The sequence below is a fragment of the Poecilia reticulata genome, linkage group LG21 (genome assembly GCF_000633615.1).
Source record: "Poecilia reticulata strain Guanapo linkage group LG21, Guppy_female_1.0+MT, whole genome shotgun sequence".
NCBI lineage: Eukaryota > Metazoa > Chordata > Actinopteri > Cyprinodontiformes > Poeciliidae > Poecilia > Poecilia reticulata.
The window spans coordinates 10120512-10186779 of NC_024351.1; the positions used below are offsets into that span (position 1 = coordinate 10120512).

Here is a 66268-nt window from a genome sequence, read left to right on the forward strand (position 1 = left end):
CAGGACCTGCTTCCGAGTCAGGGCCTGCTTCTGAGTCAAGACCTGCTTCCGAGTCAGGACCTGCCTCCAAGTCAGGACCTTCCTCCAAGTCAGGACCTGCCTCCGAGTCAGGACCTTCCTCCGAGTCAGGACCTGCCTACGAGACAGGACCTTCTTCCGGGTCAGGACCTGCCTCCGGGTCAAGACCTACCTCCGAGTCAGGACCTATCTCCGAGTCAGGACCTGCCTCCGAGTCAGGACCTGCTTCCGAGTCAGGACAGACCCCTGGGACAGAACCTGCTTCCAAGTCAGGACCTGCCTCCGTGTCAGGACATGCCTCCGGGTCAGGACCTGCCTCCGAGTCAGGATAGACCTCCGAGTCAGGACCTACCTCCGAGTCAGGACCTGCCTCTGGGTCAGGACCTGTCTCCAGGTCAGGACCTGTCTTCGGGTCAGGACCTGCCTCCGAGACAGGACCTTCCTCCAGGTCAGGACCTGCCAAGAAACAGGACCTGCCTCCGGGTCAGGACCTACCTACGAGACAGGACCTGCCTCCGGGTCAGGACTTGCCCCCGAGTTAGGACCTGCCTCAAGACAGGACATGCCTCCAAAACAGGACCTGCCTCCTTGTCAGGATAGACCTCAGAGTCAGGACCTGTCTCCGAGTCAGGACCTGCCTCCGGGTCAGGACCTGTCTTTGGGTCAGGACCTGCCTCCGAGTCAGGATAGACCTCAGAGTCAGGACCTGTCTCTGAGTCAGGATCTGCCTACAAGACAGGACCTTCCTCCGGGTCAGAACCTGTCTCCGGGTCAGGACCAGTCTCCTAGTCAGGACCAGTTTCCCAGTCAGGACCGGCCTCAGAGTCCTCATGCCTAACGATGTTTCCACGATTTTTTCTCACCAACGTAGAGACACATTTTCAGAAGTGTCAAGACTGGATACGTTTCCTCAGCAGAACTTCACAACTCACAGGAGTGGATGATTATGGCCTTTAGAGTGCTTACAAGTTTTGGGTCTGAGAATACTGGAAACTTAGTCAGAGCGAGGTGGGTAGAGCCTACTGAAGAGTCACAATGGGGGGCCAAGGGAACGGTGGCAGACTGGGGGGGCTAGAGTTTAGTTGGAAGGGGTTCGAAGAAGAAGGAGAGAAGGTGGGGGGCGGACTGTGGGGGGCTGATGTATTGTTAGGGGGGATGAGAGGGTGAGGGTAGGGGGAAGCGACGAAGGAGAGACATTGAGGGTTGGCTAGCGTACCATTAGAAGTGCGAGGGGGCGAAGACGGTGGGGGGGTCTAGCGTACCGTTGAGAGCTGGGGGGGACGGATTAACGGACAGCGTATTGCAAGAAGGGGGAAGAGGTCTGGCTGTAGAAGGAGGGGGGGCGAAGGAGAGATGTTAATCCCCCCGACCCCCCCAGATATGCTATTTTATTTATATAATTAGGGCTGTTGTAAACAAATATTTTAGCAGTCGAGTAATCCATCGATTCTTCTCACAATTAATCAAGTAATCGTATAAAAAAAATACAAAATAAAGTATTGGTAAATCTGGCACAACAGCAGTGTTACTATCAGATATCAATATCAGTCCAATTTTTCATTTTTGAGCTTCCCTAACAGTTACTTTTTTGTAGTTTAGAAAACTAACCTGTAATAATAACTCGCTTTCTAAGTTAACCTGAAGAAATCTGAAATTATTTTCAATTTAATAAAAAGAGGCAGGCTCACAAATACGCTCATTAAAAATATCTAATAGCTTTTAGTTTATGTATTCATCTTCAGTCAGTTTAATAGATGAACTCTCACGTTGCCCCATACATGTCAAGCTTTGAGTTTGAGAATACGGGAAATGTCACCTAGAGAGGTGGTGGTGGGTGGGGGGAAACTTCTCACTCTTCACACTCAAAAACTCATCGGTAACACTTTATTTGAAGGGGTATGCATAAGACTGTCATGACACTGTCATAAACATGACATAACACCTATCATGAACATGAATAAGCCTTCATGAATATTTATGACAACAGTCATAAAGTGTCATTCGGTAAATTACGACACTTATAATACAAAGTATGACTTTGTAGTTGACATTATTCAAAATGTTGTTGTTATGACAACTTGAAATTAACCAATAAATCATTACGTTATAAATTTGTTATAAAAGTATTACTGATTGCACTTTAAAAACTTGATAACTTTGTGTTAGTCAAGGTAAAGTCTAAACAGTAATGGTTTTTTGGTTAATGTCAAGTTGTGACATTTGCTTCATTTTATTTAAACTAGTCCGATTTCAGCAGCAATGCTCAATTCTATTAATAAGAAAATGTCCAATAATAACTCTTCTGGTTGATGAGAGCCGTGTCAACTCTGTCTGTGGCATTTCAGAGTGTCCCAGGAGGGATAGTGTTCAGCTGGCAAAACTCATAAAACTAAATGTGTCCCAGATTACATCCAAAGACGGCCTGCTAAAAGATGCTTTTAGTCCATTCTGAGTGCATTCACTTTTGAATGATTACGTCAATGTTAGTGGGTGCCAGATCTGAATAGGCCTAAAAGAATTTCCAAAGATATTCCTGAATAGTAGAGGTAATTTTCAAAGTCAAAGTTTATTTATACAGCACATTTACAACAACCTCAGCTGACCACAGTGTTTCACAGCAATCACATCACAGATAGATACATGATAAAACTTGAAATAAATGTAAGATTGGTAAAAATATTATAAGTTATTCTTCCTGTGCACACATATATTTTCACCAAGTACTTTAGTGATTGGCCTTTGTTTGGCTTGGTTAGCAGTTCAGTAGAACATGTCCATTGATAGGATATGTGTTTGGCAATCGTCATACCTGCACCGACGCCTGCCAAGTGATTGGTTGTTCCTGTGTAGGGTGATAAAGCACCAGGACAACAAACCTTTTGAACATGCAGTTCCCCTCCAAAACAGGTGGTGGCAGCACTAATAATATCATTAAGCTTCTATATTTGTTAATATAGCAAGGCCTTCACATAAATAATTTGGTCTTTTGTGAGTTATTTTGAAAACATGGATGTTGTGCTCCAAAGTGGCTCCGGATCAGAGCCACTTTAATCAACTGTCCCAACTTGGCCGCCCCTATGAAACATTTCTGGCTCTTCCTCCTTCACAACAACTCTCTGAAGGTACTTGAGTGGTATGAGTTAGGACAATATTTAAAATTTTCTTTGGCATAAACAGAGTATGTTTTTTCTTTTTACTTAAACTGAGCTGAACTTGAATGTTGGTGGATCAACTGCCGAGTTGAGCTCTCTAAAACGGGTTGTTGAAGAATTTCTCTATTTAGCTGTTGTCATTTCACCTCCTGCGTGGTCTCTGCCAAAGAAAAATGTAAAAATGATGGAGTTCCCATGGTTCACAGTAGGGAAGGTGTTAGTGAGGTAATGAGCAGAGCAGGTAATGAGTGCCTGTGATTATGCTGCCAGTTTAGGCCAAAACTTGTAGAAATGTAAAAGATCGGTTTTGTTTCACCTGTTTTGTTTCACCTGTTTTGACAATCCCAAACAGCTCATTGTCTAAATCCAGTGGGTTGCTTTAGTTGGCCTATACTGTACCATGAATTATGGGGTGGAACGCATTAGAAATGGCTGACCTTGATAGTTCTCCTTGCTCCACAAGGAAACAATTGATCTCTGGTCATCTCTCTGACCGAGTCCTTTCTTTTCTGATAAGTCAGATTATTAAGTCCTAGTGAAGGTCTAGGCCACGAATCTTTTCAAATGGCTGAGTATAGCAGAATTCATTGATGAAAATTCATATTAAATACATCTTAAAATAGAATACTGTTTAACATATTCTGACAACGACTTAATTTGGTGCCATGCAAATAAAATCTGATTGGATCATACAAATAAAATTAAATATAATCACACAACTGTTATCTTGAAGTTGTATTCACATCAGGTAGCTCTGCTATGGTGGGCTGGATTTGGCTCACAGACTATGAGTTTGGCTCATGTGATCCAGGCATTTCCACTGACATTGAAATTGTTTCATATTTCTCCCTTGATTTCTGCTGTGACCCATCCTGCCTTTGAAGTTTACAGAATATTCATTTGACTTCCATTTTTGGTCTGAGCTCTGATGAGCATTTTCAACTATGAGACTCACTATAGACAAGCTATGAATGTTAAATTATCTGAGTTTATCGCAGGTCATCTCTAATCACTTTTCAAAAGATTTCCAGGGAAAGTCAGTGAAAATCACATGCTCATTAGCTCATTTTTGAGCGATATAGCACAACTTGCATACATATGTTTTTTTCTTTTTTTTAAATAAACTAACAAAAAAAAAAACCTGAACTCTGATAAAAAATGTAGTATAACTGAATTATGTAAATCCTTTAGGGTCATACTTATCATCTAATAAGGTTTAATTTGAATACAGCAGAATGATGAACCCAAGAAGAGCATGTGTGCTTTGAATTATTTGTTGTTTTTGACTAATTCCCCACAGGTAAAATAAAAAATCAATTAATGCATTTGTTAAAGACAGACAAAGCTATGATTCCCTTCCTCACTGTACTTTAAGTAGACGAGATGTCAATGACAAGCCAGCAGCACCTGCAAAACAGATACTTCATTTGTGTTAATGACTAAAAAGGATAAGGAAATGGCAAAGAAATCGAAATAAAACTTCAGTTTCTTCCCTCTGATCATTTGCAGGAGTCGACTCAGGCAAACGAGCGACAACTGCATCCAAAGCGAACTTTGTAGTCCCTGCACCTGCCAAATCTGTGGTCCTTAATGTGGCAGACAAACCCTTTTCCCAGGGCTGTAGCTGAAAATGATAACAAAAACGTGTAAGTGTACATGTTTGATTAGAAATGAGAAACTTGCTGAATGATTTGTAGTTAAATTTAGTCTGCTTATTTAAGAATTAGATGTACATTTAAATACTATATAGTTAGCAAGATCATTATAAAAACCAAATTAAGGTTGAATACATTAGTTTTTGTTTTACAGGTATATCTATTATTTTACTAAAGAAAAATGAAAAAAATACCAGGTTATTTTAACTTGCATCTTTCTGCTGATGTCATGAAAACTGTATTTTACAGGCACATGTTTGTAAGAACTGGTTTTGTTTTGTTGTTTTTAAGATAACCTACTAATGGAATTTTTGTCCTCTCTTGAGAGCTGGAATGTCATCTTCAACAGTAAAAGCCTCAACATAGACAAGATCAGTACAAAGGTCTCCACCAGGGTTTTCTTTTCTCAGGGCACTCAGCTGCCCCCAGTCACCGGATCCAGTGGGACGGTCTCGATTGTACCACTTGGTCCAGCACACTGCGAAAAAAAAAGAAAAGAAAAAAGAAAAAGCTGTTACTGAAACCACTTATGCAAGTGCCACTAAGACACCAAATGGTAAATACATTTATCATTTTCTTTTTGTATTGTTAAAAAGGGAGTTTTTCCACAGGTATCAAATGAGCAGCCGAAGCAAACTTTGTAATCATGGCACTTCCGGTCCCTTTGATCCCTCTTTCTGCAGACAAATCTGGATGTTCTGTCATATCTAGAAAAAAACAAACAAAAAAAAAAATGAAATGAAATGTTTAACACAGCGGTCTTAAAAGGTTTGCACCTGAGTCTGATGACCAAAAGAGTTAAAACACAAAGAGGAATATGTTAATACTATACGGTGATCCTGTTTACTTAAATCTTCAAAGCAGGATCAGTGGACTCACCCTGAGTGAATCACTGCAACAAATTAAGTTTATACCCATTTTAAAGTCATGAAATCCAGGAAATAAACAACAAAGAATAGTTGACAATTAAACAGAAGTGAACGTATCGTTTATCAATATTACAAATGATGAGGATCCTCCTTATTGACAAAATTAAGAGATTAAGGATTGTAGAATAGAATAGAACAGAAAAATTAGTATGACACAAAAGATAAGAGAGAATTGTCATTAACAGGGCTTTACATTATAACTAAATAGACAGCTAAAAATGGGTTGGCTCACAGCAAAACAACCTTAGCTATTCATGGCTGAGAGAGACTGTACTTGTAAATCTTTTCACCAGTGTCCTCGGCGTTACGCCCAGACAGAGTCCTGGCCTCCATATTGGTCGGGTTGGGGGCAGATCTTCCCAGGATTCTCCCTACAAAGAGAGGAAAGCGTCTCCCAGTCTCCACTTCCAGAAGGGTTGTCTCTGTCAAACCACTCTGTCGATCCCTTTGAGGAAAAAAACAAACAAAAAAACACTGTTCAGAAAGAAACATAAAAAAAGGTAAATATACTTTAAATAAAAGCACCAAATGATATTGCTACTTAAGGAGAGAGTAAGGCTTTTTGCATTCTAGTAAGCAGAGAAGACAAAAGTATAACTGTAAACCTCTCAGATATATAGAGGGAAACCATTAAATGCCAACTAAGACTATCTTACCTTGTTGGCTTAACCCTACAAAACCTGAAAAATAAAGTTAGAAGAATAAAAGTTACTGAAATTACTTTATAGATTGTAGGTATCTTGATTGGAAATTTGTAATAATTTTTCAGACATGTACAAACAACAAAAATGCTACAATGGTAAGATTTATCTAGAACAGAGAGGGGAATCCTTAATATTTTATTTTACTTCATAAGCAGTTAATTTTATATGCTCAGGCTGTACAGTATAAAATCTCAACTTTAATTGATCTATTAAAATAAATGACCATAAATAAATTAATATTCCTTACTTGGTTGGTCATATTTTCAGAACAAGAGTATAAGTTAGGTGCTCCATTAAAAAATATGAAGATATTCCACATTAGTGTTTTTTAGTTATGCACAAAGGTGAGGGTAATTTTTAAAAATATCTCAGAAAGACACGTCTTACCTTAAAAATTCCAAGGAAACTAAGCAAGAGGTAAGGTTTACCATGTACCTTGTTTTTGGACTTTCAGCCTTTTATTTTGTTCTGTTTCACAGAAATGATTATAAGACTGAACTTATTTCTAAAAAGAATTACTGTTTTCACCCTGGCTGTGGAAAACAGCAAGCTTTTGGCTTAAATTAGGATATATACATGTCAAGTCACAGTTGATTTATCCTTTCCAAAACGTTCCTTGAGGTGTCTTTGGAATACATATCCCATTAGAACACCTGTGTCCAGGTTTCAACCCTCTAGCTGCCAGTTTGAGTTATGGTTTTCCAAAATGTACTTTGGAATTTGTTCGAGTAAACATTACGCTGTCCGTTTTGTGCATTGCATCACTCCACTGGTGAAGATTTAGTGTAGGAGCGTGAGCCTACCTCTAACATGACTGACAGTACACTGGCCTTAGGTTTGAAAATGTTAAATTGACCTTTGTTCCCCTAAATGTACTTGTTGTTAATGTGGCCTAATGGCTATGTGTTCCATCTAGTCATTAAGCCTCTATATGGACAGCTGCATAGTTCTGTCAAGGTTAAAAGAGGTTTGCGCTTCTTTCTTGGTGGTTAATCTCGCAGCCAGTGGCAATGTGAAATTTACTTGACTGTGAATGCTGTGTCCACTTCACGTTATCCTTGAGCCTCAGGGGGCCCTGGCTTGTTCCTAAAACTCCTGTCAAATTTCCTTTCATCTCAGCTGTGTCTTCTTGACCTTGGCACAATGGCGACACATCTTAAGTCGTTTTTACTTACAGTTAAATCTCATTTACATACACATTTTAAAAAAAAAGACAAAACCATGTTTTCGCACTGACTGAAAGTCTATTTGATTTTCTTTTTTGGGTGAGTGGCTATTATCAAGATTTTATTTATTTTCTTCATCGCAGAATAACAGAGTAGATTTTTTTTAAACTTTCCTATTACATATTTTAAATTCAAAATCTAACACCCTCTTAAATTACTGTCTTTAAACAATTTGTATTCTGGTGATGATATTGCTTTGTAAAGTCTTTATAGGTTCATTAAAACATTTGGAAGCATCCAGCTTCCGAGCACCACCGATCTGGAACAAAATTCCAGAAAACTGCAAAACTGCTAAAACACTGAGTTCCTTTAAATCGAGACTAAAAACCCATCTGTTTAGAATTGCTTTAGAACCACAATAAACAAAACATTGACCATGATTGATTTCGATGATGGCACTCATCAAAATTTAATGTTTCTTCAATTGTTGACTGTAGAGTGTTTTCTTTATAACGTTGTAATATTCTGTTTTTATTATGTAAAGCATCTTGAATCGCCTGGCTGGTGAAATGTTTTCCACATATAAACTAGATTGATTGGTTGATTTAATTTGAATGTAAGCATATCTGTTAATGCAACTTTAAGATAGTGTCCTAGAAATATAACAAACTTGTGCAACATCATGAAAAAATTAAATGAATGTGACATCAGGAAGAGATGTATGGATTTCTACAAGCCAGGTTTTCCCTTGGGTACAATTTCCACATGATAGAAAATGAATTTGTTCAAATGCAACAGTGTTTGAACTTTGCTTTGGTCCTTTTTTTGTCGTCTACTCTTATTTAGCCATTTTAGTTTATTCTTGTGTGATCATTTATTTTGCCATTTGTGCTCTGGATTGTGTTCTTTCAGATGAGTGTTTGTCTTTTCTTCTGTAGTTCCACTATGTCTCGGCTTTGTTTATCTTTATCCTCATGCTTGCCAGACTGCTCACCTTCTAAATCTGATTAAATCACGGGGTGTTGTTTTCTAACCTAACTGCAATGTAAACATCCCAATAACTTTATGCTTGACCTCTCTGTGTGTCCTCTAGTCTTTATTGTGCTGCACGTTCACCAAAGCAGTGTTTACCAACCCAGGTTCTCAGGCCACACTGCCCTACATATTTTCAATGTTTCCCTGCTTTTTTTTAGTTTAGTTTAAAAAAAGCCTTTCAATCACCCATCAGCTGAATTTAGATGCACTGAAGCAGGGAACCATCCAAACATTCATGGCAGTGTGCTTTGAGGATCAGAGCTGAATATCTAAAAACTTAATAACACAATTAAATTGATGTATGTATATATATATATATTTTTAAATGCAACAAGTTAACAATGAAATAATTATTAGTTCCATTAGTTCTTTATCATTGAACATTGAATCAAATTATTCATAAGGTAGGAATCCTTATTTATTTATTTATGATACAATGTTCAGGCTTCTATAGTTTAATACAACAACAGACCAATACACTAATAACCCAACTAAGCTCTTTTAAACGTAATGGGTTTCCTGTGTTTCACATCATGTTTAGTGATTCAAAGACCCGGGGTCCAGTATGATTTAAAATGGTGACACATGTCATTTCTTTGTGATTTTTCTTTCTCTGCAGAAAAGAAAGATGAGTGGAAAATCCTAGGGGTTCAACTGCCACAGGGAAAAATGCCACTCTGCTGGTGAGAGCTTGTTTCTCTCTTGTCCAGTTATGCAGGATTGTTGTCCATTGTTGCGAAATAATTCATGGATTGTTCGGTGTTCAGCTGTGCCTCAACACGCCCTTATGAGTGGCTGTTAGGGGCAATCACAGCAAACGGACTATTACGGTCACAAAGCATGTTTGGGTGACTCAGTTTTTAGATGTTTTCCAACCGAACCAATACTGTATGCATAGAAAAGAAAATACGCTGCAATATATTACAGCATATTTCTTTGAACATAGGGAGCACAAAGTAAAAATCATAACTTCTGTTTAGAAAATGAATTGTATTTTACGAATAACAGTAATGGAGAATGTTCAATGTTAAATTGACATAAAGTCTTTCCCCAACAGTTGGACCAACGTTTAGAGTGACTGAGTCTGCACCAGGCTTCACTGTAGGAAAACTGTTTGTCTGGTGATGAGCAGTGCTTGTTATTCAGGCCAAATCTTATAGAAGTATAGAAAAATAGATTCTCTTGTTCTTACAATCTCAAACAAGCATTTTGGCTCAATTTAGTGGGTTGCCATGTTTGGCCTTTGATGTGCCATAAATGGTGGATTGAAATACATTAGAAATGTCTGAGTTTCTGATTTTTTTCTCCTATCTCCTAAAGGTAAAGGTCGTTTTTCATTAACATTAACATTAACATTTTTTCCTGATTACTCAGAATACTTGATTACTGTACCAGACCTGTTAAGGGCTCAGGTATGTTTTAAGTGTTAGATTTAGGATTTATAGATACCATGGTGATTTTTACAGCATCCCACTGCTTTGAAATATATTCTTCAACAGATTTGTACTTTGACCCATCTAGTCTTTGAAGTATGTAGAATATTCCTTTTCAGTTTTTTTTTGTTTTAGATGTGATAGGCATCATTATATATAGATGAGTTATAAATGTTCAGCTGCCTGACTCTTATCACAGTTCATCTCTGATCAATTTGTACAAGGTTGTCAGTGATAGTTGGTGAAAGTCAGATACAACTGAAGTTAGAACTATACATAGCATATATGTATGTCTTACATTTTTCACAAATTTTTCAAAAATACCTGAACCCTGAGATCAACCTTACTATTATTTAATTATAAATGATTTAGGTTCATTTTGCTCTGACCAAATGATATGCTAAAATGAGGCTAAATTTGAACACAGACAGAAGAAAACAACAAGTGCATGTATGCTTTGAATTATTTATTGTTTTTTATTCGCTCCACACAGGTAAAAGAAAAACCATTGTATAAATTTGTTGAAGACATATAGAGCCCATAATTCCCCTTCTCACAGTGACTCAGGTAGATAAGATAACAAAGACAAACAGGAAGCGCCTGCAAAACAGATACTGCATTTGTGTCTCTGTGTCATTGTAAACTAAAGGAAAGGGAAATAAAATGAAACAAAAAAGTTTCAAGTCATTTGCAGGAGTAAACTCAGGAAGCAGAGGCACAATAGTATCCAAAGCGAACTTTGTAGTCACTGCAATTGCTAAATCTCTGGTCCTCATTGCGGCAGACAAATCCTTTCCCAGGGCTGTACCTGAAAATTAGAACCCAAGTGTAAGTGTACATGTTTGATTAGAAATGAGAAACTTGCTGAATGATTCGAGGTCAAATTTAGGCAAATATGCTTCTTTAAGAATCAAATGGATGTTTAAACATTATGTAGTTTGCAAGATAATTCCTACAACAAATTAAGCTTGGATGCATTAGCTCTGTTGTTGTTGCTAATCTATACATGTATTTATTCCTTACTTAAAGTGCAAATAAAACTGATTACACGTCATCTAGACCGTCAATATCAAGAAAATGTTGCTCTACAGGTATGTGTTTGCGAGGTTTTCCTTTAAGATAACTTACAAATGGAATTTTTGTCCCGTCTTGAGAGCTGGAGTCTTATCTTTAACAGTAACAGCCTCAACATAGACAAAATCAGCACAAAGGTCTCCACCAGGGTTTTCTTTTCTCAGGGCACTCAGATGCTCCCAGTCACCGGATCCAGTGGGATGGTCTCGATTGTACCACCTGGTCCAACACACTGCAAAAACAGAGAACTGTGTTGCCAAAACCGCTTAACATGCATTCATTTCATAGGCAAACGAGAACCAGCACACACCAAGACAAAACTGTGCTAATACATTTTTATTCTGTATTGTTTAAAATTAGTAGGTTTTTTTTAGGTTGGGCACCATTTTGACAGATTTCAACTGAACAGCTGAAGCGAACTTTATAGTCTTGGCACTTCCAGTCACGCTGATCTCTGTTTCTGCAGACAAATCCGGATTTTGTGTCATATCTGAAAAAGTGGAAAATTAGATACATAAAAAAGCAGTCTAGTAGTGGTTGTTCATTTTCATTTTTTTAACTTTAAGGCTTCCTATTTTGACTTGTCCTTGTCCGTTTGCCAACGTATCAATTTCCCAAAACATTGTTCCAGACGCCTTTACTTAAGTTATAGCGTGTACAAAATAGAACGGCAAAAAGTAGACTGGTTCCAGAGCCATAACATAATGTGACATTTACTATTCTTGCCGGAGCAATGCAGTACATACTTAAAAATTTTTTCACCCGTTTCCTCAACACTATGGCCAGAAAGAGTCACAGCCTCAATATTGGTAGGGTTGGGACAGATCTTCCCAGGATTCTCCCTACGAAGAGAGGAAAGAGTCTCCTTGTCTCCAGTAATAGAAGGGGTGTCTCTGTCAAACCACTCTGTCCAGCCCTCTGAAAAAAAGGACTACTGTTTAGGAACAAAGACTAGGGTACATAGGCAAATATATGTTCAATAAAAATACCAAATGGCGTTAATACTTACGGGCAGAGAAGGAATCCTTGCATTCTGGATCTAAGGAAAGTAGACAAAAGTAAAATCATAAAACTGTCAGACAACCCACTTAAAGCATTTAATGCCCAATGAGACGATCTTACTTTGTTGACTAAGTCCTAAAAAACCTGAAAAATATAGTAAAAAGAAAAATGTTATAGAACTGTTAAAATATTAATAGGTTGTATCTTGATTGGAAATTAGTAATATTGTTGTTGACTTGAACCTACCAAACAGCAAGAGTGTCACAACGGTAAGAATTGACTGAAACAGAAAGAGTTTGCATTTGCATTACTTTACCTGTTAAACTTTTTTTTTTTTGATAAAATTCAAAATCAAAATGTCTTTCACTCCATCTGAGTAATATAAAGTCACAAATGTTTCCTTACTTTCTTGACCATATTTGCAGAGAATGGGTGTCGGTTAATAGATGCTGCAGACCAAAATAAGATGGCATGATATTTTAGTGTTAAATTTCTAAAAGGATTAAGTTCTTTTAAGGTCTTTTTAAAAAAACAAAAATGCTTCAAAAAGACACTTCTCACCTTTGACAACCAAACGAGACTAAGCAAGAGGTCTTTTTTGCTCAATGAGATGGGTGAATGTAGGGAACTGTGCTTATTTATAGCAGCAAGCCTCACCCAATGGCCTACATAAACTTAATGGAAATTAGTACAAAACTTGTTCACCTACATTACCATAGAAAGAAAAAAACTGATTCGGTGCATTGGCAGGTATGAAAATGATTAGCATAGTTCACATATTTCAACACAAATGGTTCATGTTCCTCTTCAGAGTCTGCAGCGCTGCTGACTCAGGCAGAGACATGTTTAACATGTCTGATTGTGACAAAACTGCATTTTTGTCAAACAATAAGTTTATGGTAAAAGCTCTGGGTTTCAACATTCTACAGGCGAAGGGAAATTCCAAAACCTTTCCTTTTGAATCTTACAAATATATACAAACCTGACATAAAACACAGTATTTTCTAATGCTCATAAATGTATGAAACGTACATATGTTTATACAATTACTAACATCTCTTTCATTATTTTTGTTATCTTTACATCAACTCTGACAAAGATCCTTTATCAAGAAAATACATTCAAGTGTCCTATAGTCATAATTCACTCTAACCATATATATTTTTTTTATTTTGTGGGTTTAAAATGATGAATTAGGTAAATTCTTAATTTGTTGAGTTTTGAATCATGTAAAACGACTGAAAAAAATTGAAGTGAGGGCAACGCCGCACGCGCTATTTTGATGTTTTTTTATGCTTATTTCATGCTGCCTTTTATTTAAGTAAGGTCCGTTTCGTATCCTCACATTGTGTAATGGTGTTGATATGCCGCTGGCAGTGAGCAACATGTGTATGCAACCACTGAGCTGTTAAACTACACAATTGTATCATAAGCACTGGTTAAAAAAAAATAAAAATAAATAAACCAAAGCAGAAAAAAGCAAGTGAACAGACTAACAGGAAACAGCCCAGCTGCAAGTATTAAAGCACTGTCTTGGTTAAAAGTAGAATAAATAGATAAAAGATATTAAAAACATGTAAGTCATATATTGTAAATTGTGTTCATGTAAAAGGATAATTGGATAGATATTGATAATTTAATGGTTGTTGTATGTGGGGGAAATTACAAATGTATTTGTTTTGCATATGAAGAACAGTTATGCTAAAATTTGAAAATACACAATTGTATTAATAAATATAGCAGATGGAAGGCATTGAGAAATTTCAACAGTTGTATGTGTTCTGGTGAACTGCTAGGTAACCACTGTGGTTACCTAGCAGGTAACCACTCCTGGATTGAGTCCAGGTGGATTCAATCTTAAATCTCCTAGCAATCAGAGTGCAGCAAATGAACTTCTGATTGATCTATCAAATTGTTTAATCTTATTGAAGTCAAGCTAGTAAGTTAAAAATAAAAAAAAGAGGAAAAAATGCACCTGGTGTTTATTGGTTAAAGAAGAAAGAAAAAAAAAGAAATGTTGGTCAGAATGTTTGTGAAAATATTTAACAAAATGTTGATAAAAATGCTAATTTATTTATTGCTGTTGAATTTTACTATAAAATATTTATTTACTATTCTTTTCAAATAACTGCTTTAAAGGGGTAGAAATCTGATTATTCGCAATGTATTTACCTTGTTAATTTCAGAATGTAATAGATGTGTTTCTGTTTCTTTTGAGGTTTTTCACCTATATGCCATGCGCTATGTGAACCATCATACAAAAAATAAAGATGAGTCAACTAAATTAAAGGCTCTTTGAGTGAAATCCAGTTCAAACTTCACAGTGGAAACAATCCTTTTCAAGTGGGGAACTGCACAGCAAACCAAACCTGAAAAACTTGACAGTATGTCTTATCATTTTGTATTCTTTAACATTTAAGCACAGATCATGGGTGTCTTCCACAGGCACACTGGTGTACAGAGCTGATGGAGGAGAGATGGAGAAGTTTGTGACCAGGGAAAGAAAAATGTGACAAATGTGAGTAAATTTTAAATGGACAAATTTTATGTGTATACCTTTTAGAAGAAGAATAAACTGACAAAGCTGAAAAGTAACCAACTGTGTTTAATGTACATCCCAGTGAACCATTTGCATCCTTTTCTCTTTAGAGCAGTCCTGATGAAATGATGCAAATTGAGTTTATAAACTGAACTCGGAAATTGTTATAGGACTTTAAAAATAAATAAGCCACAAGAACTTAAAATTTAAGTTGTGGGCCATGAAAAAAAAAAAAGTGTGTTCCCTATCTAGGGCACGAAAAATGAATAATTGAGAACCACTGCTCCAGAAGGTATTTAGACAGCTGCACATTATTTTGAAGGTTAAATGTGTCCACTTGAAGTTTGCTCTGCTTTCTTGGTGGTTAACCTCCCAACCTGTGTTGATGGAAAATGCACTGTGAATTCTGTCTCCACTTCATGTTATCCCTGGCTTACTCCTAAACTTATTGTCCAATTTTCTTTCATTTCACCATGTCAACTGTGTTTTATTCTTGACTATGGCACAATGATGAGACATGTTAATATATTTTTTTTACTTACACTCAATATAATGACACAACCGTTTTTTTTTTACTGACAGTCTGGCATCAAATCAGACTCAATAAGTCTAAGAATAATGGAAGAATGATTTTTGGTTAACTTTATTATGATATTCTTAATAAACCTCACATCCACTTAGATTACTGTCTTTAAACAATCTGGTTTATACAATTACACATAATAGTGAAACTAGCAAGAGACGGCGTCCTTTCATTGTTATTGCCAACAATGAAAAGAGTTTTGGGCCTGTGAAGGCGAGGCTTTTACTCCAACAGCAATGTAAAAACTAATGCCAGTTTGATAATGCACTCAGGGACTAACACATTCATTTTTGGAGACATGTCTTGTGGTTTGATGATACCATAATGTGCTTTGCCATAATGACTGGTTATATTTTTGGGAAAAACGGTGAATCCTGAAATTCTGAGACACTGTCACATCTGCGTTATTATGATACTGTGAGGCTGTTTTACTGCATTTTGGACTAGTGCTCTCCACAAAATCATGAGTAAGAGAAATTATGAACCAGTCAGGGAGCCTGGGCTCAAAGAAGGATCTTTCAAATGAAAACTAAGAAAATGCTGAATATGTTGCAACAAAGTTATTGTTTTTAGTGACCATTGCAAAGATCTGATCTTTGCAGTGGTCAGATCTCCCTGAAATGGTTGACTTTTCAGAGAGACCCATTTGTTTTCTTGTACGCAAGCAACTATTATATGGAGTGTTTCTCTGATCAACTCATTTTATCCAATAGGTCTGCTCAACACGTCTTCCAGGATCCAACATTGGAGCTCGGACACATGGGACCACATTTTGCATTTCAGGATTTGTCACCCAGGATGTGGTGGAAAACTTTACTAGAACAGCAGCGGATGATTGTAGGGGAGAAGGTCAGTGATGAGCTTTGTTAGACACAATTAGAGATGTTAGTACTGCTATATAACATCTCCCGCTGTCTAAGCAGCACACTAATGAGCATAGTAGGTCAGGTGACTTTTGACCCAGTGTTCTGTCATTCTCTGACACCTTGAACCCTGGTGAAATGGTAAAGACAAATAGGTGCCTTTGACTTTGCCAGATCAACTGCTGCCTCAGAGAGGTGATAGGAGATTGATTCCACTGTGGGCTGCTGAGCTCTTAGTGATTCAAATATGCATCTTATATGGTGCTAGAACCAATGGTGCAATTGGTTTATCCTGCAAGTGAGTCATTCTCTGAATGCCGAGAAGAACCTTTTTACGCTCTAATGCGCACCAGTAATTGAGAACATTAAATGTTAATTGAAAGCGCATCTTGCTTACAGCTTGATGAAAGATTGAGAAGTATATTTTTGTCTGAAAAATTCAAAATCTGATTAAAACATTTAAGCAGATAGGCTATTGGTGATGTATTTCTGAATCCATTTGGTTTTGTGTTTTACTAAATTACTTTTTTGTGTCGATTTGTTTTTATGTATATATAATAAAAGTAGTTTTCACAATGATTATTTCTAAACTTAAATGCATACAAATATGACAATGAAATATTGAAATTTGTATTGGGGAAAAAAAACAATTTCCTTGATCATTTCTCTTGCAATTGATGAATTGTATTTTTGACATTATAATAGTAACTTAAACTAATTAAGTTGCAATCTCTAATGCAAAATTGAAACTGCAAAATATCTTCTGCCTAAATCACATTTAGTAGAATTCACCATCGATGCATAAATGCAACACTTTATCTTGGAAGCTTAAAAGTGAAAGAGATAATTTGCAATGAAATAAAAGCCACAATATTTATTTGTATTTCCAGTTAATTTGTCCACATAAAGTCAGGATTCATTAGGAACACGGGCATCCAAAGAGAACTTTGTAGCTCTTGCAGGGACCCCATTTTTGGTCAGCATTGCAGCAGACAAATCCTGTGTAAGTGTTGTAGCTGAAAGAAAACAGAGGAGATGGACAGATAGCACGCCTGTTTGTCTCTTTAACATCACAGTTCCAAAGTGATTCAAACACACTATGCACCAAAATGTGTTTTTGTAAGTATAGCGTGTTACGTATTGACATAAAATTATTTTCCAAAACTTTGTTTTACCAAATCAAAAATGTATATACTTGTATGTAAATGTACATTTTGTGACTATTTAGATAGCATTTAAAATATCTACAGTATTCATGTTGAAACAATACATATAAAAATATGAGAATTTGAAAATACTTTAGCCAGTCGTCCTGTCAGGGTGATGTTTCATGGTGATGGGACTTTTCTTTTTTTTTTTTTAGGTCAACTTACGCATTGAAAGTTTAGCCCGTCTTCTCTGCTGGGATCATTATTTTAGCTGTAACTGCTTCAATGTAGATAGGATTGGGGCAAATCTGCCCTGGGTATTCATTTCTCAGTTGCTTTAAAGTCTCAAAGTCACCCTCTTTATTAGCAGTGTCTCGACTGGACCACCTGGTCCAGCACCTTGCAGGACAAATAATAAAATAACTCTAGTAACAATTTTGAAAAGTTTGCAAGTTGTCACATTTCAAGACAAATGAAAAATTAAAACTTTAAAATAGTTAAAAAGGGTTTTAACTAGTTTACATATTATCCATTTAAATTGTATAATAGTTGATAGGATATAGCACATAGAATCAAATACTGCAAAAGCAAACCATCCATCCATCCATCCATTTTCTTTCACCCTTGTCCCTCAGTGGGGTCGGGAGGGTTGCTGGTGCCCATCTCCAGCTAACGTTCCGTGCGAGAGGCAGGGTTCACCCTGGACAGGTCGCCAGTCTGTCGCAGGGCAACACAGAGACACACAGGACAAACAACCATGCACACACACTCTCATACCTAGGGACAATTTAGAGAGGCCAATTAACCTGACAGTCATGTTTTTGGACTGTGGGAGGAAACCGGAGTACCCGGAGAAAACCCACGCATGCACAGGGAGAACATGCAAACTCCAAGCAGAAAGACCGGGGCCGGGAATCGAACCCAGAAATTTCTTGCTGCAAGGCAACAGCTCTACCAACTGGGCCACTGTGCAGCCCCGTGCAAAAGCAAACCATCTAATTAAATTAATTCAATAAACTTCAAACTATGGGTCATCATCACCTTTGGTCATCATCACTTCAGAAGCAATACTTTTTAGTTTTTATGTCTGACAACATTTTTAGATTCTTTTGTTACTCAAAACTTCATCCTCATGTTTGTCGTAACATAAAGTAAATAGTTGATATCTGTTTGGTAAGAAAGGAACCTAAAACCTTATGTGTTATACTTTTTAAAAACCCAATCAGGGCCTCTTACCTCTTTTACTGTGTCCCATGTGAGCTGTTTAAATATAATCTGAATATTGCTCATTAGTAATGTCCTACAGTGCCAACTGATTATGTTTTCAAATTAATTTTTTTAATTGTAGTTGAGATGAGAAGCAAAACTGCAGCAATGGCAAGGCTCAGCTATGACAGAAAACGTAGCTTTTAACAGAGAACGGTTCTTTAAATTCTGTATGTTCAACAACAATATCATTATAATTTACCTGTTTGGTCATCATTCTAGAGACCAGATGTCTGTTATCTTTGAAAGCAGATGGAAACTTTAAAAACACAATGATCTATCACTTGGTTAAGTCAGAAGCACGTGGTTCTCTACCTTTTATAGTAGAAGGTTTCACCCTGTGGCTCTAATTAGATTTTTTTCCCTCTGGAATTTAGGCAGAGTAATGGGTCTTAGGCAACTACACTCTCAGAAGTAGCAAGATGTGTTCTATTGCTGCCTGTTGTTTTATGTTGCACTTTCAAAGTGAGAAACAAAATAAGTGTTCAGCAAGACACAATGTGTCCAAAGACCACGGAGTATACAAGGAAGTTGGATTTGGGACTTGGAGCTTAAAACCACAATAAGTCTGTTACTAATTCAACTCACTATTATCATAAAAATACTGCCAGAATAAAGAGTTTTCTGTCAAAACTGAATACGGAAAAACTAGAGCATGCCTCTTATTTTAAGTTGTTTGGATTACTGCAAGATTGTATTTCAATGCCTCTCCAAAAATTTCAAGCTAATCCAAAACGCTGCTGCCAGAGTCCTAGCAAGCACCAGGAAAATGAATCATGTTACACCAGTTGTAAAATGTCAGATTCCCAAAAGTCAGAACTGAAAACATTTTGGTTTACCAGTGTTTTTGATCAAAAAGCTTCTTTTATGCATTTAATGTCTACATTTTAAAATAATCGTTTTGCTGTTTTTATTTCAATGCCCCCTGACTGTATTTAATGTCCTGCAAATAACTCTTTATTTCCTTGTGTATAAAATGACACTATTTGCAGGAATCTTGCCTTGTTAAATATTCATGAACAAACTATTATTGGTATTACAGCAAAGTTGAAGAAACTGAGAACAAGTAACTGTGAGCAACAGTAACTTAGCCACAAAGTCGTAGGCCCTGTGAAATTTTAGAGCCGCTATCTGTGCCGTGTCAAGTGGAAAGTTTGGTGCAGTGAGAATTTAGTGTGGGAGTGTTTTTCAGAAGTTGGACTCAGTCAGTTAGTTCCAGTAAAATTAGCTGTGACTGCTTCAGCATATCAAGACTTTCTGGACAATACCATTCTCCTAAATTTATTAGAACAGTCTAGAAATGACACTACACATTACATAAAACAAGACCCATAAAGTCATGTAATGAGACTTTAGTGTGGAAGAACTTGTGAGACCTGTATAGACTCTTGCCTTCATTTGGATAGAACCCCTTTGGAACTAGTTATAAAATTTTTATTTATTCCTGTTTTTAAAACTTATGTTTATTTATTGCAACCCTGGATCTAAACGAAACACATTTATGCATTTTCTGCTTCCATTGTCCTCTGTTTTCTTTTCTGTAATTTAAATTCCAACAAAATATTGTAATTTAAAGTGGTTTAGTTAATTTTAGCTGCACAGAAATACCTTGGGTGCAGGAGGAAATTGTGTATATTAGTCATTAGATGTTTTCTTTTGGAATATAGTACTTTGGGACAGCTGAGATTATTTAATTACAATATGATTTTACCTATTGGTACCACATCTGCTGTTATATACTGGTGAACTAGTTTTCATTTTAGCAATACTTTCAAAGTTTGTGGAATGCTTTTGAGAAAATTTCTGCACAGAATATTTTATTTCACATTTATTTATTAAACTGAAATATAACATTTTTATTGAGCATGTTGTTAAATTCCCTCTGAAAAGTGTAAATGACAGAAAACAGAAACTCTGGAAAGTACTTGTTCCTTTTAAAATAAAATAAAAAACATTCAGTAAGAAAATATTGTGTAATTTGTGTCCGAAAACGATAAACTTCAATAACATTTGGTTTTCAGAGATCCAAATTTAAATTGACCTCATAGAGTTCATTGTTTGTTCAGTTTTTTTCTTCTGTTGTACCACCGCTGATCACTGACTAGACCGCGTTGTGCTGTTGCATGTCACAACACAGAAGTTTGCCCTTTTCCAGTGTCCACCCTCTGAACAGGTTTTGTGTATGCTAATTAATTGCCCTTTGAGAAGAATACATACCTCCCACTGTTCAATAACAGCTCGAGATGGCCTCTGTCTATTCATACATCAGCATTAAAGTTTGTCATTCGAAGGTGCCACAGCAATATTTTACACCAAATTGTGCTTTGGACTGGATGCCAAAGTACAAATGACAGTGAGGTGTACACTCATTTATCATCCAACTGCAACGCGCACACACCTCTCTAGATCCCTCCACCCGCACACATATCTAGACTCCTTTTTTTCCCTTTGTCTCCACGGAAAACACAGTTTTGTTTGTCATCCTCTGAAAACAGGCTTTTCTCTTGACCATTAGCCCAATTTACACAAAAGAACATTTAAGTGGCCTGTCGATGCGGACACACATTTTCAGGAGGCACATTGAGATGTTCCACTGATGAAAACGCAACATTTTGATTACGTAATATTGCAGTTGTATAGCAAAACGAGCTTTGCCAAGTGTAAATCTAGTATAAGTATTGCTGCAATCCTGTGAAAAAAATATATGCTAGTGTTAAAGCAAAAGATAACACCTGTAATACCTTTTATGATTAATGTACTTTTCCTTAGTTTTTTCTAGAGAGAAACATTCTGCTTGTTTAATGAAAATCTTGCTTAATCAGCAGTGTTTTGGACTGTAATTTTTCTTCATTTATCAGAAAATCTACTGTTCAGCTGCTATAATTTTGTGATCTAATTTTATTTACTCATCAGATGTGGCAGATGGTCTGTTGGGCCTAAGAGACTCTTAAGAGCAAGCGTAAAAGAAAATCTGTGGTGATTGGCTATTTGTGCACCATTCTGTGATTCAAACATAATTGGCTATCCAGAGAGAGTTATGTTTAGTTAAGAGCTCATACACCGAGGTTAGTCTAGCAATGCCGGCCTGCAACAAACTAAAGAAGGTATGTAGACGGCTGATTAGAAAATGACCAGTTAAAGGGGGTCTAAAGAGCAGGCTCAGCATGTTCAGAGCAGTATGCACACACAAGTGAATTCTTTAAGGTCACTAAACTAAATGGAAAACTGTTTATCAGTGTCCGAAAAAGGAGGAGGGCGAGGAGATGGAAATCACAAAGTAATGGGAGAACAAGTTTTGGATTCTCAGTGCATTTGGTTTCATGAATATGACAGAAACAATCATAAATAAACCAGTTTCACAACATTTCATTGGTTGTTGTTTTTTCCTGCAAAACTATTCCACATGCCTGATTTTTGGTCAATTCAGGTCTATCACTGAAAAGGGATCAAGCTCCTAAAGATATATAGGTGCCTGTTTTTCACTGCCGGGTTTTATCTTACTCCAAATGGCTTTGAATGGGATCAAGGTTAGCACTTCATGCTTACCAAGTACTCCCACTTTTCCTCTTCAACCGCTTTTGTGATTTTTCATGTGGGTGTCCTTTTCCATTTAGATGAGATAAGGCATAAATGTAGTTGTTAGCAACGGTGAACAAATGTTCAAGTTCCATCAGTCTTTTGCTATATATACTGTATAACATCCAGCATGTTTTCCTGTAGAGGCTCTATTTCTATATGGGCTCAATATATCCTCACTTATCAAACTATAGTTATCATGGATGTCTTTATGAAGGCTTTGATACAATTTCCCCAATGCTTTTCCTGCATTTCATCAGCTGAATCCTTTTCAGCACTGTCCTATAGGACCTTAATTGGTTATTGTGACCAAAGCATACAAACTGTGTCTTCTAACTCCAACTAAGTCATTGATATTCCTTTTGAATGAACAGCTGAAGGAGCAAGTGAAGCTGAAAGGTTGGCAAGAAAAATCTTCTCTTGTGATTTTATCTAAAGTCTCCTTTTTTTTTCTGCCTTTTGTCCCTGTCGTCCGCTCTCCTTCTGTCCCTGATTCAAGGACCTTGTCATTTGTAAAATGGAAAGGTAAATAGGCTGCATCCACGTTAGCACTTTTCTTGCCTTTCTTCTCATCCAAAGTGCTTTTACATCACCCCACACACGTACCCAAATCAATTCAAACATCTGAAGTCAACTGAGGGGTTCAGACTCTATCCAGCTTTGACATGCAGCAGTGGGAAACATTTGGCACAACTACCCACTCCTTGTTTCATTTCTGCTATCATAGCTCAATGCATTGTAAACAGAATGTTAGTTTTATTTGAGGTTGTGAAACAGTTACTTAGTGGCTACCTGGGTATGAGATAACATTCCTGTATAATTTAGCTCGTCAGTTCACTTTTGTAATCTAATGCTTCAGGCTTGTCTCTCCGTGTTCATGAAGTCTCCTTTCTCTTTGTGTTGCCTGTAAGTTTCCAAGACATCTCCTATCTACGTCTCATGTTCAGGAGCTGGTCTACACACATGGTAGCATTCTTTTGAATGCTACCATTCAAAAGAATGGTAGCATTCTTTTGAATGGTAGCATTCAAAAGAATGCTACCATTCTTTTGAATGGTAGCATTCTTTTGAATGGTAGCATTCTTTTGAATGGTAGCATTCAAAAGAATGCTACCATTCTTTTGAATGTAGACCAGAGTGGTAGGCCACTCTGGTCTACCATGAGGCCACTCATGGTAGACCAGAGTGGCCTACCATGTGACAGGCCACTCTGGTCCATCTGATTATGCTTGTTTTGCTCTATTCAAACACACCTGTTTTGACGCTTTAAGCAAGAAAAATGGAAAGGATTTTCAGGATTTTTAAGGGACATTTGCAAAATTCCATCTTTAGCACATTGTAATTTTGTAGATAAATGTCTCGGCTAGACGATTTGCAGCATTTCTTGAAAACATTGCGTCTTAAACATGTGTCCAACAATTCTGCTTTGTTTCTGTTAGCAGCACAAAGCGTTTGTGATGTTGTGGAAATTGATATGTAAATCAAATGGCGAGGCATAAAACATCTTCCACTTTGGATCATTTACTCTTGATGTAAATGTTTGGTCATTTTAGTGGATAAACTACCATTTGGTTTTAGGATTTGTTGTCTGTGAAAATGATTACATGAAAGTAAACGTGAAGGAAAAAAGGTCCAAAAAATAGAAAAGTTAAAATGTTCAAAAATCAAAAATAGCACGTAGAATCGACTACTGCAAAAGCAAACCATCTAATTAAATTCATTCAATAAACTTCAAACTATTGGTCATCATCATCTTTGGTCATCATCACTTCAGAAGCAATACTTTTTAGTTTTTACGTCTGTCAACATTTTTAGATTCTTTTGTAACGCAAAACTCCATCCTCATGTTTGTCGTAAAATAAAGTAGGATGAAAACTAAAAAGCATACACACATCATACTTTAGTATGTGTATGTTTTGCTTTGAGCATCAGAACTGCTTTAAGGCAAAAAGTAGTTCAGTCGCCCTCAAACTCCGTAGTGTCGGTCTCCTTTTTGAATCCAGAGTTGATACTAGTTTATTTCTTTAACCAAAGGTTAAAAACTATATTTTAAACAAGCTGGTGAACCTGCCGACTATCGAGCTAAATATTCTGTCTTGTTTTCCCAACTTGTAAGCTTCATTAGCACAAGGCAGCAGATCTGTTGGGAATTTCTCGGCTCACATTTACAGTTTACAGATGCATCGACACAGAAGCTACAAATCCTTAAACTGCTGCACAGCTCTGACAGTTATTAGCAGTAAGTTAATGTGGATTCAAAGCTGCTTATCTTCACTGTGTTTAGCATTAGTTTTAACAGGCTATCTTGGCAAGGCAACTGATGTGCCTAAAGGTTAACATTGGGATTAAGATGGAGAAATGGAGTGATGAATAGTGACAGTTTCAGATCCTGCATCAACATCTCTGTCAGGCTACCTGTAAGAAAGCTCCACATCAAAGCTGTGATGGATGACTGCAGGAGTCGGGTCTTGGCAAGAACTGTCGAGCCCTTTAATTAGTGTGGACTGATGATCCAGTGTTTTGTATTGATGTGTTAGTGTTTTATTTTCCATGGATGGTGTTTTAAAAAGAATTTCGCTGCTTCTAGCAATTCTGAAGCCATTTTGTAAAAGCCTTGAGTGGTTTGATGAAATGACTGGAGTTTCTTGTTGTTGTTGTTTTTTTGTTTTTTTTTAAATTGTCAGAGCTTAAATCAATTTTCTGGCAATTGCAAGCCACGAAAGACAAAGAGTTTGTTCATCTCTCGCCATTCACTGCCCTCACACATCAGCGGGTTCATAACATTTATACATCAAAGTTAGCTGTGCCAAAACACTAGTAGGATTCAGGTGTGACCCCAGTGTGTTCCTGTTTCAGTCATAATGTCTTTGATTTTAGGCAGCACCACCTCTCAGTCGCAGCCACTTTCCCGTTGCTGAAGAGATTTACTTGACCTTTGCCACTCGGGAACCGCATTTGTGAAAATACAGTTTTGTTTAGAAGTCAAAAGGACCGAGCACTATGTCTCACCTCTTTTTTGAGACTTAACCTTTAGTGTTAAAGATGCCTCAGCTGGGTGTAAACGTAAAACTAATGCGCTCAAATAGTGAAATATATTTGATAAAGAGAAATGGACAAAGCTCGTGAAACTAATACTCTGACAGGCTTCTATGAAAGCTCCACATGAAAGATGTGATGGATGGCCATAATTTTGTCTCAGTGGGTAAGTTATTAATCGAAAATAGCTGTAGATGGATTTGTAACACTGCACAAACTACTTGAAGCCAACTAATTAAAGGAAAACGGCCATTTGTTTTGTTTCCCCACACAAATTTGATGAGTAATTTGACAGTTTAAATGTTAAATGTTTTTGCTGCATTATATTCATTTAGTGCGCTAATGTGGTTTCCCATGCAAGAAACATTTCAATTACATTTGAGCCTCACAAAGCCAGAGATGCACCCAGGAATTGCCCCTGGGCATCGATTGGCCAGTCAGGCAAATCTAAATCCAATCCTTCTCTGATTAGTGAACGCCCATATAAATAGATACAATGAACTTGAGCCAACCATAACACTGTTGAGTGTGCATGTTGTTGTGAGACTCAAAGTAAGCTACTTTCATTATCAGTGAGGTGTTTAAAAAGGAAATTAGAGGAAACGGGAAGCTGTAAGAAGCCATTTAAAAAAACTAATCTCTACGGAGGCAAGTTTTTTCATTATGTAACCTCCTTAGGTAGGTAAGTTTCAACAATTAAATTGTAGTCAGAAGACTGAATGTAAGTGCAACAAAACATCTCTTCTCTTTTATGCCCTTTTATGCCCTTGAGCTTTAAATCTGTTTGTGATGGCTGTCAGACTCTTAGAAATTTCAGTGCTCAAAGGCAGCACTGAAATTAGCAATATGGCTACTAATTCTGCACATGTTAATCATGCAAATGACCAAGATAAGATTCTAAAATGTCAGCTCTAAATTATTTTGTCTTTGTCTTAAAAAAAAATAAAACCAATCTCAGCATGTCTAAGATTTACAAAAAAATAGGGATCAAAATATGGCCAAAAATGTAAATGTGCTGGAGCATCTCTGAGTAAAACTAAATGCAAATGAAAGTAGAAAAAAAGTGTAAAACATATAAAGCACCCCATTTTTATACCAGATGAAGAATAGTTCAACCAACATGGCTTCAGGAACGCAGATTTCACTAAATGAACTGCAGTGTCGTGTCACAGTGACACGACACTGCATTAGAAAGCAATGCAAATGTTGCTTTTGAAATTACATGCAAGTGTGAGCATCAATAAATAAAGCACTAAGTAATTAATCTGCAAACTGTCACTCACAGAGCAACCTTGCCTGCTTTCACGGATGCTTATAAGGAGAGAGAGAAAACAGCTGGGCACGTATCAGAGCCTGTAACACACAGCTATATGTGCAAAAACAAAACCCTAACCTTTGTTTTCCTCTCAGTCTCTGACAGATTGTTTAACTACCGCACGCCTTTAAAAACATTTATTACCTTCCAAAGCTCCACACTTCTAATGAAACTGGTCGTTAAGGGAGACATAAACATTAAGCAAACTACTCATGCAATTGGCAGACACTAATGCAGCTCCCAGTCCCTCTCTACAATGGTATAGCAGAGAGAGGAGCACAAATGGCTGCCTATTTGGACTATTTTCTTTTGCAATTAGGTAGTTTCCTTATATTTTCCTGAGACATTGTGAACAGATGCAGTAATAATATTTAATCGACTGACAACTGCATTCAATTTCTATTTCCTATACCGTTTTACAGCCAGTACTTTGAAAAATTGAGTTGAAAGGGTGAAGTTTGCTGCTTTTACTCAATGTCCTTTGCATTGTTTGCAATCATCTAATTGAATTGGGAGCAGGATAATGAATGCGCATAAGGCCGTATCTAGCCAGATGTGTAAGTGATTGTAACCAGAAACTTAAAAATTCTAAAAAAGAATCCTTTTCTCGTTTTTTCTTTTCTTCAGTGTTGATCAAGTAACATTTTATACAAGAAATAATGGCCTCGGGATGATTATGCAAATCAGATGTAAAAAGATGAATATATGCTAAGGCTTTAATTACCACTGGAGATGAACTTTATAGAGGGAGTGAAAACACAACACTTAATGCTAAAAACATTTCGATAATGCTTATTTCCAATGCAGCTGCTTGCATTTGCATACATTTCGAGGTCATAAGAAACATTCATTTTGCTTTTGCCCATTTGTTGGGATTACTGATAAGCCTACTCTCCGGGTTAACAGAAGCCAAAAGAGTATCTGAGTAGAACTAAAAGTCAAAGCTGTTTTCATACTTGGAGATTTATTATTTTTAAGAATTCCACATTATTATTAAAATTAATTCTTATGAATGCTGCATGTGCACTTTGAGGTTAAGAGAAAAAATGTCTTAACATTCATTTCCATTTGGTATTTTATTGGTGTACACATAATGTTGGAGGAAATAATACCAAAAATAGAAGTGTATATAAGATGAGCTGTAAGGAGCACTGTGAGGGCTCATTAATATTTCTCTCAAGCCATAAAAAAAAATTCTATACCTTCAGTGACCATTGTTAGAGCAGTCTATGCACAAATTTGTTACTACGCAATCATTAACTCAAACCTTTTATAGCTTTCAACTGTGTCTCTGTGTGAAGTCTGACAGCGGGTCTCTTACACGTCATCCTACGTCTTCAACCATGACAACCATTCAATCAAACTGGCCACCAGGATGGAGCTGGAACCCCTCTCCAGGGAGATGGCTGTTCCTATGGTAACTGTGGAGGTGTGCGACCCAGCAGCAAGCAGGAGAATGCAGGGTTTTTTTTAATTTTTTTATTTTTTATCTACTTATGTGTATCATTGTAAAATAAAAACTTTCTGGTAGTTATTTCTGTCGCTGTAGGATTTTTGTAGAAAGAAAATATAGCCTTTTGCAACCATAATTCAGTTTTATACTTTATTTTCTCTGGGCTTATACTGAGGTGCTAGAGCTGTAAAGAAAAACATCATCTCCGTCGCTCCTGTCAGGTATGAACCATGAAAATTGCAAACCAGCATGTGATGTTGTCCAGCGTATGCTGCAAACAGAGGTACAATATTTGTTCTACACAACTGAGAAAAACACTTTAGTCAATGTTCTTTTCAAAAAGCATGTTTACCAGATAGACAAAAGCAGTTATCAAAGCACTTCAAGGCTATGAAAAGATGCATTACGTTCAACTTCAACTAAAAAAATCTAATCAAGTATTTGTATGCATTAGACCATAGTTTTCCTTTTATTTTTTTTGGCAAAATATAGACCAGTTTTCCCAGAATTTTTAACCTTTGACCTTTCTGAACGATGATAAAAAACTGCAAATTGATTCAAATGTAAAATTAGACTTATAATTCAATTTATGTATATTTCTTTTCTATTTAAACTCATACAAAAAGTGATGTAATTGTTTATACTAAGAAATAAATCGACAGAAATGTGAAAGGGACAGCAATGAGTCTGTCTTCACCTATTTTTTATACTGTAAACCTCAACAAAATGAATGCATAAAAAAATCAGCCCATTCCTTTGTAATGGAAAAAAAAAGCTGAAACTGTTCCTAGATTTTTGAAATATTTTCCAAGTGGCTTTACAACTATTACATACCGGCAAATAGCAACACACCGAGTGCCAGATGAACAGTTCTGATCCTTCAACTCACACACACACATCACCCCTTTTTTTCTCTCTCTGGTTTAAGGTCCTTCTTGACTTAAGGCATCTGATCACTTTTCAACTTATCTCCCTGCAGAGATGCCTCTATTCAATTTTACATGCCACATGTCAGCATATCTTTAAAGAAAGGACTTCATGGATCATTTCTACAATAGTTAAAAAAAAAAAAAGACAGCATTCTCAGGGTCCAAGCACACCTTAAGATTATCTTGTCTGGTGCCGCATAGGGAATATTGCCAACTTAAAGAGAAAATTAATTAACCTTACAAAAAAATTCAAATACAGCTTAAATCTGTAAAATGTAGTATATTTTGAACCTTGAAGAAATAAATACAAGTCCTCTGCGATTTTCCTTTTCAGCCTTTCTGGAAATAGGATAATTTTACTAATACACTAATGTCATATATGAACAAATGCAGTAAAAAAAAGCCAAAAATGCCATTAAAGCGCAGCACTTTATATGTTTTTATTTTTTTTTATTTTTTGGGAATGCACCTTTTATTGAATGCCTGAAGAATACCTCGTGCCGCATGCCGTCTAGATATCTGTTGCCTTAACGGCTGAAACCCACCAGCATGTCTCACGTGGAGCCTACTTACTATTTTCACCTGACATCCTCTTTTCTCGGTGAGTAATTAAAAGGAGGTTCTGAGCATAAGCAGTGACAGGAGGTCCACTGAGATAACCGGTGGCCTAATTAGAACAACCTATCTCCAGTCCCATCTATAAAAACACCAGCCACCTATACTTTTACACCGACTGTGGTTTGAACAGCCAGTGTTATGTCTGCACAATTTTACTTGCAGCTAAATAGCAAAACAATACAACACCCAGGGGAATTAAGGTGTTTTCTTTTTTTCTCCAGTTGAGTGTCTGAAAATGTGATTAATAACCTGGTAAAAGGCTCATGCAGAACAGAAGCCATGCCTCACACTCGGTGAAAGGCATATGGTCACTGCTCACAGAGGTGCTGCTTCATCACATTGTGGTGAATCATGTCAATAAAGAGCTGATAAAATATTAACTAGGCACCGTACTTATGCATGTTTTGTTTTCATTTATACCCTACAGACTCGTGTTGTCAAAGAGCTGCCATGAGCTGATTCAGTGTGGTGGGGGATTATGTTTACTCAGTTCGCCTCTGTGTTATTTCTCATTCACAGCCCCTACGGTGCCTGAGCTTGTTCATGTCGATTGCTGTTTCAGTCAGCTGCAAATTTTGTATTCTGTTGTGCAGCGCCTGCCTGCTGACAAATTGCCTGTAGAGGTCCAAGGACAGTCATGTCAGAGTCAGTAACGGCTGCGCCTCTTCTGCAGTGTTGGGGAAAACCGGTCGACCACTAGAGGGTGGTATCCTAATGAAAATAACAATTTACAATACTGTTGTTAAAGATACTAATTTATCCAGGTCGCTTGTGTCCCGAAGTTGTACAGAAAGTGACATGACCTTATTTCGTTTTTAATGCTGTGTTGCCTTCTTCGGTTCTGTTACTAGATTGGGAATTTCAGTATAATAAATTGAAATAAGGACATTCTGACAAGTGCTATTTGCGTTTCATCTTGCCTGTAGAGAAAGTATTTTAGGAAAAAAGGAGGCTTACGATCGTCCAGGTATGTCAATGTAGTTGATTGAATAAAACGTATAATTTAATGCTTTCATGCTGTAATAATAATGACGTTAATACAGTTTTTATTCTTCGGCCCAAGAGCACTAGGTAAAATGGATTTGGGGGATCGTCACAGTACTACTGACATTCTGTGCGCTTGATTTATTGTATTACTGGCAGATTATTCAGGTCAAGACTGCTGAGCTCGGTTATGATCCACTGGGAGAGAGGAACAGAGCAAAGGCTGAAACGGAGACTTGATGTTTAACACAAGTCATCAGAAGTCTGTAATAGTCCCGTAACGTCAGCTGCATTATTCATCGGGTGATTTCAGTCTGGGGAGTATTACATTGTATGAGTCTGTGTTCAGTCAGCCCGTGCATAAATTTTACAACCTCCATCTGAAAAAAAAATCTGTGCCATATTAAATACAGAGTAAAAAACAGTCAACAAAACACTTTATATACTTGAATGAATAAATCTGTTTAAGTGAATTTGTGGCACAATCTTTTTCTGAACGGGAATCTTTTCGTAGTGAAGCTCTATGTGTGGGTTTGAAGAGGAGGCTCTCACCATCTGTTGTACCTGGGATTTAGCAGGATGGCTCAGGCTTACAGTGCTCGGAACAGCAAACTCTCTCTCATAACCCTGCAGAGCTGCTGGGAGCAGCGGAGGCGTTATAGAGAGTTTGGTTGTTGAGTTCTCTGGACCTTAGAAAAAACCTGCGACTCTCTCCGAAACACCTTTGTGTGTGGAGAGCAGCAGGGTGCCGACAATGCTGCCCTAACACCAAAGCAAGAGCTAAATCCACATTCATGGTATAAATTCAAGCTTGCTCTCAGTGTGAGTTCAGAATCCACCTGAGCTTCTCCTTCACAATTCTGTTTCTGTTAAACAGTACCTGAAGTTTGAGCCATGAAGAACAAGGTTTCTGGTTTGAGAACCTCAGGAACCTCTGATATTTTTTCTTTTTTTGACTGTGTGGTTTTGCATTTAGGATGCTTTATGCTGGAGGGACTAGATTTCTCTTCTGGCCTGGGAATGCTTTGGTTTTCCCCCAGATGACATCCCCTTAGATCCAACCCAAGATAAGCGGAAGAAAATGGATGAAAATTGACAAGATGGAATGGTTGGAGGGAGTGGGACATGGACAGAATAGGCACTTTCAACAGGCACTGCTTGTAGAAAAGCTGCAGAGAGCCAATTTGCCTAATGCAAATCCTACTGAATGCATTTCAAATCTTTTGAGGGAATATCTTAAGTGATGTTACATGCGTCTAAAAAATATCAAAATAGCAAAATTATTGAAACATATGGCTTTAGAGTAAAATGATGAGCTATAGGTCTTATAAAGGTCAATTAATAAATACAGAAAGAAAGCAAAGGAGAAAAAAGGAGACAAATTCAATTAATTTAGACAACGACGAGAGAGTTTGACATGCTACACCAAATACTTGCAATAAAATTTGTGGTGGATTAGCAGACTCTGCCGTCCACTAATTCAAAGCATGTTGGCAATAAGGAATTGACAAAGTCATTTTGGGGACATTTCTGCTTCATCTTGTAAAGCCCATAAAGGAAACAGGATGGGGAGGTTGGGACGTCCTACAGCAAGGACTGACATTTAAATCCTCAATGTGCTAAGTGCTTTACTTTCACCCTAATATTGCTGCTTCGCCCTGATATTGCTCATGAATCATGTCATTGGAAGCGTCAGCAGAGCAATGTTCCAAACTCCGGATTTGGTTCAACAGCCTGGAGTGGCTTCTGCTGAAAGCACCGTCTTCTCCACACTACTACTGAAGCTATTCTTGTAGGGGTAAAACAAAACACACACACACACACACGCACGCACGCACGCACGCACGCACAAACTTTCTATAACATCACAGTCAGTGTTTCCGAAAAGAAACAAGATGGAAGACGTACTACATCTGTAACTCTCACCCACATCTTGCCTTCAAATCAAACTACGCTGGGACACATGCACACGAACACGCAAACACACACGCACGCACACACACACGCATTGAAGTATCCCTCTTGGCTTGCGTTGCACCTTTGTGACAGAGCGACGTCTCACTCCAGGAGTGCAGTATTGCATTGTCAGAGGTGTATGACAGATATTAATGTCACGGAAGAACATGATGGATGGAATTCCTTTATGATGTTGCTTTCTATCTCTGGTCCTGTCTCCCAGAGCCTGGCATGCCGCAGACAGCTCCTTAATGAGCTCTGGAAGCATCCATATCCGTTGACAACCTTTCCTTAGCTGCCTCTTTGCCTAAAACTGGTCAGACGAGTGCTGGCTTAGAGGGAGACAGGGCATTATTTCTACAGCAACGAGTCCTGATACCCTTCATTCATATGTATAGGAAACAAGCTCTCATCTAATTATGGACGAACACTGAATGTGACAATCAATGAAGTGCATTCCAGCCTAATACTGAAACTTAAGCTTACAGCATGACCGGCAGTTACTTATCAAAACTTAACACAATATGTATTTGTGCAGTATGTTCTCATGAATGTAACAGGTTATAAAGCTGTATATTGCTTTATATATTTTGTACTAAGGAGATTTTTCTGTGTTGGCCCAGAAAATGTTTTTCTGAGTTGCTTTAAGGTACAAGCTCCCAAATCTTCTTTTTTTAATTTAATGTTTAGCTTTGTACTTTAAGTCTTTTGTGCAATTTCTCTTTAGGAGAATCAAGCTTTTAATATTCAGAATGTGAGTTTGTTTCCATTCAGGCTGGCAGAAGGTCAATAGCCCATCAGTTAAGCATTTCACAAAGAAAAACCTACACAACACTTAAAAAAAGGATGTTTGTGTGCACATAAATCAACAATTTGTGTCATTAATGGAGTCAATTTATTGCATTTCTATTTTCTCTGAACACATTGCAACAGGACATTTCAGACTAAAATGCTTGAGCAGTTTTACTGTAAAACTGAACTGACACCTAGTGGTTAAATGAGTTAAGGCACTTCTTTTTTCCAATCCTTGCTCATCTTTCTTCATTGTCATTTTTATGTTATCATCATGCATCCACTCAGTAGTGCTTTAGGAATCAGAGTTCGTCTTGGGCTCCCTTGTAAAATCATCTGTAGATGGACTAAAAAGACATTTTCAGAAATATTTATGGAAGACACAGTAGCTTTTAATGATTATTTGCCATAGAAACAACTCACACTCCATTTAAGAGCGAGGAGAAGTATTCCTATTGAATGTGCCATTACTACTGGATTTTATGTTTGTCATTAAAGTAAAGTGATCATGTCTAAAGTGTGTCAACGGAGATATAAGAACATTTGTAAAATTTGGGCCGTGCAACAGTCTGGTGGCACGCCTTGAAATGATGCAGCACAATCAAAAGCAACTCTCAGCACTCCCTTTTGTCATGTACCAATCCTTCATGTTTTTTACAAGCAGATTGTCACTGTTGCAAACTGAATAACCTTTACTCAATAGATTCAGCATGAAGTCTTTGTACTCTGAAAAATCGTCATTTCCAATGAGCTTCCTTTTCTTGTTATCTGTTCTCTGTGTTGCCAGACAGTTATTAAGTGTCCACAAACAGAATATACTCTCTTGACAGCTCCTGTTTTTATTCATTGGCTTCTGTGTAAAGTCATGGATCAACTGTTGTGTCAACAAGTCTTCAGCGGTCGCAGTAGAAATTGTGATTCACAGAAAAAAAAAACTACTTTGCCGTCTGCCGGACTTGTCCGACAATTCTTGACAAGAGTCTAAAAGAAGTCTAATATTAAAATTTCTGTGAGGAAGGTAAATTGCATGAAAATGTGTCTTTCCAGATATTTCTGCACTGGAATATTGTTTAGACACATAAATGTTTTAGTATGAAACAAATGTGTTTTCTGAGCCTTGATGTCTTTCATCAGCTTCTCTGAGCAAATTGTTGATTGGCTTCTATTTTCCATTAATGTATAGCTCTCCACCACTGTCCTACCTTTCTTTAGCTTAAGATAAACTGGCACAACAGACAACACAGGATTGTACTTTCCAGCCCCTGTGACATATAAAGTTACCCCCTGAAATGTTTAGCATATGTGAGGATTTCTTTGGGTCTTTTCTTCTGACACCTTCCAAACAAGTCTCAAAACTTTCTTCCGGTTCTGTTCCAGGTCATACAGCCAATAATATTTACTTTCAGATATTTCATGAACAGTGTGATCAAAGGCTTGAACTCGAGCTAAAAACAGGAACCATCTGTTGGTGGTGGATGCAACAGTCTGTGTTTGTTACACATTTCTGTGATGTGAAATTGCTTCAGGATTCAGTTGCATCATCTTGAAGTTCATCCTCACAATTTTTCGGGGACATTTTTATCTGTTGAAGCAGTGATGGCTGTTTCAGTCTCAAGCTGCTCTCTCTTTGCCAACAGTTTGCAGTCCCCATTGTCCAGTGCTTGTATTCATTTCAAAAATGCTGAAACATGGAAGACATACAACATGTTTAGCTTGTCCTTTGGTAGAGCTTGTTCCTTTGGCTTGGTAGAGCTGCTTGTGTGTGAATCAGATTTCTGTTTTGATCTTGACTTTGTTTTGTTGAGATTGCTAATTCATTCATCTAGTTGAAAAACATTAATATATTTTCACTTGAACTGCTGAACTCAGGACTGAACAAACATTTAAGAGTTTACTATCTTTAATCAACGTAATCTTTCTTTTTTTATCTTTATCTATGCAAGATGGATCTACTTTTCTACGTGTCCTTGTGTCTCTAAGCTTATTTTGGTGTACTTTAGAGCCCTCCTGTGATTCATTTTGGTACTGCAGCTCGTACCAAAAAATTGGTAAAAATTGGGGGCCCCAAGATGCCCAATTTGTAAAAGATAAACTAAAATGTGTTACAAAACTTATGAAACTCTATCTAAAAATATTTATGTTCAATGTATTTTTTTAATATCTCACATTTTCTAAATCTGTCATATGCTTTAGCTTGAAACTATAGATCACAATAAAATGTTCAAATATATATTTTTTTTCTTAATGAATCTTCTTTCTTAGTAGACACCAAGATTATTTTAAAAATACAAACCTTTCATTCTTACAACCTGCTACTGAATTCTCATTGTTTAGCTGATTTTTAGATGTTGCTTAGAGGTGTGACACACACACACATATATATTTGTAACACAAGAGGGCACTATAGTTTCACTGGTGATCTAGTCATTTTCTCAAGCTCCACAAATGGTGTTGCACAGAAACAACGCGCGTTATTAAAGGGGATAACAGCATAACACATTTTTTCTAAAAGTCTGTATTTTGTTCCTCCACATTGTTGGGATGAACGCGAAACCAATCATTAGCGATTCCGCTCCCCAGCCGAAGACGGGCCCCACGTTCAGCGAAGGTCGGTAAAAGCCTGCAGCGATTTCCTTTCCTCAGGATATTAGCACCTGCATATCTGTCCATGACAGGCCCCTTTCTTTTAAATTAGCCACTTCCTGCGAGCGCCCTCTCACTCACCTTTCCCTGCTTTTTATTGTTCATCCCTGATGTGTGACGGAGTGCTGCAAAGAATGCGTCTGCGCTGAGGCATGATTGGTTGAGCCTCTATGCCGAGGCGTCTCCTCCAGGAAGTAGACATTACTGCCTGGCTCCTGCTTTCTTCTCTGACCCCACTGTCAAACATGTACATATTTATAGGCAGGGGGCTGACTGGGGAAAACACTTTGAATTCAGATGGAAGCGGGGCTTAATAGCTGCATTGAAGGGACAGTAATATCTGTTGATTTGTGACTGATTGTAAAAGGAAGACATAGGGAGAGCAAGAGCATGGGGGAAACGGAAAGAGGGAACGGCTTGATGAAAAGAGTTGGACAGTCTTATTGTGTTAGCTGTCAAAAAAAAAAAATATTGATTTTTAGCAAACAGCGAGAGTACCCTATTGGTTAGAAAGGTTATTATTAAAAGATGCAGTAAGGAATTTAACTGTCGGCTATTTATCAAGATTACCAACAACAGCTGAGAATTTCCACATCTATTTTGTAACTCAGAACCAACATTGGGCCCCATTCACACTTTTTTCATTCATCGCACAGAGAAAAGGGCCAGGTCACTGCAAGGCTGGAGAGTAAATATTTGTTTTTTTTGTGTGTTTTTTTTTGTCCCTCCGCTCAGCTCTGAACCTCAGTGTCCCTCTTAAGAAAACTTTCATCCGCACGGGAGTAACAAAAGCAAACAGTTCCACATCGCGCCGTCTGTCTCGCCATGGACCGTCGTCTGTTTGTTTGCTCAGACAGTCGCCATGACAGACGGAGGAACACTGGTAGGGAAGAAAACTGAAAAAGAAAAGCGAAGAAATGATAGGAGGAGGAGGAGGAGGTCAGGACTTATGGAGGTCTCCCTCACAGATGGTGTGCTTGTCTAAAATTCCCAAAAGTGTCGCTCTATGCAAATATGGCCCTGATAGATCTTAAAAATAACTCAGGCATATGTTGAAAACCGAAGCACGTCCATCATTTGTACAGACAAAGGGCATAGGGGAGTTCAAAAATAAAGTTAAGAAATAATTCACTGTTTCAGTCAACTTAAGTGTTTTAGAAGTCCATTTAAGACCATTGGTAAATAATAAATAGTAACTATAATCAAGTTTCCATCGATTTCAATTGTGTCCAGGCTATATTATGTATTCAGTTCTTTAACCCCCCAAAAATAGCCAAACTCTGACATTAACGGCTACGCAGGAAAAAGTAGTGACAGCAAAAGCCTCCAGCTTGACTTTGAGTAATCTGAAGATTTAAATGGTGATCTATCTATTGAGGAGGAGGAAATCATGTTGTCTGAGTGTATCAGGTTGGAGACCTATCAGACCAGCACCCTACAGAGAGATTTAAAACAGCTGCCGTAGCCTAGCCTGCCTATAATTTACACAAGACTAAATGACTGTTAATGACAAACACTGCAACTCAAAACAGCATGCAGGTAGACATTACTTTGTTTTTAACCTGATGCCAACAGTCCTGTCCTGTTCTTGCAAAGAGTAACTCTACAACTTTCTGCACATAATAACTGTCTTTTACTTATGAGGATCTAACTACATTACAGTAATCTAGCTTTCAAAATGTTAGTCCAAGGACACCATCTCTTTAGCCACTCACTCCTTCAGCTCATGTTCATGGTTAGCATTGTCACAAGAAGATGCTGTTTGCCTTGAAAAGTATCTGAAAACTAATGCTACGCAATGGTTGTAGGAAAAGTTAAAATATAAAATCACAATTGAACTTTTAAGTTTTTGTCCTTCACTTGAAATGGACCCAGAGGAAAAACAGCAACGATGCACCTAATAAGCACCAGAAGATTAACTAGCTTGCTAAACCTTTAGCTAATAGACAACTGCTGCAGTCACATCACTGTTCTGGCTTTTGACTCCCCTCTCTAGCTGACTGTGGTAGATGACTGATAAGCTATGTCATTATCCTCACCTTTTGGTTGTTTCTCACTTCAAGTAAAAGACTAAATTGTTTAATTAATAAACTTGTGGCAAAAAGTATTATAATCCAAAAGATTGGTTAATTAGGTAAGAAGAAATCCATGCTTCACTTCTGTGTTTACTTGCTCACCCATGTTTCTTGCAGAAATGATCTTTGTCTCAAAGGTATTAGTCATGGGTCAAAATGATGTTGTTTCAGAAAAGGACATTTTTAAATTTAGTAACTCCAACTTTAAAACGAACCACTTATAACATCTAAATGCCTTCTATTTTTCCAGGCATATTTCAATCCACACTGGTTAAAATCGGATGGATTATGGCCTCGACATCAGCAGATCGCCCCCAAGAGATCTAGAATCGACAGATTCATAATGCTACACATAATAAAATTGAAATAAGACTCTTTTAGGGTTAAGAAAATGCTGAAATGTTGGTTATGTTATGTGTATAAAGCATAAATGTACAAATATTCAAAATAAAAACAGAACATTAATTGAGCTTTGACGACGGATTGTAGCTTCAAGGGTTCCAAATCAAGCACTCTTTGGTGCGCCTCTCAGTCTTGGACCAGCTCTTGTTCAAATTAATATTGTGGTTTAAAAATATAAAACTATACACCTAAAAAGAAGTGTGAGTTTGAGTGTGAATGTGCGCGACTTTCCTCCTCCCCTCGGCTCAGGCGGGTTTTGTTGTGCATGGTGAGAAGAGGGGTTTGAAGGAGCAGATCAGAGGATGCTGTAGAGGCTCACTGAGCACTGGGGTGAGATTAGCTCTCACAGAGAAATCAAACTGACCTGGGAGGCATGCCATCAGAAGGACAGATGGATGAGAACTATTGACCTGCTGACCTGCATCAGATTCTCACTAACTCATGCTAATTCGCATGCAAATGGCTACAAATGTTCTCTCAAACTATATTTTTTCCCCAAGCCCTTTACTAGTAATTTCAGAATAGTTTGTAATTCAAGCTCTAAAGCAAAAAAGTGTGCATCTACACAAGAATATAGCATGTATGTGAAGCTAATCAACACTCACACACACACACGCGCACATACACCAACAAACACATTCTCCCTTGTGGCGTGCCCTCATGGTGGTCGGTTGCACTTCTAAGGGCTTAATCTGTTGGACCCACCTCCCTGGTTAAGAGAACAAAGGCTCCTCTCCCCTGACACAAAGGGAACTCACACACCCCTACACATACGTCCGATTCCAGCCCCAGACAGACCACCCATCCTTGAAGACCACTGCCTTTCACACAGTAGACAGAGCAGGAGCAGTTAATGACAAGATTGTCTTGTTGCCCTCCTCATGCCGTTCCAGGAATTAAATTCTCTTTTACGTTTTCCACAGAGTGGCTAGTTCACACAGCCTTTGTTGCATTTGGAGTTTTGGTTTCATGGCACATCATCCTCAGGACTCCCTGGCAGGCTTTGATCTGAGGGGTGACTCGAACATGTTGCTCTTGGTGGTGAGGAGATCAGTTTGCCTTGCCACAAAACGGAACCATTGCCATTCTTGGAAAAATGAGAAATATGTATAGCATTAAAGAGCAATGTTTTTTTTTTTTTTTCTTTTTGTGTGTGGCAATGATTGCTGAAACAAATTTGATTAAATAGGACATAGAATTTTTAAGATATTTTGTGGATGCTAAAAGCACTAGTTAAAAAAAAAAAATAGAAGGATTTGTCAATATAAATTTAAAGTATGAAAATATCTTCCAAAATGATTGTGTTTCCTGTTTCCCTTTCCTTTCTTTTAGCAATTTATTCCCAAGCTTACATTTGATATTTAGCGGTGACTGATGTTGGGAAGTCGATGGAAATGGCTTCCTCATTTGCTGCTTTTAGCATAGAAGAGGAGAACGGACATTCGCAAACTTAGCTTTACAGTTAATGTTTCAAAATGTGCAAACACAGTCAAAAACAATAAAAAATAAGAAAATGAATGTAAAATGTGTATTAGAAGCATTGGAAACCCTTACAGAAAGTTGGCTATTTTGCAAGCTTTACAGTTGTTAAGACCAACTCTTTCTCCAGATTTCGTACTTAGAACATGAAACATAAGTCATTTCTGCCTCAGTCTCGGGTGTCTTGAGGTGCAGTTCTCTCTTAGTCTTGGTAGGCCAGATTTCTATGTCCATCATGACCTTGAGTGGTCAAAGTTTGCTCAAGTCTTTTTAGAAACAGTGCCAGCTCTCTTAAAACAGGTCTTGTTAATGACTTGTACTGCATATTTAGTGCTTATTACACGCAAGTCTTGAGGTTTTGTATATATTTGCTGTCCCTAATGGCTTTTGTATGGCCCTTTCACAACTGAAAATGACTTATACTACAGCAAATGCTTGATTTGAACTTTATTTTGACATTGCAACTATGTGCAAATTTAAACTTCTTAGTAGCTGCTGGCAGTGGAGTTTTATTTCCAGTAAAAAAAAACTAAACAAACAAAAGAATCATTCTGTTTTCTTGGTTTCTTGGTTTGTCAATCAAAACGAACATGTTTTTGTCACATGACTTTGGATCTCATAGCTAAATTTCATACCACTTGAGAAGCTGTCGCTGGTCTGATCTGTGTATACAAAACTGAAAGCTTCTATAAAAAAAGCCAAGTCCAAATTTGTTCCCCACACATAAAATCATACTTTAAATTTGAGTTACTGGCATTTTGGCATCACAGTGGATCATTTCTGACAACATTTTATTTTCCTAATGGTCTATATTCACAAGCTAAAAGTACTTTAATAGTTGCTGAGGTATGTTTTGATGATAAAAACCAACCTTCTCAGCAGAGACCCTCCTGTGCCCACAGGCTCTATTTCCCCCTGAGGATTCTGCCTGACTAGCTGAGTAACTGCATTTGTTTGAGCTGAGCTTTCTTGTCGTTTACTCGCAGCCTCCGCAGAGTTGCCTGCCAGATCTCAGTAATCCGCAAACAATTATCATATTTGCTTCGGCCGATGACTCAGGTTTTTGTTTACTGATTGAAAATTAACAATTTACACAGCTGGGTTTGTAGCGAGCACCTTTCTTGTCTGGCTGTGCTCCATCTGGAAACGGAACAGGAGGACTGATTTCTGTCAAGGTGAAAAAAAAACCCCGAAGCCTGGACAAACAAATATATGCCAGGACAAGTACTTTTTTTATTTTTATTTTTAGGATTTTCGTTGTCCCAAAGGTTAGGAAAGTAAAAAAGAAAATCTGAATTTAGCTATTTAACTTCAACTATCAAAGAGCAAAAAAAAAAAAAATCACCAATTTTTATTTATTTATTAAATTTTTTTGTTCAATAGACAAAATTAGATTATTTCTAAATTTGGATTTATGAGATTCTACAAAACCTCAGACTTCTTCAGAGGCTCATAAACACAAGAGTTCACAATTTAGATGTTTTGTTTGTCATATTCTGTATGAGCTAAAGAGCAACAGCCACTTGCTTGGGTAAACAATGTTAAATGGTCCATAACTCCAAAGGTCACAAAATCCTGAACAAAAATGTGAGAACACACACAATTGTTTTTAAAAGTCAAAGAAAAAAAACATAATGCATATTTGCAATGTTAACATTGTTCACAACAAAACGTGCAGACATGTCGGACAAAAAAATGTAGAATTATACTGCCAACTACACATCTGGGACGTAAAGTAAAACTACACACATAACAAGTAGCCCCTGAATTTGAGAGGCTGTTAGATTTTTACTGCAAATAGTTTATGATCACAGGCTCTTATTATTGCTCTGACTGTATGCAGTAATCCCCTTACCCATAAAGATCAACATCCACTCATCTCTTTTGAATGATATGTTCCTTTCTCTCAGTTTTCCAGGTTTTTATACTCAGGATGTTAAAAAGAAGTAATTTAGATTCAAACATAATTTACAAATGTCAACTATAAATTGGTTGCGCTTCGGTAGAGGGGTAATCTATCATTGCAGTAAGTCAGCTACATACTGTCTTGGTTTTATCCAAACGTCTATCACAGTGTTTTGCTCATCTTTTCACTCACGTTTCTGACTGCGTTGCTGACCACAGTACAAGACCGCTCTGCCGTGAACTAAGGCAGCCCTCTGTGGGACACAGGCTTTTAGGTCAAAATAGCTAATGCTATTAATCTGCATTTTGTAATGTTAATGTGTTAAACGTTTTAGATCAATCGCATGCGTTGTCGTGGCAACATTGACAGCCCTAATTAGTCGGTGAAATTGTTACTGGTACCAATGAGTGCGCTGTCAAGGCACAATTGTGACACGGCACCACAAAACTAGGAACAAGTTGCCAGAGCAGAAACGGAGGTATAAAAACACAATTTCAGAAAATATTGATTTTCATTTTTTCTTTTCTTTTTTTTGCAAAATATACTTGAAGTCATAAACAACCTCATGCTTTAAATAGTAGTTTTGGATGTTGTAAAATGGTAAACTGTGCTTGAATTCAGCTTATATACATAGTAAATGTGAGCCATTTTGAGGTGTGAGAGAGGAGGTGCGCAACTGATTAACTATTCACACTTTTTAAAAAAATTTTTTATTGATTTCGGCCAATAGGTTAGACACTACCTATTGTCCACACCACATCGTCACCACAATGCAGTATATTTATAGCAGTTGTGGAGCGCCTCAGGCCCAGATCCGTAGTTCAGATTCTCATTGATAACAAGCCATTGGAAAAAGAGACCTCAGCCCAGGTCTGTTTACGAATGCCCGCCTGTATTTGGCGCAGAGATGGCGCAGATAACTGTTGCTGGTAGGGTAAGTGCTAAGAGAAAAGAAAATGAGAGAACTCTCCACACTGTTGTACACATGCAAACTCAACGTACAATGTGCCAATTGATTCTTTAGCAGGAGAAAGAGAGAAGCAGGTCACGAGAGCAACTGGACATCTTGAAGCCAAAAGGCGTACATCCTTACTTCAGAGATGACAAGATCCGCCAGGAAAATGCTGCTGAGAAGAAAACACACCAAAACCACCCACAGAAATAAATGAATGAATATCTCAAATGACATAAGTTCACAGCCATACTGGAAAATAGGACAAAACGTATAACATATATTATTTAAAGTATATTTTTTCTAATTGGCCAACACCCCCCCCATGGCTCATCAGGTATGGGGACAGTTCTTATGGAACTTTGAGGTTTATTTCCTCACTAATCTAATTTCCAGAGGGACTTTTTTAAATGATAATTTCTGTTTTTAACATCACTGGAAAGCTCAGTATTAATATTTTCTAAATCTGTGGATAACTCTAAGCACTCTGGGGGGAAGAGATGTTCCTTGTTTTGTCATGGGCCAGTCACAATTGTTTCTAACTGTATGCTTTTCCCTCCATGGACTAAGTGAAAAAGCTTCAAGTAAAAGTTTTCAGAATGAGGTTGGGGAGAATTAACCTTTTCCAGGGGTGTCGATACATGTAGAGTGTCCTGCTGACCTGCAACCAGATATTTGCATAAAAGGATATTTACCAAAGGCCAGAATATTGAGCAGTCTTTCACATTCTTCAAAAATAGAAGCTTATTCATACCAAAATTGCTATGTCTTTAAGCTAATGATAACCGGCGAAAAGGTTATGCTTTAAGCTTCTGATTATTATTCTTTTAAAACATTTTTCTCCAGGAACAATTGGCGAAACACCTCAAATGCAGTTTTCTTGGAAAGACCAAAAATATTAAGATATCAGGAAGAGAAGGGTGGGCCTCAGTGGCGCAAAAAGTGGGCATGCAGCGCATGCAACGCATTGGGGCGCAGCACCAGAGGGGGCGCCGATGATGTTTTCCCATAAACTAAATGTAGCGAGTTTTACCCTTCACGTATCGTCGCCTCGGGGGAGGAGCGTATGTTTTCTACTCTGTTTTCACCCTGACGTACCTTCCTTGGGGAGGGGGCGCCGATTTATGTTTTCGCATCCACCTGAATAATGTGTAGTTGCGCCCCTGGTGGACCTTCACATCTGGTTTATCTTTGGGTACAATTTAAAGACGCCGCCTGAAGCTGCCACAGTTGTATTCAATTATAAACAGCATTAGAGTCTTTTGCAGTGATACAGTAGAGCGTTGTTGGGAACAGTTTTCCAGAGGTGTGCGTGTTTTCTGTTCAGTGTATGTATCTGTAGATCACTTCTGGCTGTACTCCCAAGCTTTCTGAAAAATGTGTGCTACTATGGTTTGCGCCTCTCAGTCTAGAAGGCTTTTTTTTCCCCAAATTGATCTAAAACACAGACAGGATTGCCAAGTGGGAAATGCATCCATCTCAAAGGCTTTACAAAATGTCTCCTGTGTTGTTACACTAATGTTTCCTCATAATTTGAGAAACCAATAATCCGCTTTCAACTGTTGCCTTTATTTCATCGCTTGGCCTTTAAACTCAGTGTATGTTCAGATGCATGTTAGACTTGTTGTTCAAAAAACCTCATGTTGTAGAATACCTGGCACATACATGCGGAAACAAACGTGTTCTATTAGCCAATACTGCTAAGGAAAAAAAGGAAACGAATAAAAGAAATAGGTACATTGGGTAATAAGTTCAAGGTTCTCAGCTCGGTAGATGCTTCACAGTTATAAATCTTTATGGAACCTCTTGATATGCAGTGTCCCATATGGACAACTGAGTCCGTTGCTTAGCCACGGAAATTATGTAAAAACATGCATTCAGCCTGGTCGGCCGTCTGATATTTGAATGGAAAGTAAGAAATCGTGGGGAGAGAGACAAAAATAGAGTGCAAACAAGAAGGGGAGTGAGCTCAGATCGGTTCAGCTGAGCTGAAAAGAATATGAGAAAACTTTTTACTTCCATATTTTACTGCCTGACACTGAAAACAAACAAAAAATGTTATGCACTAAAATGTCTCCTCCCCACACATGATGCTTCAGCATCCTTTAGGAAGCTGTCATTATAATATCATACAACATCATTTGTCAAAGATGAAAACAGCAACTGTAAATCTGTTCTTTCAATATTTTTATTTTCGCACATGGTGTCTGGAAACGGTTGTGCCAGAAGATGAAACTTATCTGACCAACATCAGTTGAGTTAATGCGTTAAGTTGTCCTCTGAGGCTTGACGTGTTATTGAAACAAGGTAACTCCAATATGAGCACAAGAAGTTATGAATTGTAAGTAGATGTTAGGTTATTTATTTATTTATTCTTGGGTCATTTGTATTTGCGTCGAAAAGCTGAACATTTCCCTATCCAATCTATGTTACCTCTGTGAACACTAAAATAAAACGCAGATCATGTCATGGGGGCCTCTAGTAAGATGCAAACATATTTCCCATGATACCAGCATGTGAATAACATTTATGTTTAGTATGACACTGCAGGAAAAAGATTCATAGTTCTGTGGATAAACAGAGATTTTAAATAGACAGCTGGCAGAGATTCATGCTGTTTACCATGACTTTCATCCCACACACTGATTCTTGGCTGAGTTTTCACCCTGAGAGATTGCAAGATTGATTACGGAGGCTTGTGTTGGTGTCTCGTGTAAACACATGCTTGTCCTCTTTCCTCATCATAGCCGCTTCTGCTTCCAAACCCATGAACCACTCTTTCCTGGAGCGCAGTCTCCTATTTTCTTGGCCAATTGCAGGGTTTTCAAGCTTTTCTGTGTTGTCTTGTGGCATCGAAACGAGGTGACACTGACATCCCAATGTTTTCCAAGTCTGTCTACGAAACCAATTGTGTGAAATCGGAACCACATCGCTCTGGTTTGCTCCACAAAAAGGCATGTCAAGTACTTATCTGCATGTTTGTTTTTAGCATCTAAATGTAACGTTGAGTTTATACGACTTATTTTTTGCAGTTTTCTAAATGGGTATAATAGCTCCTTAAACGCATGCTGTTTTATAAATGTCAGTTTGAGCAATTTAGCAAATATTAATTCGTCTTGAAGTTGGTGTTTCTTCGTAATTTTGAGAAAAGATATGTCATTTCTTTGTTTCACAAATTCTTTCAGATTTTAAAAATGATTTTCTGTGCTAAATTTGTTTTTTCAGCCACATTTTAAATCTGTCCACTAAAATCGCTAATTGAGAAAGTCACAAAAAAGTTGTTACCAGGAACTACAGCTGCTGTGCAGAGATTTATCCTCCAGCTAAGATAGAAAATGGGTCTGTGCAAGCAGCACAAACAGAAATCCCGTCTGGTTTCATGAGTGAGACAACAACTTGATTCCTGACCAACTTGTTGTCTCAAGATTTTTTCTTTAGTGGTGCTTCTGGTGTTGGAAACTGCTGGATCAAAGATGGGTGTGAACACTTTCATTATCTCTATTGCCATTTCTTTGTGGTGTTGGCATAATTGTTTTATCTTTAATTTGTTTTTTCTTAGCTAATTTAACCAATAATAAATACACTTTAATTTCATTCTTTAAGAATACATTGAGTATTACTAGTTTCTGGTGATTTTTCTATAGTTGTTCCAAAAATAAATCTTACTCTGAGAAATTTAAGAAAATCTCCTCACTTCTTTAAATTTATTTTTGACAATTCGATTAGAAATTAAGAGGGGAAAAAAACACCCTCTAACACATATTGGTTTATTTATCAGGAGACTATTGAAGACATTTATTTATTTTAATAAACGAAAAGAACAGAGGTCATCTACACTGCATATGCTGACCAATTAAAAATGGTTCTAATCAAATCCTTTATTTATTTAAAGAACTGCAGGGCAAAGAGACGGAGTCCCATATTGTTAATGTCACCAAAGTATTAACAATGAAAGACACACAGTATGTGATACTTGATCTGTCGGAAAGTTTAGGTTTTATGAGCTGTAATAACGCTGTTTCACAGGTTAAGGATTTTAATGCACTTGTAAAACGCATTTTATGTCCTTTCACAGAGGCATAAATAATACGCTTCCCAATACATTTTCGTGTCTTGTAGAAGGAAACACCCCAGGGAATTATAACAAGCTGAGCAGTATGAGGGGAGAAAAAAAAATTAAACCACTGCGATTAGCTTAAGAAAATCCTTTAATTAAATAAAGCAATCAAAAACAATAAACTGGCTAACCTACAGAAGTGGCGAGGTTTGGTAAGGCAAGCAACGCATTTACATTCCATTTTGTTCTTGAGGGGGCAAAATAATGCTGATACCACCGAGCATAGGTGTGATCGAAGCCAATGTTAGCTTTGTCAGCTGTAAGCTGGACTGTGTGTGTTCCAGTGATTTATTCAGCTCCCCTGCTGAACGCCATGTAGTGGCTGAACACCATGCTGGCAGCAATGACAGGCTCCATAGCAATCTGCCAGACTCACAGCAGGACAGGACAAGCTCCCAGCTTCTGTTCTGTCTCTGGAGCTGCACATCCAGGCTATTACTTTTCTCCCCAACATCATCATCATCTTTCTCCGTCTCCCCACTGATGACAGCTTGCAAGTTGCAGAATGCTGCTTTTTAAACAGTCATTATCTGTAAACTATTCATAAACCGTGTGCTGAAGTCATCATTTTTTTATTATTATTATTATTATTTATGATTATCTAGTGTGATAAGTGTAAAACAAACACAAACCGATTAACAAACTCTGCTGCTTTGATTTTTCCCTACATTATTTAGACAATGACGTTTGCGCCAAAACACAAAAACACCAAAAGAGCACAAATTACTCAATCTTGGATACATTCATTTTCTTGGCCATGTTTTCTACGCTATGGAAAATATTGCGGTTCTCTTCCTCTCCTCCGTGTATTTCTCTTTCCTGTTCCCGACGCTCAGCCAGCCATCACTCTCCAACGACGGATCAATCACCGCGACCATATGTGGTGATGTCATCTTCTTTGAGACTGAAAGAGAGGAGCTCGCCGTGTCCATCTGCTTCAGAGCATTCCACTGTTTTAACATTTGCATGGCTGTCAGATGGGCAATAAACTCAATTTTCTTCCAGCAAAGAGAAGATGACTCTGCTGGCTGTGAAATAAATTTATCTGCTTAACAAATCTCTGTCTCGCATTTAAGACATAAATAATTTGTTAACTACTCTTATTGAGCTTATTGAGCTTAGTAAAAAAATAAAGAGTTCATTGTTGTTGTTAGCTTAAAGGCCATGCACACACATGAACCCTGGATTTATGGCAAAACAACTTCGGGTAGGGTTTTTTTTAAAGGAGTATTGTGTAAAATTGAGTTTACATCATGTTATAATATCATTACCTCCTCAAAAACATACCTGGATGTTTTGCTTTAGTTCTGCCATGCATGTTTGAGAAATCCTTTAATCCCCCTTGGCAGCCATTTGTGACACAAAAACACTTGCTCTCACTGGCGAGATGATTTAGCAGACAAAAAACAAATAAAATAAAAAAATGGCGTTTCATATTTGTTTATCAGAAGTACATCATTTTTGTCGAAGCGCAATACTACTCAATTAATTATTGATCAAAATAAATATACACTCAGTTATCACTTGCCATAATGAAAACAAAACGTTAAGAATGAAGCACAATATGTCGTACTACAACATCAAGCTCATTTTACTCCAGATATACAAAATATGGTTCACAAGCATCAAAAACTACTTCCCATGGGAAGGTTAATGGGAAGTAGGAAAAATCCAGGCTGCACAACATTTAAATCTCCTTTCCTTCATGCATCATGGAGCAATTACCACCATCAAACTGCTCGCCACCTGTTAACGGGCATGTAAATATTCATTTGCAGCAGGGAGCGCGTTTGCACTATTGCTCTGCTTGGAAATGACTGCTTCACTAAATCAACTGGGTGACAAGTGACTTCTGAGGGATGAACAGAAGGCTAGTGACTTTATGAAAGGGAAACGCTGCGCTACCACAAAGAAGGAACACAAAAAGTGTTGTAGGCGGGAGATTTGCCTTAGGTATGAAAATAGTGCTGCGAGTTGCCTATTTTGTAGTTTGTCTCCCATAACTGAATGTTGAGAACATTGCTATGTTTAAATTTAAACATGGTGTACAAGTTTGCCAAAAGCTGCGGAGAAATAGTGATTGTGTATAACTAAGAAAAAAGTTGTGTCCGAAGAGTATATTCTCATGTGGAAGCATTTACCTAAGATGAATTAAAATGTAAATTGGAGCCATGCTTGCAGTCCAAGCCATATGTTCAGTCTGCCCGCATGGTGAGGGGTATAGGACTCTAAGAGGGGCAATTTTTTTTTAAGGATAATTGTTTTTAAAAACAGCAAGTTGCAAGCTTTTACAGTTTCTCTTACCCAGAAGTATTTTGTTATTATCCTGAGACACAAGAAGCCCGGTCTTGGTCTAAGATAGTTGAAAATGTAACTTATATGAATATATTATAAAAAATTAACAATTCTTTTTTTACTTTTTTTGTGTTGCTCAAATTAAAACCAAAAACAAGCAAAACTTTCTGGAGTCATTTTCCAGTAAATTAGTACAAAAATATTTAAGATTCCCTTTTGCAGTGATGTGCTGATAAAATCTCCCTTCTTTATCCACATAATTTTAGAGAGGGAACAGCTCTCTGAAATGATTACATTAGTCAATAATATTCTACTCAACGGTAGAACTTTATTCTACAGTAGGATAATGTTCCAAATACATCAGTATAAAAGGACCAAATAATGCAAACATGCAGTATGTGTTTATGAGCATGTCTTTAAAGAACTAAAGCTGCCTCTCCGACATTTGGGTGTATTGAGGGTATGGACAATTTCTGTTTTACCAACTGATACTTTAGTATAATTTAAAGATGATCATAATCATGTAAATTGTAGTGAAATAAAGACAATTTAATCACGAGCGGTTTGAATATGAATAGAAATTAATATTTAAAATTGAAATGAGAACATACAATCAGAACATACAATATGTTTTTTCTGAATGTCCAAAATTAAAGTTCAAATCGTAGCAACCCCACTACTATTTCTATTTGCTAAATCTAAGAATAAAAGGTAATATAAGTTTTAACTTTTTTTTCACTTGGATTTCTCTGCTTTTACACAATTTGGGACTGCTAAGATGATAATTTAATGCCAATTCAAGCAATCTTTATAACATTAGACATAACTAAATTGACAACTATGAATATATTTTTATGCGTAAATCAAAAGAAATCAACAAAAAGAAAACAACCATATCCTCCACAAGTCCGGTTTGTTCTTAGGCACAATTTCCTGTTGCCTGACGGTGACACTCTTCTGATAGAAACAGCATGAGAAGGTTAGCGGTCATACAGTGTTGTTCAGGAAGGCCTGGGGTTTGTTGTCCCAGAGATGCATGTGTTTTGATGTGAGACGTGCATATCAACTTGAGAACAAAAGAAGAAAAGAATATTTTGATTCAATTTTGGTAGAGGAGTCTAATTTTCCACAGTGTACCAACGTGGACTGAAAGGCCACTCGGCTATGAAGAAGCCATTTGTCCAAATACAACAACAGTTCATGGAGAGAAAAAAAGCGAACACTTTAAAGGCAGTGTTGGCAAATGTTGGATTTACTGTTCGACAGCGAGTGTTTAAAAATATCTGGCATCAACTGTATTTTTAGGTTAGTGCAAAATAACTCTGCTCATCTTCATTTTTCTTTTTAGGCTTCATGAGACATGCTTTCATTAAATTCTCTAAATCAGGTACCAAATGCTCGTCTCCACTGTTACCTATTCTGCTGTGTTTTTTTTTTTTTTTACAAATACAGTGATATGTTGTCCGTAAACATAATCAAATATAAAAGAAATAAACCAAGCAGTGTCTCTTGGCGCAGCACACCGCTATGCACTTACCAAAGCATTATCTGACTGAAATAAGTGAATTTTTATAATTTCTCCCTGTTATAGTCCCAGTTGTCGCAACACCGCAATGTGAGGTCAAAACATAGACAATAATTTTGTGTAATTGTGGACTAATTGAGCTAATCAACATGAGCTTGGGAAATGGTTGCATGGCATCGGTGAGTGCACTCCTTGGATCTTTAAGTGCCAGCTTAACACTTTTTATTATGAGAGAAAACGTCGAAATGAAAAACTCGCTTCGGGCTAAACTTTGCCGTCTCGTCCTTTCAGTGGTTAATTTGCCAGTCTAACCGAGCTTCCTAGTAAACGTCTGCCTAAGTTCTTTCTTTGGTCATCCTAGTGTAACTGTCTAGACACAAAGACACCTGAAACCTGTGCATCTGGATCCAAAATCTTCCACAGCCCTGTGTTCACCGGCTCCAGTTCAACACCGAGCTCAATTTGTTAAGGGCTGGAAGTAATGAGCCGTGACCAGGAGGTGTTTTAACTCTTGGTTTGTAAATCAATATTACATTAAAAGGAACTGTGTTTTATGTCTCTCACAACTCTCCAGCTCATGTTTTATGGTCTCAGCAGTATTTAGAGCCACGGCCAACATCTTTGGTAAAGCTGTAAGCTGCGAGGATGAAAAGGAGCGTCTGAACCTTTTGCAGGTTTAATTTCAGCCTGTGTAACTCAATATTATCAGCCAGAGGAGCCGTTGAACAAGAAGCTTCTATATGTCCGGGTGTTTGAGGATATGTGCTTTGTTAAATTTCCTTCCGCGTTAAAAGTATGTCTTCCTTGAGAAATGCTCGACTCTGGCCTGATCCTAAGGTCTTGCCCTGATAATTTTTTATCTTCAGCCTTTCATGAATGCGACCACATCTGCCTCCGGTCACTATTTACACGCTCGTTCACCATAACGTACTCCAAGTCACATAGGTAACCCGCAGACAAACTCGCACACCAGCACACATGCACATCTTCCTTCTATCTCATGCCTAATTCAAACCTGCCTTATGAGTCCCCAGACGGACTCGCACAAAGTCGGCGCAACACATGCACATGGACATTCAATCACTGGAAAGCAGCGCGGGACACATATAAATCCATCTTGTAAAGCATCTTCCAGACCGTTCCCAATGTGAATGAGATGTCCCAAAGCCGTGTGGTGTTATTTGGCCTCTGCAAAAGCAGGAATGTGATCTATGTGCCCCCTAATTGTTGCAAGGGGAGGCTTTATAAGCACTTTGTGGATAGGCTAAAAGGACAAATAAATCCTACAAGTTGTAGTTTTCTTATAAATCCTACCATATTGTCTTGTTTTCTTGTCTCCAATTGTTATGCGCTGCGGAAAAAAGTCTTAGAAGCGTTTTGTTGCTAAAGAAAACTTGAATATATGAATGAAAGAAAAAAAAAACTGCATCAGAAATTGTGTGTTTGCTCCTGTCATGTCAGTATATCAATGATCTCTATATCAAGTTTGACCAGTCTTGGTAGGTCCGGTGTCCGTGCCTTCCCTCCACAGCTGCTGGTTAGCACTGTCTGATATCGTCGGATCCCCGCAGTCAGGGGGCATACCAGGCTGTATAATGCACCAGGGTGTTACATGCTCTGCCTCTTCTTGTTACTGGGCCTGTAAAGTGCTGCAAACAATTCACTGGAAGCACCTGAACATCTGCAGCAAGAATGAATTTGAAAAAATAAATAAATAAATAAATAAATACTGGCTGTGGCCACTGAGAAAGGGCAAAATAAAATGTGTAATAAATTATCAGAGCTTGTGATATTTTTGAGACTGCAATTTGTGGTTGTTCTTTGATTTGCCTATATTCTTGCATTTAGCCTTTTTTTTGTTGCTCAACTATGCATGATTTAAACAGGTTTACTTTATTTTAGCATATTTTAAAATGTACAATTCCTACTTTAGACATTAAAACATCCACAGTGCTAACTACGAGCTAGATAGTTTAAAAAAAATACTAAGGTAAGGTCATTTTATTTATATAGCACATTTTCAGCAACAAGGCGATACAAAGTGCTTGGCTGTTTGACTAAGGTCTAAACAGACATACAATAGTCATGTGACCAACAGCGGACAAAGAGCAGGGAGACTCATGAGACAACATTGGTGTCTATTTGTCTGATATGTCATCAAGTCATCAGATGACTGTCACTTCAGCCACTAACTTGGTTCTTAAAGAGATCATTTGGATTGTTTTAATAGTGAGGTTCTGTAAAGTTATCAGTCAGAGTCCTCTTGCCTGCAGTAAAGTGTCGTATTGTAGCGACTTTTGGGAAACGAATATCTACATACACTGGATAAAAAAAGAATCGTGATCATTTTAAGATACATTTTTGACCGCTTCAAGGAGGTAGTTTGGAGACGATAAGAGTGGTACGCCTTCATACAATTTATGGCTTTCTAAGATACCGATAGATGAATTCAACACATCTGAGGTAAATCGAGGTATTTAAAGGTAAACAGCCTGCATGTAGCATTTTTTCAAGCCTACAGGGCCCTAAAGCGCTTCACGCTACGTTGAGTCATTCACTGATTCACAAGCACATTCACACGCTGATGGTGGAAAGCTACTGGATTATAGCCACAGCTGCCCTGAAGGAGTCTGACAGAAGCGAGGGGCCTCTGACCACCACCAGCAGGCGAGGCGGGCGAAGTGTCTTACCCAAAGACACACAACCATGGAGACAGAAGGAGCGCAGGCTACCCACAATTTCCAGATGGCTGCAGGGCCTGTGAAGTGCTGCAAACAATTCACTGGAAGCACCTGAACATCTGCAGCAAGGATGAATTTGAGAAAAATACTGGCTGAGGCCACTGAGCAAGGGCATAGCTGGTGTGGGCGGAGCTACCGTTGAGCCTATCTGAAGGGCTGAAGGCTCGTAAACATATTTGATGTATTTCAAACTGAAGTAGAGATACAGAGGCTGGAGTTGTTTGTAGTAGATAAATTATACCAATTTAGTTAAGTTATTCACTTCCAGGAAGAAAATTGATCCAGAATGGTGGCAAACTTAAAAGAAGCTGTCTTAACTCGCTGTTTGAAATAGCCAATCAGATGTTAGAGAATCACCTCTAATCGACTGTTTAAATTAACTCATGATGATTGTGAAATAGCTGTTTCTGTGCATTTTATTGAGGCATGTTTAATTTATTGTACATTTGATAAATTATTTTTGTATTTGTTTTTAGTTCTGACAATCTAATAAATGTAATGATTTTATAAGTTATTTATCCATTGACGTTTGTCACTCTTCACAATACTCTGCCTCCATCTGACTGTTGGACAAATCAGGTCACGGACAACAACAAAGCACCCATTAAGAACAGGGTGCTTGAAAGCCAGGCACATATTTTTAAGGATTTATTCTTTTTCTGAAATGATCTAAATGTGTGTTTTTGATTGCCTGTTTCTTAAATGCATTATTGTTCAGAGAGGCCACCTTTAATTGTATGTACTTCACACGTAATTTAAGCAAACCCGATGATTGGAGTGTGTATGATGCAAAGTGTATGATGCTGTGTTTAGCTTGCCGTCATTGTGGAGGAATCGTTTCCACCCTTCCCTCCACCACAGGCTGCTGAACCCTGGCTGACCTGTGGGCCAGCGACTGGGGTGTTAATGTTCACCCTTACAAGGGTCGGACCCAGCAAGTTTGTTTTATGACACAGTAGAAGGGACCTCAGAGGGGAGAGCGGCCTCAGCACATTGACCCCCGAGCACATTAGAAAGTACGCTGCTGAGCTATAAAAAAGGCTCTTTTCTTTCTTTTTTTGTTCCCAACAGATTTTCCAAGACCTCATTCAGTCTTGCTGCAGCAGAATCAACAAACATGGTTATAAATGTTATTGTATCTAACTTCTGTAAAGTTCCTTACAAAAGTATTGTATATACTTGTTTAACTTTTCCTTTTTGTTTACATTTTGTCAGATAACACACCTGTTTGCAACAGTTTTTGATGGGATTTTGCATAAAAGATCAACATTGTGTAGCAAATATTATAGAAGAATACATGGTTTAAATATTTCTACAAATAAAAACATGCACTTGTTTTTTTTTTCTTGCAAAATAGCTCAAGCTCATTCTAAGTAACTTTGGTGCATTAGGAAACCTACATGGCTGTGGTCTAATTAATTCTATTATGTTTAAAGTAGTTTTCCTGTTGAAGGGTGAACCTCTGCCCCAGTCTCAAGTGTTTTGTAGCCTTTAAATTCTTTTCTTCTAGAATTATCCTGTATCTATCTTCGCAGTAACTCTTTGGCTTAAAAAAACAAAAAACAAAAAACAAAAAAACATCCCCACAGTTTGATAATGCCGCAATCATTTCACTATGAGGATGGGGTGTTCAAGGTGACTTTCAATGTGATTTGTCCATCAGAGCGTTTTGCTTACAAAAAAGTTCATTTTGCGTGATTCAGATGATCTGATTCAATTGGTTCATTGACTCAAATGAGCCGACTCACAAAAAACATGGGTGACTTAGATGATTTGGCTCACGGACGGCATTCACACAGAAGCAGAAGAAAAAATAACTATGTATCTCTGTAAATTTTTTTTTCTTTTGAGAAATGAAGTGAGATCTATGATTTATCCAGATACTTCATATCGTGAAACACATTGATTTGCTGGTAAGAAATTGCTATATTCTGCTTTTTCAGCTTCTTTGATATTTTTCTCTTCTGAGTAAGTATTCAGATATTCACACCCTGAATCTATGAGACTGCTGTTTTTTTGTTGTTGTTTTTTTGACAGATGAGCTCATGTGAACTGAATTCCTTTAGTGAAACCCGAGTCCTTAAAATGAACCTCCATTTGAAGTCCATGGAGGTACTGTGACAAAACGAAAACATTTTTGCAAAGTACTGCAGAATTAAGCACGTTTTCTTTTTTGCTGCAGAGTCAGTTCAGTTGATTTTACTACAATTCAAATCCTTGTGATTCCTAAACAGGAATTTGGTTAGCAAGCAAGGCTTACAAAACACATCAAACCACTTCATTGTATGCTGCCCAAATATGTGATGAAAGCAGTGGAGGCTGCAGAAGCAACACACTGGGGCTGTTTTGCATTTTGTCGTCATGCTGCGAGAAGAAAACGTGGGGCGGGAGGGGACAACATGGTTGATACAAACTGACTGCACATTCTCCTGTTTATAAAAAGTGTTAACATCAGAGCTCCACTTGTGGTCAAATGTTTGCGTAAACGCACATTTACATTTGTTTGAGCGCGAATGTCACAATGCGTGTCTCCGTACGCGCGGGCGCCGCGCGCACGCATCGCTTCGGGAGAGAATCCCCGTTGGCGGTACTTCCAATTCCGCTCAATTTCAGCAAGAATCTCAGTAATCCCACTGAAGAGCTGCAGTTCTCCCACAGTGACATCCCATAATGGCACTAGCAGGAAGAGTGGTGGGCACCCAGTTACGACTCCCAGGATCCATTCGGCGCACGTTCGCAATCCCCCAACCTGTCTGTATGCAAACAGAGCCCCCCTCTCGGATGAGAACACTGATCTGGCAGCCTTTCTCTGATTCCTGTGTGGACATATTTAATGCCTCAATAACCGCTACTTAAGAGAGAGTGATGAATGCCAGAGGCTTTTCCTTGTGGGGAAGTTACATTCTTTCTTTCCTCGACTGTGTAAAGTTGTGTATGTCAACTCAAAAGACTAAGATAGAGATTATTAAAGAGGCCCTCTGCTGACATACACCGATTGTAATGTTAAGGTGTTATTTTCTCAAGGAGAAAAACATATCTGAATATGTAAGGAACCTCCACTGTCAGGATGTGGCTTATGGTTTAGACAGCAGCGACAGACGTATGAGCAGGGTCAGAATTTATTCAAATGACCTGTGTTTTTATAGTGTGTAATGGACTGCTTATTTTTGTAATCAGGGTCGTGATCAGCCAGATTGCAGAGAAGAGATTTTAATCTGAATGATCTTTTATTTGTTTAAGCAATTAAAATTAACAGTATACTCAACCACAGAGAAGTAAAGCTTTGATCTGAAATATGTCTGTTCTTTGTAATTTATGACATCTGGGAAGGTTTTTCTTTTCAGACAGTTTTTCTCACTGCTGTTATTCATTTTAAGCCGCGCAGAAAGCATTACTGTGTTAACATGTATGTCTGCACTTTTCCATGAAACTGAAAAACATCCTTAAAGTTGGTCAATCATATTTGCTCATAATTACAACATAAACAAATAATTTTTTTTTTCTGTGTTGAGAAAACTGAAATCTGTAGAGAGTTAGTGTCTTTGGAAAGCAGAATGTTTATTTTATTTTAAATTTTATTATTTTGATGCTGACTTTAATATCATCTAACATTTGTTGCATTTTTCTATTTTACAGTGTGTTCAGGTTATAAAAGTCATAATCGAGTCAAGCTGAAGTCACAAATTTTATTACTTTAGATTTGACTGGATGAAATCACAGAAGACCTGAAGATGAACTCAGACTTTAGCACCAGAGACTTCATTTAAATTTGGGCGGTTTGACTTGACTTTTTATTTAACCTTTTTTTGAACCACCTAATATTGATTTTCCCCATAAAACGTTTCATAAGATCCTTTAAGTGTTTGAAAAAAATCATATAATATCTAAAAATAAATACGTAACGTGTATAAAAAGAAGTATTTGCATTTATTATATGTTCCATTTGCATCGGTTCATCACATTCGTGCATTCAACAGTTAGTTTTAGATTTGAAGAAACGGAGAATGTAATTCCAAACACTGGAGTTCTGAAAACGCATTTGCATATCTGCAAATGGTGCACATTCTTTATGCAAAACACTTTTCTATGTGGCAAAATTATTGTGGTGCTCAAAATTGGTATGTCAGCATTTTTGCATTCTGAAACCAGTCCATTGTTATCAAGCTAGTATAAAATTTAAGACCCAAATATAAATTGACCAATGTTGCTTCTTGAAGAGAAATGTTGCCTCTCGGCTTTGACCCAGGATTAAAATACTTTTCTCCAGTTTCATAGCTGTCCTCTCCATGTTGTGTGCAGCAAAAATTAAAGCCTCAGTGTGAATTTAGCTAAAGCGGTCAAGATTTAAAGCAGCTTTGGAGATTTACGTAAATCCTTCCACCGCCTTGTGTTTCATGACGCTAGTTTCCATTGCAGTTGGATAAATTCATTTGCAAATGTGTCATTTTTGCAATAAAACACTCCCAGATGGACACACAGAAACAGGGGCAGTTCTTGTATGAAAAGTGACATAGAAGACTCACTCCTAGGCCAATTTTTGGTTATCAAGTAGATTTAGGTTAAATGTTTAAAGCTTGACGTAGGCCACATGTTTTAACTGAATCTGCAATAAGAATAAAACAGTTTAATCAGTTTAATCTAGGTTTGATACATTATGAAAGCCTCAGTTTAAGGTTCTGTACGCGCTAAAAGCAATTGGAAATACTCATCTTTTGTGTGTTTTTAAAAATGTAAAAGGGTGCATGGGAAAAGTATTTTCCCCAAATTCAAAAAACACAGGGGGGGGGGGGTACAAGCTCTTCATTGACTGGACTTGGAAATAAGCAACAGAAAAAAAATATACATATTCTTGACAAAACTGACAACTTTTTTATTTTTTAAGTACTCGTGCTGCTTCCTGATGAGATGGCACCCTTGGTGGTGAGCCGTATTGTCCATATAGTAAAACACCTGTGGATAGAAACATACAAAAACTGACAGATAGGGGGGAGGGGAGGGGGGGGGGCAGGTTTCCCTTTAGGACAAACGGAGTCATTTTGTAAGTTACAAAGATAGCAATCAGAAATTTAAACCGTGTCTGCAGGCTTTTTCCTGTTTTCTTTACTCCTGGTTTCCACTTGCGTCTTTCCCCCAGACACCCATCACCCTGAAAAAGACAGAGAGTTCATGCAAGGATCAGTGTGTCTGCATAAGAAACTGTATAATGTTAATCACAACTTTAATTTGGGCTGAATTAGCATTTTGATGAACTCGCGGGGCCGACTCGCGTACTCTGAGCACCTTTAAATGCAGCCTGCGCACAGGAAATGGCAGCGTGGTTAATTAACGCTTGCACACAGCAGATGGGCTCGGTGAAGTGCCTGGCAGTAAGAGACGCAGAGAGACCGAGTTTGTACAGAAAAGAAACCCACTGCTAATGGAAGGGAAGGAATACAAAAATAAAATTTGAAACCGACTCTTCAAATAAAAATGCCCCAGTTGAGGAAGCAGGGAGCACTAAATAGCATTTCAATCTTTTTACTGAAAACAGCACAAAGAGTCGGTAATAGCTTACAGAAAACACAACTGGCAAATCTTGGTCAAACAAGAAGCCAGTTTACATATGTCCAGCCGTTTCAATCTCTTAGCACAGAGTGAAGCTCAACATGGTGCCAGCTTCTCATTGCCTTTTACTCATTCTGTGAAATCTTCTGCTAACACATTTAGGATTGCTTTTTCATCTTCTTTTTTTTTTTCCATTATACCATTATGTTATCACCTCATCTCCTGTCTTTCCATACATTCTTTACATCCATGCCTCTGAAAGACACTTCTCTCTCCCCCCATCATCTTTCAAAGCTCCTAAGACATAATCCGCAATGTTTCGCCTAATCAGGTTATCTGTATCTGCATGGTGCTACATTAGTCCATAAGGATGTCATCAGGAGTACAGCAGAAGAAATGAGGGGAAAAAAAATATTGTGGGGGAGTTGCTATAAATAAAATGGTGGATATCCATGGTAATTTGGGTCTGTGCATAAATGACACAGCTGTATGTGGCAGACGTGTCTGCTGTGGTTGTGGCTAATGTTTAAAATGAGCTCTCTCCTTTTAAACGTGAAAATATGCATGTTTACTCTGCATCGTTGTGGAATATTTTCCTGAACACACCTTATGGATGTTTCCCACTGTTTTCTCTTTATTTTTGCAAAATACTCTATACAGCTAAAATCAGATATTTACTTGCACTTCCTTTACCCCCCCCCCCCCACAAGACACATAGTCATTTTTCTCAGAGTGTGACATTATATCAGACTGAACCTTTCTAATTGACCATGCTTTAGGTCAATTAGAATTCAGAAAATTATCACTTTTTTATGAATTGTACAATAATAAAGAGCAGATTTCTTTCAGACAGTAGGTTGAAGCTTTTGATTTCAGAAGCTGACATAAATTTTCTTAGCTCTTTGAAAGAATCCTGTTTTTGATTGCATGACTTGGGTAAAACATGTTCCGCAGCCTTTGCAAAACTGTTCCCAAATTTTCCTGAAACTTTGGAACAATTCCCATCTATTACTTCCTCATATTTTTTGCTTTCCTTATGATGTGATTTTTTATTATTTTTTTTGCGAAATGCACCTTTCAAAGCAAAATACTCAAACAGCATATTACTGCCAAGCCCATTCGTAGTATTTGGGATATACTGTATCATGGTCATTAATGTCAAACATTTTACTGAATGCCTTTAGAAGCTGTCGTCTGACTTTTTCTGTTTCTTTTGGAATAACGACTTCTTCTCTGAATGGCTTTTCAGAGAAGAAGTCAGTCCATGTCAGTATAAAGTTGACATGTCAGTATAAAGTTGACATGGACAGTAAAGTGCCTGTTGGAGCCAACATATGGTATCTAAAAAAATCCAGTTTCAAGACCAACATGCTCAGTAACTAAGCCAGCCCTGAAACAGTTCGGATTTCAGCTCCCTGCTCCATCTATCATCATGAAACCCTATTACTGGTCTTCTAATATATGATTAAAAGAGTCAAAGCAACCGGTCACTCACCACCACTGGCATGCTTTACATTTATTCTCTCATTCCCTTCACACCTTCCCCTCACATCCTTATCCTGCATAACCTTCACTAACATACTCCATCCATTTCATGTCCCCCCCCCCCCCCCTCCCCCCACATGGCCTCCCAGGGAGAAGCATGATTTGCAAAAGCACAATAAAAATGGAAAGACGAAGAAGACTTGGGTGGCGGCAAAGGAGGGGTTGGAAGGACAGCAAAGCGAGCCCCCCTGTTGCGAGGGCCTGCGGTGGGGCATTAGCAGGATGTCCAGGCGAAGTAAATCGTTCACCAGGAGCCTGCAGCCAATAATCTGAAAAAAAAAAATTTAAATTCTGAAACTCTGACAGACTGTCACTCCAGAGCACAAACCGCAGAAATGAAAGCCGAATTGGGCTTGAAACTCTGAACTTTCACTTGTTATGAGATCATTTAGTTTGGGTGTAGGTTTTGAACTCGTTGGAAAAATTAAAATATGGTGCGGGAGTGTGGGTGAATCATGAAAAAAAGTTATTATTTTTGTTTATTTTATTTACAAGTGCAGTCAGCAGTGTAAGCAAACCTCTGGTAGTGGACTTGAAAGAGCAGCACTTGGTTCCTTGCAGCAAGGAGGTTTTGAGTTGGACTACCGGCGTAAGGTCTGTCTGCATGAAGTTTGCATGTTTTCCATGTGTGGGTTGTCTGGTTACAGTCCAAAAACATGCATATTCCATTGTGCTCTTTAAAGCAGGAGTAAGTATGTATGTGGATGGTTGTTTGTTCTTGTGTCTCTTGTGTTGCTTTGTGAAGAACTGGCAACCTGTCCGGGGTCTACTACGCGTCTTGCCTAATGAGTGCTGGAGACCTTCTCTACCTAAACAACCATAACATCCCCGCCCACAACATGATGACTTCAATGGCTCTTTCTGTGTTTTTCAAGGGGGTATGGATTGCATTTGTTCAGAAGATGTAAAATATTACATATTCAGACTGATCAGACCAATCTGCTACCCCCTGTTGTCCCTCAACACCCTGGAAACCTGCACAGATAAACAGGTACAGACGATGGATGGACGATGGATGGACGGACTGACCTCATGTGGCGTCAAATTGGTTTCTGAGTTACAACTTAAAACTTAACATTAGCAGCTATTTTTTTTTTATCTAGCTCATAATCTTACACATTTCTCAGGACTGGCCACACCACAGCTGGACCACGGGGATTGTTTAAAACAATGTCTGAAATAATTGTACTCTTTAACTCCTAACCCTTCTCATTTTCTTTCTTAAACGAATATATAAAAATATTAAACATGTAAGAATATCTGACGGCCCCCTCACATTTCTCCTTTGGCGGTTTAGATTAAATTCTTACTTTTCAAAAAGCATATTGTTGGAACCAGTTGGACTTTACGTTCTTAATTAGATGTTATATTTTCAGTTGCTGGCGTTTCTGACAAGCTAAACAAAAACGACGGTTTTCTGCACGTGTCTGATTCGGTGGGAGGTGGCAGCAGGAGGGGCACCATTCGTGTACGCCTCTGCTCAGATTAAACAGGCGATATCTGCTCCCAGGCCGCGCCAGTCTCCAATTAAGACAGGATGCTGCACCAATTTAAGCGCTAATTATGTGCGTAATGAGCTCACCATCATGCGTCCGCGCCCCCGACACCGAGCCCGCTGTTCCTCCCTCCTCCTCCTCCGCAGGCTCTCTCCCCCGCCACCCCTTCCTCCTTTTCCATCCAAGCGCCCAGCAACTAATTAAAAAACTACATGCGCCGCGGCGCTCTCATCTGATTCACAACATGGAAATTAATCCTCACACCAACGTGTTTCTTGGCGAACACAGGACCATTACATGAGCTCTGGAAGCGTTGACGCGTAGTGTAAACGGTGTTGCACTTGTCTTTTTGGAAATTTACAGCTCCAAAATAACTTTAGACAAATCGGACCGACTTGATGAGATTGTGTGTGTATGTCTTTTTTTTTTTTTTTTTTTTTTTAAAGTGGGAGAAAGAGATTTAAAAGAGGTTATTTGTTTCCAGGCGCAAAACATCATGCAAATCCAACCTCGGCGTTTCCATTTCGAATTTAAATAAAGAAAAAGGAGAATAGAGCCTGCCTTGTAGCCCGAGGGCACACGTGAACCTGGTGCTCCAAATGGCAAATAAAGCCTCTGTGTGTTTAGTGCACCTTTTAATAGGGAGTAAACCGAAAGAGGGTCTGAGGAAATTCACGACCAAAACATTAACTTTGGGGACGCAACTTAAGCAGAAGGTGCATTTTAGGTCAAGTGGGTGGGCACCTGAGTCTTATCAAGAATAGGAAAGAGCCCTGAAATGATACTCAAAGACGGAGAGCGAAAAGCCGTGAAAGCTGCTGATAATCACCAGCAGCACCGCTGAGCATGCGCTGATTCCTTCAAACTCAAAACCCTTACAGTACTTTATTTTCGCTGGCTTCGTGTTTCTGATTACGTTACACCGGGAGTCACCAACCTCTCTGCAACTGAGAGATGCCTCATGGGTACAAAGTGATACGAAGAGGAGCCAAATTGATATACACAGTGTACTTTTCGTTTTATCACTTAATGAGAACTAATTATATCACTTAATGGCACAGATATAGTATCTGTGTCGCACTATCATATTCAACTAACTGCTAAATACTTTTTCGCTGACATTAAACAATTACCTTAGGACTAGTTCCAGGATGTTTTTTTTATTATTATTATTATTATTATTTTCAATTTGAAATGTATGAATTTATTCGACAGACACAATACACACTAATTTAAAAAGCTCAATATTTACCAGAATTATCCAGTTGGTTGTGCTTATTAGGAATGTTTGAAGGAAATTGTGAGGTTCCACACAATATTTTGCAAGAATTAATTAATTAAAAATGGGGGATAAAAATGCTGCGTTATCTTCGACCATAAGTTCAGTAAACGCATCATCTGCTGTTTGTATTTTCCTGTCCCATTGGTGTTTTTCACAGTGGCGCAGCCAAATGGGGACGGCCACACACAAGAGGCAGTTACACACGTAATTTTAGTGCGTGGAAATAAGAGAGGGAATAACAAGATTTAGTCATATCTTTATTGTGTTAGTTATTTGTTTATTTATTTGTTTTACTTGGATTACCTGCAGGTTTCGAAGGGTTCTAGAAAAAGTATGTTCTGGCTCAAAAAAATATCTTTATTCTTAAATACTGATAAAATAAACTTATATTGGTAAAAAAAAAAATCTTAATAATTACGATTTTCATTGTAGATTAGTTTTGACAAACATCATATATTTAGGTCAAAAATTCAAAGAGTAATATCTTGAAAACCATAAACACATAAATGTTACAGAGACCAAATAGAACATGTTCTAATTAAAGCGCATAAAGGAGCGGACTTGCAGACTGTTAGGTTGTTCCAAAAATTATAACGATCAAGATTTTTATTTAATATTATAGTCATTGAATGTTTATTTTATGTATTTTTTTATATATATACAACATACGTTTCAAAATTTAAGTGACATCCCTCCATCAGATCAAGATCAGATCAAGATTATTAGTGGTCCCCCATCTCACAAACCCTTGCATAATTTTCTAGAGGCACCCCTGCTCGTGTTTAGCCTCTCACCTGTCAGAAATCCCTCTGCTATGGCACGGATTTATCTATTTCATCTGGAACCATCATCTCCGCGTTAATGACTAAAACACAACAAGATCACATTTAAGCTTCAACGGTGCACGGCTACAGAAAAAAAAAAAAAAAAAAAAAAAAAAAGGCTGCACATACCTTGCGAGATGAAAACCTGACACTGCGTGTCCAATCGCATAGCGACTCCAAACTCTTCCGCCCAATCAGAGCAGAGTAGAGAGACGCCGTGGGCGGGCGTTCGGCCGCTCGGAGAGCTGACGCAGAGATAGTTGAGGAGAGCTGGTTTGGTGGGCACCCGATGCCACTCGTTGCGCGTCTTGTAATTTGGAGAGGCGTATGCAACGCACGGCCCGTTCGCCTTTCCAGGTGGAAATCCAGGAGGAGCCGAGAGCAATTTTGAACCGGGACCACTGCTACTGAACCCGGTTCAGGACAGGTGAAATTCCCAGCAGGCTGCAGTTGAAGGGCCACGGGATCGATTGTTCTTCAAGTGCGGGGGGGATCAGCGAACGCAAACTATCCGCTCGGGTAGGAATGAACGCGTTCGCTTCATTTCGATGCAGCTGTATGTTTCTTGTTTCGTTGCGATTCAGCTTTAGAAAAGAAATGCACAGCCGATCGGAGTGGACTGCACGCTGGTGTGCGCGTTTGAGGATCTGTGTCGGGTCAAGTGTCACTTCCCTGACGCTACATCAGCGATCTGTAGCATGTTGTGTTTCCTCTTAAAAAAAAAAAAAAAAAACATGTTAGTAAATGTCACATATCGACAGATTATTTGCATGTTAAATTGAAAATAAAGGTTATATAGACAGTCTTAAGACGGACGGGCCTGTGGCGGTCCTTTCATTAAAGCGAGAATTGCCAAATCTAAGATCGTCAGACAGATTTGATTTTTACTATTTCCTAAATATTAAAACGAGTCAACGATTTTTATTGGATGTAATTCTGCTCTTATATATTTATTTTGTCAAATAGCCCATTATTCACTGTAGTCAGGATGTATCATTTTATTTTGGTTTTTGTTTTTTAATAATGTGCCAGATTACAGCAGCTTGGAGCTTCTTGAAATTCTACAAGTCAAAGCCTAAAATTAGGTATTCACTAAATGTCCAGCTGAGTAAAGTATATGTTTTCTCTTGGACAGCTATCCACAAAAATGTTTGTCTGGTTCTCTGTTTCTCAGGACATGGATAAAGGCCAGCGGCTGAAGCGAGGAGGCTGAACTCGGGATTTCCAGGGATGTTTACGCGCGTTGGATCCACATGTTTACATCCGTTCTTCGGCTTTTTTTTTTTTTTTTTCGTTTTTCTTTTCTCTTTTTTAAAGTTGATCTGAATAAAACAGACCATGAAAACGAAGCAGAGCCGATTGCTGCTGCTCTAAACCGCCGTTAGTTGAGACGCGTGAAGGACAGAGGCGCCGAAAATGAAGGAGAAATCCAAGACGGCCGCAAGGACTAGACGAGAAAAAGAGAACAGCGAATTTTATGAACTGGCTAAAATGCTCCCTCTTCCGTCGGCCATTACCTCCCAGCTCGACAAAGCCTCCATAATACGGCTGACAACAAGCTACCTAAAGATGAGGATTGTTTTCCCGCAGGGTGAGCCATCTGAAGACAATTACGCGCCGTTTTCTTAACTAAAACTAACGATTAATTGCACACATACACAGCTTTTACTTGAGGAAACTGTTCGCGCGACCGTAAATCTAACGGAACAGCTAAAACAAGGTACGCAAAAATAAAAATAATACAGTAAAAACAGACAAAAAAGAAAAAAAAGCTAAATTGACATGTAAACCGCCATTGATTCTAAAGAGAGAACTCTTAAAAACTAATATCACTCTTTTTTTTTTTTTATTATGCAGCCATGGAATCAAGTGATTTAAGAATAAAACGCAGGGTAATATGTATTCTAATAAAACAAAAATACATTTATTAAAGCAGTCTTTAGGCTGGTAGGGGGGTGGGGTGGGGGGTTAGGGGGGGAATCGCAGGAGTTCTGAAGCGAAGCGATTCTGTCATTGATCTACAGGGAGTCTTTACAAATGCATTATAGTTTGTTTGTAATTCAGTGCTTTCAAATGAGGCGATCTGCCACCATCTTTTTACACGGGTCTCTGCAGGTTTCTTCTCATGTGTGACTGAGAATACCAATCAGCAATTAGGAAGGAGGCGCAGCGAGGCGTCTAGTCTCCTATAAGGCCGTGAACGCAGGAGCTGAGTA

General features: G+C 38.1%; 2 protein-coding genes and 2 long non-coding RNA genes across 5 annotated transcripts in view; 2 read left to right on the forward strand and 2 right to left on the reverse strand.

Annotated features, from left to right (window-relative positions):
- Positions 1–4040: 4040 nt before the first annotated feature.
- LOC108165756 (cartilage intermediate layer protein 1-like) lies at positions 4041–12209 on the reverse strand (the record flags this gene model as incomplete). Its single annotated transcript, XM_017302117.1, has 4 exons — positions 4041–5303; positions 11550–11656; positions 11913–12084; positions 12176–12209. Coding segments are annotated over 4 exons (492 nt in total), but the record flags the coding sequence as incomplete, so codon positions are not given.
- Positions 12210–12412: 203 nt separating this feature from the next.
- Positions 12413–12985, reverse strand: LOC103457459 (uncharacterized). The gene is made up of 3 exons (XR_532439.1): positions 12730–12985; positions 12574–12617; positions 12413–12448 (listed from the first exon to the last, which is right to left on the reverse strand). It is a non-coding gene; the product is annotated as an uncharacterized LOC103457459 (long non-coding RNA).
- Positions 12986–14380: 1395 nt separating this feature from the next.
- LOC108165771 (uncharacterized) lies at positions 14381–16621 on the forward strand. The gene is made up of 3 exons (XR_001776099.1): positions 14381–14511; positions 14614–14686; positions 16004–16621. It is a non-coding gene; the product is annotated as an uncharacterized LOC108165771 (long non-coding RNA).
- A 47531-nt stretch (positions 16622–64152) lies between these two features.
- Positions 64153–66268, forward strand: part of LOC103457458 (single-minded homolog 1-like) — a 10286-nt gene continuing 8170 nt past the window's right edge. The window contains exons 1-3 of one of the 2 annotated variants that reach the window (XM_008397596.2): positions 64153–64571; positions 65085–65137; positions 65227–65643. In XM_008397596.2, coding sequence (XP_008395818.1) covers positions 65469–65643 — 175 coding nt within the window. In that variant the 5' untranslated portion in view covers positions 64153–64571; positions 65085–65137; positions 65227–65468. The remainder of the gene's footprint in view (positions 64572–65084; positions 65138–65226; positions 65644–66268) is intronic. The other variant, XM_008397595.2, reaches the window with a different exon arrangement.